The sequence below is a fragment of the Lathyrus oleraceus genome, chromosome 7 (assembly GCF_024323335.1).
Source record: "Lathyrus oleraceus cultivar Zhongwan6 chromosome 7, CAAS_Psat_ZW6_1.0, whole genome shotgun sequence".
Classification (NCBI taxonomy): Eukaryota; Viridiplantae; Streptophyta; class Magnoliopsida; order Fabales; family Fabaceae; genus Lathyrus; species Lathyrus oleraceus.
The window spans coordinates 19,770,580-19,842,668 of record NC_066585.1 but is presented as its reverse complement, the minus strand read 5'-3'; the positions used below and the strand labels follow the sequence as shown (position 1 = coordinate 19,842,668).

The following is a 72,089-nucleotide window of genomic DNA, read 5'->3' as shown; positions in this document are numbered from 1 at the left end:
AACCAAATTAAATCTCGACGACCGATCACATTACGCAGAGTTAGCCGAACGGGTGAATTTTGCCTTGCGTTAACCGGTTAACCAAATGCGTTAACCAGTTAACACTGTTGAAAACTGTTAGAAAATTTTCTTTCTGTCTTGCGTTAACCGGTTAACCAAATGCGTTAACCGGTTAACACTGTTTGAAAAACTTAAAAAGTTGTATTTCGTCTTGCGTTAACCGGTTAACCATATGCGTTAACCGGTTAACACTGTTCGAAAAAGTGTTTAGAAAGCACAACTCTTGTGCAGTCACAACCCCAATCGCATAACTCTCTGACAACACAATCCTTGTGCTGTCACTAACCCTGATGCACCAATTTCAGACCGTCAAACACATCTCAATTGTTGATTCAGTATGATTGATCAACACGTCATTGCTTCACCATACTAATGTCGGATCAAAAAGGCAAATGACCATTGATCGCTCAAAGGAAAACAATCATTGAGTGTTTGAATGAACGAAACGAGAACACTATATCATATATAATGTATTTTGCATCAAGATTACATATATCATATATATAACTTGATCGATCTCAATTTAATCTTTTATTCATACTGTCTTTAATTGTATTAATACAGAAAATAAACAATTATCAGATTCATGGTTTCGTAAGTGGCTCTGATACCACTGAAGGAGAATTGCCATCCAAGGCGCAACGGAATTTAAAATTTCCTCCATTTAGTGATCCTTATGAATGGGCATGATCAGTGATAGAATCGTTACCTCTTGTGGCGATCACAAACGTTGAACGATGACAACGTGTCTACTCACTCCACACGAACGGTTTCCTTCAATCTCAGTGCTAGCTGCTACGAATGAAGGCTTTGAGTGAGAGAGAGAGGGAAATGAAATTCCAATTAGAGTTACAATGCTTCTACCCAAGGGTTCTATTTATAGAACCACTTGTGTGGGCTTCAAGCTAAAAAGCCCATTGAAGTGTATTTTGGCCCATATCTCATAATATGCCAAAATCACTTAAGTATTTGGTACCTTACCATATTTCATATTCCACTTAAGTGCACCGTACCTTACGGTGTTCCTTAGTTACTCTATCTCTCATCAATCCGTCCTTTGTGTGTGACCCTATAGGTTTTCGCAGCGTTGGCAATTATATTAAATCACATATTTAACATAATAAACAGTGAGCGGTATCTAGCAACACATCACTGCTACCCAAGACACGAAAATGTCATGTGATCTGACAAGTCCTTCTGTGATAATAATTATGTGTATAATTACCCCTTTGCCCTTATGTCTATATTGAACACAAGGCATAGACCGTGTCATCCTTGTCCAGTTCAATATTGGGCCCATAGACATTTATCATGTTACGCAGGATGGGCAAATTCCATCTAGGACACTCATGTCCCTCAACATGCTTTGTGGAGTACCCATCAACTGTCTTTATGGTTATCCAGTTACGGACAACGTTGGATCAGCAATAAAGCACTCGACTCTACATCTAGGGTCCACAGTGGTTTCAGGTCGAAGAGTGGTATAGACCATTATCACCATGAGAATAACTTATGACACTTTGCATAACTTTCTATATAGTATTCTCATAGCGGGTCAATCCGGTATAAGTTTTACTCTTAATATTCATACCTATGTTTAAGACTTGATAACTCTTTATCCATGATCCATGAGATGTGATCATCAGTCTACAAACATAATAGTCTTAATGCTTTAATGTTATCCCACTTCATACTAAAGCTCGACTACGGATACTTTAAGAATAGTGTCCTCATGTTTAATATGATCTCATGATTAAGTCATACTTGATACATTAAACGGACTAGCTATTCTAGGGACTTTATTAAACAAACTTAATAAAGAAAAAGCCTTTTTATTATTAATAAATAATTCGATACAAGTACCAAAAGTATTGGCCTCTAGGGCTTACACCAACAAAAGTGACCTTGAATGATCTTACTATAGTGTGCGAATTTCCAGATGTGTTCCTTGATGATATTGCTGATTTACCACTAGAGAGAGGTTGAGTTCGCCATAGATTTAGTACCCTGTACTAGACCTGTGTTGATGGAACCTTATAGGATGTCTCCAGCAGAATTGAGTTAGTTGAAGAGTCAATTGGGAGATCTGCTTGATAAAAAACTTGTCAGACCAAGTGTATCACCTTGAGGAGCTTCAGTGTTATTAGTGAAAAAGAAAGACGATAATATGAGATTGTGTGTTGATTACCGCCAGTTGAATAAGGTCATCATCAAGAATAAGTATCCTCTTCCTAGGATTGACGACATTATGGATTAGTTAGTGGGTTCTTGTGTTTTCAGTAATATTGACTTGAGATCGGGTTATCATCAAATTCGAGTAAAGGATGAAGATATCCTAAAGACTGCCTTCAGGACACGATACAGTCACTATGAGTATTCGGGGTTGTTGTTCGGTGTGTCTAATGCTCCTGGTGTATTTGTGGAGTATATGAATAAGATCTTCCATCCCTATTTGGATCAGTTCATAGTGGTGTTTATTGATGATATTCTAGTGTACTCTAAATCAGATAAAGACCATGTTGAACATCTTCGTACTGTACTACAGGTTTTGAAATAGAATAAGTTATATGCCAAGTTATCCAAATATGAGTTCTGGGGGTGAGAAGTGAGTTTTCTCGGCCATGTTATTTCCATTGGCGGTATAGCGGTGGAACCTTCTAAGGTATATGCAGTGCTACGGTGGGAGGCTCCAAAATTAGTTTACGAGATCAGAAGTTTCTTAGGGTTGGTTGGTTACTATAGAATATTTACTAAAGGTTTTTCTAAGTTAGCTCTACCTTTGACTCAGTTCACTCAAAAGGGTCAAGCATTTCTATGGGATATGTAGTGTGAGGAGAATTTTTAAGAGTTGAAAAGGAAGTTGATGATAACACCATTGTTGATATTATCGTATCCGAAGGAACCTCTTATAGTATATTGTGATGCATCCAAGATGGGATTAGACGTTGTGCTTATGCGGAATAGACAGGTTGTAGCTTAAGCTTTGAGACATATGAAGGTTCATGAGAGGAACTACCCTACTCATGATTTAGAGTTAGAAGCTGTGATATTTATGTTGAAGTTATAGAGACATTATTTGTATGCTTCTAGATTAAAGGTGTTCAGAGATCACAAGAGTTTGAAGTATTTGTTTGATCAGAAGGAGTTGAATATGAGAAGAGAATATGGTTGGAGTTTTTTAAGGACTACGACTTTGGTTTAAACTATCATCCCGATAAAGCCAATGTTGTAGCATATGCTTTAAGTCGGAAGTCCTTTCACATGGTGGCTTTGATGGTTAGAGATTTGGACTTAATTGAACAATTTAGAGATTTGAGTTAGGTTTGTGAGGTGATTGCAGATAGTGTGAACTTAGTCATGTTGAAGCTGACTAGTGGTTTTCTTGATGAGATTTGAGAGAGTCAAAAGTTGGATGTAGCATTGGTGATCGTCTATCATCAATTAATGAAGACAAAGATTTTAGAGTCGATGAGAATGGGATCCTAAAGTTTCAGAATAGAATTTGTGTATCTGGTGTACCGGAAGTTAAGAAGACAATTTTAGAGGAAAGTCACTGAAGCAGTTTGAGTATTCATCTCGGGGATACAAAATGTACCAAGACCTCAAGAAAATGTTTTGGTGGCCAAGAATCAAAAGAGACGTTGCGCAACTTGTTTACTCATGTCTAGCTTGCCAGAAGTCAAAGATTGAGCATCAGAACCCATTTGGACTGATACAGCCATTGGATATTCCTGAATGAAAGCGGGATAATATATCGACGAATTTTATGACTGGGATGTTGAATACTCCCATAGGGTTCGATGCGATTTGGTTGATCATGGATAGACTGACTAAATTTCTACACTTATTTCGATTAAGATCCGTTTTCCATTGCAGAAACTAGCTGAGATTTACATTGTTGTGATTATGAAGCTTAACGGTATTCTATAAAGTATTATGTCAGATAGAGATTTGAGGTTAACATTTAGGTTTTGGGAGAGCTTACAAGAATCTTTGGGTACTAAGATAAAGTTGAGTTTTGCTTATCATCCACAGACCGATGGTCAAACTCAGAGGACTATCCAGTCTTTTGAGGATCTTTTGAGGGCTTGTGTCTTAGAGCAGGGAAGTTCTCAAGGCGTTTTTCTGCCATTGATCGAGTTTACATATAATAATAGTTATCATTCAAGTATTGGAATGGCCGATCGAGCTTTGTATGGGAGGAGGTGTAGGACTCCTCTGTGTTGGTATGAGTCTGGAGAGAGTGTTGTACTCAAACCTGAGATTATGCAATAGACTATAGAGAAAATGAAGATGATCCAAGAGATGATAAAGGCATCTTAGAGTAGGAATAAGATCTATCATGATAAGCGAAGGAAGGCTCTTGAATTTTGAGAGGGATATCATGTGTTTATGAGAGACACACATGTGACTAGTGTTGGGAGGGCTTTGAAGTCTAAGAAGCTTACTCCTTATTTTATTGGTCGATATCATATTTCTTAGAGAATAGGAGTTGTTGTCTACCAGGTGGCCTTGCCACCGTCTCTTTTGAACATGCATGATATTTTCCATGTCTCTCAGCTCTAGAAGTACATTCCCGATCCGTCACATATAATCCAGATGGATGATGTGCAAGTGGGAGAGAATCTAACTATTGAAGCAATTCCCAAAAGGATTAAGGATCGAGAAGTGAACAGGCTCAGCGGGAAGGGGATTGCTTTAGTGAATGTGGTATGGTGAGGACCTTCTAGAGGGAGTCTGGCTTGGGAGCTGGAGAGCCAAATGAAGGAATCATATCAGGATTTGTTTTCGTCGGGTGATTTTCGAGGGCGAAAATACATTTAACTAGGGGAGAGTTGTAACACCTCAACTTTTAAATAGAGTATTTTATTTAATTGTTTATGTGATTTATTCATTATATTTGAATTTTTATGTTTTTAGGAGTGTAGGGGTATTTTGATAATTTACTAATTACAGGGGTTTTAAGATTTAAGAGCAGATAAATAAAATATTACTATTGAGATTATTGCATATAATTAGATATATTTAATTATTTTGTAATAAGTTGAAATAGTAGAAAATATTGAAATCCTGATTAAATAATTATTTAAATTAAATATGTATTTAATTTAAATAAATAAATAGGAGAATTGGACCATTTGTAGGAGTGGAGGAAAGTATGAGGTGAGAGGAGTGAAGTTGGAAATAAGTTAGGAAAAAACTATAATTTTGAGAAATAGTTAAAACCCATATAATTTTTAAAAGTTGGGAGAAGCTAGGTTTTTCATAAAAAAATTCAATGCGTGAAAAAGATGCAAGAAGAGAAAAGGGTATTTTGGGAAGGAGAGATATGTTTGAGAAAGGAATCCAAAGGGTTGCTAGAATCATCATTGTTGCTGGAAATCTAAGGTAAGGGGGAATTATCTGCTTATGTGTGATTTAGGCATGCAGGACAGTGACGGTTCCTTACCCTCCTATCAGCGTCTTGGGGTTTATATGATTGTTCCCTAATTTTTCTCATTTCTTACGATCTGTGTGAATTGACCAAATAATATTTGGACAAAATCTTATTGGTGCGATTGATGGAAATATATTTGTATATGTGGCTCTGAGACCCTAAAACGGGAATTGCGATAAATCTCATACGGTCTCTATAAGTGCTATTTTTGTAGGTTTATAACCTTGATGTTGATGAATATGATATTGTATGAGTTCTTTTATTTTGTCTAGTTGATTGCTTCTATAGAGTTGGGATTTTTCCCCTGGAATTTGAATGACTTTGTTTGGGTCATTTGAATTCCTAAATACGTAAATGTTGAAAACCCTGTTATGTTCCCCTATTTTTTTCGTCCTAAAACGATTAGTTTTCTGATTTTTTTCCCAAATAAGTGAAAAACTTAATTTTAATTGTTTTTATGAAAAATCGGGTTTTTGGCACAAACTAATAAACTAGAAAATCTCTTTATGAAAAATCAAAAAATTTGAAAAAAAAAAAAAAAAATCAGTTCAGGGGGGATCGACCTCAGTGGAGCCGCGTTGGGAGGGGGTGATGGCCGATTTTCACGATAAGAACCACGAAGCGGCAATAGAGGCGGGTGGCCGCTAGCGGACGGGCGACTGGCGGTTGACTGTTTTGGCGGTGATTTTTGGACGTTTGGGCATTTTCTGTAATTTTTTGAGTTCGGAAGTCTTTGACTGATATTCTTTAGCAACTTTTGACCTTAGAGCCTTTTGGCGACCTTGGGGTCAGTTTTTAGTAGTTTGAAAAAAATTGTCTGGCTTCATCCTTAGAAGAGTTATCACATGTGAACTTGTACCCTTAGAGTAATTGGATACTTTAGAGTACTTTTAGGGTGCTCGAGAGTTATTATTGAGAATTATTAATGTTTAAGCATTTTGAGTTCCCTGAAAGATTTTGATGAGTTGAGAGTTTGGGGTAATAACATAACTTTGCCATTTTTGATGAAAAATGATTAAAGTTATTTTTAAAACATATTTTTCTGTATAGTAATCCAAAGGGATTACAATGACGACTTTAATTGGTGATTTTGAGTATAATAATCCAGAGGGATTACAATGATGGCTTGTGCATCCACTTATTTCAGAGTTAGGTGGGATTTTGGTCCAGTGATGGCCTGGTTCAGGGAGGAACTATGACGGTCTCACGTCTAGAGCTGAACATGGTTCAAAGAGGAACTGGAGAGATGGGAAAATCAGTAAAATACATCTGATCCCAGAGACTTCGTATCACATGCATTTTGAGGAGGAGTTGATGGCGTTAACATTTACATTTTCATTGTTATCTATTTGATTGTACCTTTCGGGTGTGAATGATGTATTTTATGAACTCGTTATTACTATACTATTGTTGAACTTCACCGTTAACATTTGTATGATATACTCTCACCCATTTCTTGTTTGTTTTGTTGGTTGTGTGCAATTTGATGTATAAATACTCGGTATGAGTAGTCACTCGTGAGTAGGAGACTTCTTTTGAGCTTTCTCACTTCTTTATTTTGTCGCTTTTAGTTGGTTGTCATCTGCTCTGGTCTGTAACACTAGGAACATACTCGTTATTTATTTTTGGAGTTTTTGTTGAAGTTTCCTTTTCATTATTTGGTGGCTTATTACATTACTGATGTTTATAAGGATTATTTATTTTTCGCTACGAGTTCGAAACTATTTTCATGAAACGAGTGATTGTGTGAAGTAAAATTCTTAATCTTCTACTGTTTACTATATTATATTTGAGAGTCGGGGTTTAGGGTGTTACATAAGGACCCACTAGTTGGGAACCTAAATTACATGTTCGATTATCTATAGGAATGTCTTCTTTCACAAAAAGGTTGTGGTTCCTTGATAGCGGATGTTCAAGACACATGATAGGATATGCTTTGATGTTCTTCAAACTCTTTCACAAAGAAAGCCGCCTCGTCACGTATGGAAACAACACACGAGGTTAAATTCTAGGAGAATGTTTTGTGGGAAGTCCCTCCACAATAATTATTAAAGATGTTTTATTATTTAAAGGGCTTAAACACGATTTACTTAGTGTTAGTCAATTATGTGACAAGGCGTATTCTATTGTTTTTGATACCTAAGTTGCCTAATTGAATGTAAGGCAAGTAAAATTTTAGTTTTTAAGGGTTCTAGGGGTTGATAATATCTATTTGCTTGACTTGGATGATATGTCAATGTATGGTACTAAATGTTTTGTAACTAGGAACGGAAAATATTGGTTATAGCATAAACATTTAGAACATATACATATTGACTTGATGAATAAGATATCTAGTGGTTGGTATACCTAAAATAAAATGGTGTAAATTTACGAAGTAATTTATTCAGGTTAAATTTAGGGAATTTCAAATGACACAAAAAGACTAAAGAATTTGTAATTGCTCAATTATTCTATATAGTGCAAATGTTAAATTTTTTATTATTAAATTTTCAAAATTTGCAAGATGGTCCTCATATTTTGTGAAAAAATTTAATTCACCCCCAAAATTTTCAAAAAATTGCAAATAAGTCCTTAATAATTTTCAACTTTTACAATTGGTCCCATCAAATTTTCAAAAATTGCACATTAGTCCCTATTTTTCATATTTTAAATTTGGCCAAAAAGTTTTAAAAATGAATGGATTTCAATTTTGAGTTCTTTAAAAATTCTCAATTACCTCATCCAAACACACTTTAAGAGTGTCCGAAGTATTTTTAATTTGAAAATTGTCACACTCTATAGTGATCATAGTGGTGAGTTTGTAAACAATCAATTTGAAAACCTTGTCAACAAAAATATAATTACTCATAACTTCTCATGTTCGAGAAATCAACAACAAAATGGTATTGTTGAGCGTAAAAACTGTGTTTTAGAAGAATTGGCTCGGACAGTGATAAGAAAAATGAGTTTTCATAATTAATTTTGGGCAAATGTGATTAATATTTCATGTCATGTCTTAAACATGTTTGTCATTCAACCAATCCTAGAGAAGACACCCTATGAGTTATTCAAAGGCAGGAAACCTAACATTTCCTATTTTCGCATTTTCGGTTGCAAATGCTTTATTTTAATAAATGGAAAAGACAATATTGGTAAAAGTATGATGAAAGAATATTTTTAGGGTGTTGAAACAAGATTTTTTTATGCCCTTAAAAAGGTTTTGATGATAACAAAGTAATTAAAGAACAATAGATTTTGCTAATAAGTGTTTCAAGTGTGCAGGATCATAAGCATAAAATGTATCCTGATTAAAAGCATATATGGAGAAGTAATTTAATGTCTAATCATGATTGATCATAATCTAAACTTATTCATCGCCTCTGAAGGCATTAAACTCTGGTCTCATGACCCAACTTTTAATGACAACTCAGTTTTTGAAGATGTGGAGAGCAGTTAATCCGTACACTGTACCAAAGAAGTATTATCTTATGAAATCCCCATAATTCTAGACAGAGTCAACTAGGGTTTCATCTTGCAAGGCTCGAGGAATAGTGATGTGATATATTCAGTCTGTTCTAGCTTTTGGTAGATACCTAGTACTTCAAAAGGTACTTTGAACCATGTCATTATTTAGTGGACAAAGCTTCAGACAAGATACAAGTCATCAACGTCTCTTTTGACATGCTTCTTAACTATGTTTGTCGTTATGTTTAAATCCTCCAACGATTCTTTATCGACCTCTATAAAAGGAAGCTAAAGATTCAAAGGAAGGTTACAACATCACAACGCATTACAAGATCTTTGGAATAACTCTAAGATGTTATTTCTGTAACTGTTATTGCTTAAGATCATAACATTTCTGATCTTTGATTATCTTAGAAATATTAGAAAGGTCAAAAAAAATTGTGATTGTTGCACAAATGTTATACTTCTGATTGTGTACCAAAGTGTCATAGTTATCTTATATACTAAACTTCTATTTAAAGTAGAGGGAGTCTCTTGCATGCGTGCTTGATCAATGAAGTCTCTTTTTAGGTTGATTGAGGAAGGAAGTCTCTTGTCTAAGGACCTGATCAAGGAAGTATCTTTCTAGGTTGATAGAGCAAGCAAGTCTCTTGTCTGAGGACTTGAGAAGAAGTTTATTTCTTGGTTGATTGAGCATTGAAGTATCTTGCAAGTGTGCTTGAGCAATTTGTAACTTGTTTGGTTATAGTGAAAATGGTGTGTTGAGGAAAGGGGATTGGATTACATTCAATTGAAGAGATGAACCAGGATAATATTTGTGTGTTGCTTGCATTTACTTTTGAACTTTATATTTCCATTTCTATGTTTTGCCATGATATTAGAGTCTAAACATTGTTCAAAATCTGAATTTGCTGGTTCAGAAGTGAAACGTTCTTTAGGTATACAAAATTTAACCCATCCCCTTCTTATGTATTTTTGTCACCTTCAATTGGTATCAGAGTACAATCTATACTAAACACTTAACCGTGGTACAAAAAACACTAAACAAATTCTCTGGTAAAATAGATGGCTTCAAAGGGTCAAGTTCTGGGAGTAAAGATAAGGATGATTGTTACAACTGCAAAAAAAATTGGTCATTTTATTACTGAATGTCTTGATCTTCAAAAAGGTAAAGGAATAAAGGAAAGCTTCCAGAAGAACAACTTCAAAAATAAGTTCAAGAAAATTCTCATGGAAACATGGGAAGAACTTGACAATGAGGGAGAAAATGAAGAAGTGAATCTTGCTTTCATGGATTTAACCTTTTTAGACTCAGAATTTGAAGTTGAATCTTACTTAGAGTCAGAAGACACAAAACCAGTATTCTTTAATCTTTCAAAATATGATTTAAGCACTTTGTGTCATGATCTTATGGAATGATGCCAAGAAAAAAGCCAGATATATAAAAATATTAGAGAAGCAATGTGATTTTTTAAAAGACGAGCTAAATATTTCTAAAGAGAAAGTTGAAAAACTTGAGAAAGAACAATTTGCTTCAATAAAAAGTATGTTTGACCAATCTTTGGATAAAAATGAATTAACTCTTCAGAATTTCATTATATCTGGGTTTGAAAGAACCAAACTTGTTCCCATGATCTATGGAGTGAGTAAGAGAAAAGGAGAATGCATTGGATTTTATCGAAACTATATAATCTAAGGAATGATGTTTTGATAAAACCATTAGACCCTTCTTCTTCAAGCACTGCTCAAATGGGGTTGAATGCTTACTTTATACATGTTGCTGGAAAATGGTACAATTTTGAACCAGACAGGACCTGTGATAAATAACTCATAGGTTGTTTCATCTAAAGTTCCTAGAGGTTCATAAGTCAAGGTGAAGGCTTAATCTATACAAAATGTCAATAGACAAAAAGTATGGAATAAGTCTATACCTTACTATAAGACTAAGGCACAAGGCAAAAAGAAGCCCTACAAAACTAACCTCAAATGACCCATAAGAGTATGGGTACTAAAGAATGAGATTGTTTTTATTGTAGATAAGCTTAAAGGAAAGAAAAAAGCAACAGTTGATCCAGGACATTGTTTGTTTACAACCTTAAACAACAAGAAGGCCTACATCCCAAATCCTAAATTTGTAGGAGGAAGGAGATATGGAGTCTGGAAGAAACCAATAAGTTGGGCTTACTAGTACTGGGAAGATTAAAGTTTTCTACTATGGATTGGAGCATCAGATTCTTGATTATGCCTTTGAAGTTTATCCAGTTGTTTTGAGAAGTCTAAAGAGACTTCTGATGATTTGCAAAATAGAATTGTTGGATCTATATTATTCCTCTTAGACAATCTCTATAGTTGTACTGCAAAGAGAGGTATGTTTGTATTTTTATTAAATAGTTTTCTGATCCTAACATTTGTTAAATGTTTGTTAGAAGATATCCATACTTATGAAAGACGAATTACACCTTACAGTGATAATTCTACTTCAATCAGTTATGCAAAAAACTTACTCTATATAAGAATCTGATAATGTTTAGAAGTTACCTTGATCAGAAAGCTTTGAGTTAGCTTCTGATGTATAAGTAGCGTCTGGAACATCCCAACCTCTAATACTATGAACAAGATTAATTGCCTCTGATATACACAGAAGTGGACATCCTTTGGAATCTTCTTATGACATCTTTCCTCTTAAATGTCATAAATTTGAAATTTCTTCTGACACACGGATTGTACCTATTGAGTAAAAATCCTATTTCTTGGTAGTTTTCATTTACTTATTTGTTGTATGTCTCTTTGTGAGTTTATGTTTTATGCTATTAGAAATTCTATTTTTCACTCAAAACACTTCTTTTATATCAAAATCACACACCTCACTACTTCACTATGTACACTTTTGCTTTCTCTGGTCCTCTTTGAAAAACCCATATTCAAAAAAAAGAAAAATAGAAACCTTAAACCTCCATTCTTCAATGTCATCGTCTTCAAACACTCTAAACGCACACATATCGTCAATTCTAAAAAAAGTATGACTATCAAGCCCAAGACAGTGCATTTGAATCAAGGTCATCTAAAGCTTTTGGTAGAACAAATTATCGACTTTGACTCATTCAATCCAAATGGGTATGTTCTCTAGAGCTTCTTTAGAACTCAAGAATGGTCTATATTCTTTGATATTCTGAACGGACCAACCTATCCTTATCTTGTGAAAGATTTATGGGTTGGGGAAGAAGTCTTTGATGAACTTGCTATATGTGATGAACTTAGACTTCTGATTAAAAAGGGAAGTTCCTTAAAGGGGAAGACAAGAAAAGATGTTGGTATGAAGAAGTTTGAAGAAATTGAAATAAGATCTGTTGTTATGGGTATTGATGTGGTCCTTACTCAGAGAACTATTTCCAAGCTCCTGCGTACTCCAAACTCTGGTTGATTTGTTGTGGACACCAAAGATAACAATCATGAAGCAGATGCTATCAAGTGGTGTTTGTTTTATAATGGTGATATTTTATGTTTTTCTGACTTTGGAAAGGTCAAGAACATGAAGAAAGAATTCAGAGTTCTATTCAAGATTTTAATTGATTGTTTGATCCCCAGAGAAGGAAATACTCATCAGATTTCATGGGATCACAAACACCTCATTTTTTTACTTAAATAATGAAGACAAGATAAATCTTTTATCTTATATTTTCAACCATCTTTGTGAAGCAATTAATGATACAACAAAGCATCGCGAGAGAATGTGCCATATGTTAGATTATTGTTAGAATTGTTCTTTTAAGGTCGTCTAATTTATGCCCTTAAAGTATTTCCTGGAAATGGAGATCTAGAAGAGATTTATAGAAATATCATATTTGCTTCTGTTTTGGCTAACATGAAGCTAAAAACGAAAAGTATGATAGTTTCTTCAAGGATTCCTCTATCTGTTAGATGTACCAATTCTGATTACCTTGAGGACTATCCTGTCATCGCCAACATGGATAATCCTGAAGTAATCAAGAATTTCATCTTACAATCCTTCAAAGAAGGAAAAAGCATTAGACTCGAAGATATTCTATACAAGCTTACTGGTTTTTTAAAATCTTCTAAGAAGAAGAAGCAATAGGCTTCAGTTGTTCTAAAGGATGTTCGGAAATGTTTTAAGAAGAGAGATATTGAGAAGGAGGTTGAAGAAGTTGTTTCTATCACTGAGATAATGCCCTCCAAAACCAGAAGTGGGAAAGTTCCCAAGAAGGCTACTTTTGTTTCTATCATTTCAGAAGCACCTCTAAAGAAGAAGAGATTAAGGAAGTTGACCAATATTGAGGAAGATAAAGATGAAGAAGAAGAATAAAGTGAGTCCTTGGTCAAGAAGAAGAAAGATGCATATGGATCTGCTCAGAATAGTGCAGTTAAGCCTACATCCAAAGTTGCTCAACATTTAGCATTCGTTATCTTAGATTAGTATGAGAAGCATCAAGAAGAATATGTTTCTAAGGATCAAGAAGATATTGTTGGTGTTTTGGATCATGTTAAGGTTCAGGATGTTGAAGTTATTATTGGTTTAAAGGTTGTGGAATCATCTACTGTTTCTTAAGAAGTTGTCCTAGAAACTGCTGCTTTAAATGCTCTGATCTCTGGTGAAACATGTATAAATCTGAATTTAGTCTCTGAGGATGATTTTGATTGCATTGCCCTTAACCACATCTCACCAACCCCCTCACCATTTCCATCACCTAAATACACATCACTACCTATCAATGAACCCAATGATGTTCATAATTAGCTTGTTGAATCCTCACCTTCTAAACTACCATCACCCCTAAACACAATGCTTGACCCCTCCCCCCTTGACGTTTCTAGTGGGAAAGCTCCATCTTCTAGATGTGAGATAGAACATGATGCAATTGGATTTGAAGCTCATCTTAACCTCAAATCCTTTAAATTTTCACCTGACATCAACCCTATCACTTATATTCCTATCCAAGTCTTCTCTCCTTCAACCCAACTCTCTAACCAAAAATGTTCTACTTCTGAAGCAGTACATGTAATCCATGTACAACAAAAAATCACCCTTTCATATAAAACTCAACAACCATACAAACCTTCACCCCTACATCCCCTCTTAGAGAACCTATTCCTATCCAAAATCAACAGTTAGATCAGGTTGTATCTGAACTTCAGATTAGAACTAAACAAGATGTTCAAGATCTATATCTAGTTCAAATTGTTTATGAATCTACTTTTGAGTATGAAGATATTCCCTTTGACCTTCTTCACCCTAAAATCGCCTTACAACTATCTAACCCTGCAAACCATTCATTTGAACCTAGACACTCCAATTCAAACACCTTATCCCTCTCTCAAATTGTCGAAACAAACATGGATGTAATCAAAAACATTCTCTTAGATAAAATGCAGAGTCTGATCGATGAGAGACCTCTTGAATCTGACCTAACAACATATGAAGCTATGTGGGTTCTCTCAAGACATATATTGCATGAGTGATTCAGAATCTGAAGGAAATCACATCAGAGTTTATTGCTTCATCATGTTCAAGGCAAGATCTTTTGTAAGAAAATCTGGCTTTTCTCACTACTGCTCAACAGGCCATGACTGTCTAACAGGTTGAAATGGATAAATGGATGAAGTCTATGGATGTCAGACAAAATATCATGGGTGCATATCTCAGGTCCATTTTGGAAATGTAGAAGAAACCTTAGATTTAGGCTATAGAACCTTTTTCTTCTTATTTTGTCTTATGAACTCAGTTTGGTTATTATATGATATATGCCATTACTTATTCTTTGTCATTCATTGTATTTGTCCTGCGGTTTTATTTTTTGTTTGCTTATGTTTTTACATTAAGCTATATTTATCTGGGAATTGTTATCATTCTTCTGATAAACCTTTGATAATGTCCTTGCCTGGTTATCTTTTGGATGAACAATTTTCCATTGAAATTTTTTGATGATTAAACACATTCAAAGAAGAATCAAATCCTTCAAAGTCAAAATCATTGAAAAAAGGATTAAAAAACAATTCATTCATAAATTGGAAGGATTACAATATTCATGGAGTTACATTAGTTTATCTAAATCAGAACAATGACCCTTTATTGGTGCAGAATCCTCCCAGTCATACACCCACTCCTTACTTCCTTCATCGGAGTCGCAAAATTACATCCTTTTGGGCACTCTTTTCATCTTCTTCTTACGCTTTTTCTTGTTCTTATTTGGCTTCCTCACCCTTAAAGCATCCCTTATGGAAGTTGACCTAGTTGGTTGGGTATCCTCAATAGCTTGTTGTTGGTGTGGGACTGCGACCTCCTCTGAAATGGTGATTGTCTCCTTCCTTAATGGAGATCTCATCTTTACTAAGAGAAAGAAAAAGAGTTGGATGAAAAGATGAGAAGTATGTCTCTGATGGTGTGCTTTTATAGAGAAATTTGCATGTCTTAAACGATGCAACGGAAGATGGAACATTTGATCATTTAATACTTGCAATGATGACTTCAGATGGTTGATATTCTTGAATGACGTGTGACATCTTGATAAAAGCATAAAAATTTCAACCATTTTAGTCGTTTTTATGTATTGGGAAGAGTAAAAGGTGTTCAGACCATGTTTATAAGAATTAACTTTTCCCATATATTTCTTTATCAAATATATTTTTCTCTTCTATCTTAACATGTCTGAACTCATATATTTGTTGATGACAAAAGGGAGAGAAAATCATGGGAGTATTTAAATAAGGTTAAAAGTATTTTTTTAATTCTTTTAATTTATACTAAGCCATGGTTAATTAATTATTTTGATAATGCTTTCATATGAACATTATATTTTATCAATGAGATATTTAATTAACATAGATAAGACTTAGGGGGAGCTTATAAACCTCAACTTAAGAACTATCAGACTAAAGGAGAAGCTTACAAACCTCAACCTAAGGTCTGTGAAACTTAGGGGGAGCTTACAAACCTCAACTTAAGAACATCATACTAAAGGGGGAGCTTACAAACCTCAACCTAAGGTCTGTCAAACTCAGGGGGAGCTTAAAAACCTCAAACCTTGATGTTAGAATATGTTAATTACATTAAAAGATAAAATTAACATAGATAAAAGCTAATGGGAGCTTACAAACCACGTCTTAATGAACTATAAGACTTAGGGGGAGCTTATAAACCTCACCTTAATGGAATGTCTAACTTATGAGGAGCTTACAAATCTCTCACTCTAATGTTAGACTGTGTTAATTAAATCATCAACCATTTTTCTTAAATACGTTTGTTTGTCATCATTCAAAAGGGGAAGATTGTTGAAACAAAATTTGTTTGTGTCCTTAAAAGTTTTTTATAATAACAAAGTATTTAAAGAACAACAGGATTTGCTAATAAGTTGTTCAAGTGTGCAAGATTACAAGCATAGAATCTATCTTGATTGAAAGAATATATGGAGAAGTAATTTAAAGTCTGATTCTGATTTATCAGAATTTGAACTTATTCATCGCCTATGAAGGCATTATACTCGGTACCCATGACCCGGCTTCTGGTGATAGCTAAATTTCTAAAAATATGGAGAGCAGTTGATATGTACATTGTACCAAAGCAGGCTTGTCTTATTAAAGCTCCAGATTTCTGGACAGAGTCAACTAGGGTTTCATTTTTCAAGGCTTATGGAATGGTGATGTGACATCTTCAGTCTGTTCTATATTTTGGTAGATACCTATTACTTTGGAAGGTGCTTTGGACTATGCCATTATTCAGTGGACAAAGCTTCAAACCAGATGCAAGTCTCACACATCTCTTTTAACATACTTCTTCACTAAGTTTGCTTATTATGTTTAAATCCTCCAACGTATCTTTATCAACCTCTATAAAGGGAAGTCTGAGATTCAAAGGAAGGTTACAACATTGTAGCGGTGTATTCGTCACTTTATGATTTATTGATTAAATCAAAAGCAAAGCATACAAAGAATCGAGTCGCCACCGCACTTTTATTTATCCAAAGGGATGGCTAAAAAGCGAACAAAAGCTTAAGAAGTTTTACACGTAGAAAACTAATGAAAAGATCAGAGAATCTGGGTAAGGGGTTAATTACGAAATGGGAAGGTGTTAGGCACCCAAAACGTCCTAGGTACTCCTAGGGAGCCCTTTTCACACTTATTGTATAAAAAGTTTATTTGTTTATGACATATTATGCAAACATGATTGGGAAGATGAGAAAAGAATGTACAATTTATTATTTTTGTGTTTGAACGGATGAACCCGTTGCCTACGTACCTTCCATGAAAGGTAAGGATCAAAACGCCGTAGTTCGGCTAAAAAATTTCCAAAAGGTAGGTGAATTGATTTTAAAACAAGAGCACTAAGGCTTTTCATTATCAACAGGAGAAAACTCAACCAAGACCAACAATCCACCATGCGAGGATAGCTTCAACATACTAGTGAGGGGTTAACCCTATAATAAGTATGGAAGACTCACAATCAACTCACTAAGGATGTGGTGAGATTTATATCAACCACTATGATAATTGAAACCTATGGTTGATGTATGAAGACATATCAACAATGGACAAAGCCACAAAACAATTGAATGGGTGTGATTAACCAATTATGAGTATTTACAAAATATGGTCAAAGTACGATTAGAATTCAATTCAAAGAAGTGTTATGAAATGGAGTTTGAAAAAAGTCAAAGGCTTAAAGCCTAGGTTTCTAATTTGAAAAGAGATGAGAATGTTTGCACAATAGTGTCAAAGTTTTTGAATTAACATGTGAAAAGGGAGTTTTGGAAACACACACACAAATGGAAGGGTGAGGAAGTAAGGCTTCTTAGATGTTCACCTCTTGAAATCATATGGAAGATGATTCAAGTGTGTCCTTTGGAATGAGGCAACAAAACAAGTAAGCAAATGCAAAGAAAGGTGATACCGGATGCCAATCAATGGACTTATACCAATCTCACAAACAAAGGTGGATACCGGATACCAATCAATGGATTTACACCAATCTCCTAAAACAAAACAATGATACCGGATGCCAATCAATGGACTTATACCAGTCTCACAAGGCAAAGGTGGATACCGGATACCAATCAATGGATTTACACCAATCTCCTAAAACAAACAAGGATATCAGATGCCAATAAATGGACTTATTCCAATCTCCTAAAGCAAAACAAAACATGGATGTCAGATGCCAATCTATATGGGCTTACTCTAATCTCCAACAGATGATCATGGGAAAACAAATGCCAACAACATGGACTTACAATTGAATCCTCACATACCACAACAAACAAAAGCACTAAGCAAAGAGGACATAAGTGGCCAATGAAATGGTCTTACACTCAATCCCTTCCAAATCATAGGAACAATGGCCAATGAATGGACTTACAGTTGATTCCTCAATGGACAAACAAAGATGTCACAGAGATATGAAATGATGATCATGCAACAATGAACAATTAATGATGATAAATGCACAAAGCACACAAGCAAGCATGCACAGATGGATCAAGCAATTAATCAAGCAAGTCAGATAGCACACACTATATACAAGCAATTAGGCTCAAGCAAGGGTTAGACTTTAAAGTCAACTGGAATGGGGTAAGTTGTGCTCTTAACCTTAACATTGAGAGTTAAGGTGAAGCAGATGAAAAGGAGATGAGGGGTGTGCCTCATAGCTTCTATCCCTGGCCTGGGAGAGCTTTGAATATTAGAAGGTGTGGGAGTTCAGAAAGTTGGAACTCTCTCCACAAGAGAATGACTCTATAGATCTTGGGTTAAGATCCACAATGCATCAACATGTAATGTGAGCAAAGGGATGACACACTGAATAGTAGGAGATGAACTACACATCTCTTTTATCTACCAATTGCCTCACATGAGGACTTTTCCTGCTTAGGACAAAGATAAACAATCACAAGCATTGCCTCTTAAGGAGGACTTCAGACAGGTGCCTGGCCACATAACAAGCCAGGTCTTCCAGACTACATGAAGAAGAGAGATTATACCTAATTGGTTAAGCAACCAAGCAAAAGCAAGTTCAAAATGAACTTAAGCAACTAATGTACCTGTGGAAACATCAAACAAATCAGTATACTATACAGACAAACAACCAACAGTCAATGCAACAGTCAACCAATATAGGCAAAGGCATAAGCCTCAAGTCAATCTCAATTGAATCAACATCAACCTACAAAACACACATTAGTAATCAAAAGCAAATATCAGATGCTCTCAAGATGAGGCATCATCAATTGTGTAACTTGCATATGCAACCTGAAACAAAGCTTCAAACATGAGAGGCAAACCACTAGGACAAGGCCTAGGGTCAAAGGGGGAGAAATAATTCAAAACAGAATATTAAAATTGACATGAACCAACTTCAATCAAATAATAAACTATTCCAAAAGGTCTCATGTCAATATCAATTACCAAATTCATTTCATAATCAAAACATGTCAAGATAGGCAAGTTGAAACCACATTGAAGCAACAGAATGATCAAGTGCATATTAATTCCATAATGGCTCTATAAATCTCAATAAAATTAATGCCTAAACAGGACACATCAAATGATCAGCACACCAAAAATCATGGCATTTGGACAAGTATAAGCATGGCAATCAAATTCATCAAGTCAAGGTAAGCATAAGCAAGCTCAATGGAGGTACAAATTGATATATCAACTTAAGGCAATCCTAAAACAGAGATGACAAATGATAAATGACTCAAACCAAAGCCACAATAAACTTCAATGTGTCTAGAAAACATGTGCAAAATTTCAAGTTCATATGATAAAGCATAAGCATTTCCCAAATCATGAAAGTTCAACACTATCCAAAAGTTCACAAATGACAAGCCAGAAAGGAAAATCCCACACAAATCAGAAATGGATCCAACAATTCCACAAAAATTCATGATCAATCCTAACATCTAGGAGAAGCAACATGCAAAAAATAAGATTATTTGGCATTTAATTGGCATGGTAAAGAAAATCAACAAGTTGAGCAAGCAATGGTGTGACACACATTGTCACACCTACATTAATCAGATCATATCTCAATAATCAAAAATGCTAAAAATGCAAAGTCAATACCAAAATGACCATCAAGCTGTCTAGTTTAAGCATGTCAATTTTCAGATTCATTGGATCAACCATCATTATTTCACAAAGAAAATGGAAAGCAAGGTGCAAGATAGCATATGCATGAACAATCCCTAGGCAAATTTAAAATCCAACCGAGCACAAATTCTGGAAAAATAACCATAAAATAGTAGACATCATGAGGAACAATGTGCAAAAAATCTCATGTGATTTGGATGAGTATTTATGGAGTTATGAATTTTTTAAACAAAGAGAAAATTAAAAATCACATGAAATACGGCATAGCATGGATGAATGGAGAAATGACATAAAATGCTAAAGGCCTAAATGAAATTATCTTCGGCCAGAATCGAAGGGAGTATTTATTTGAATGGAGGCGCTTAACATGAAACGCTCCGTTTCATTAATCTCATGTGGCAAAGGCAAACGTTCACAGCCAATCAATGTGCCAAGCCAGCTACACGTGGACCAGTGCATGAACCAAAACATGAAAACACATGCAAACTACGCTCAACAAGATCAAACCAATTCTGGAAATGCAAAACCCTAAGTTCTTCATACATTCATCGTGTTCTTCATAGGCCATGAACAAAAGTGCACAGAAATGAATAATAAGCATATCATCGTGTTCCTCTCACATCATACATCACAGATCAAGTATTAATTTAACCTAATTCAGCACATGTTTAAAGAATCGAGCAAGAAAAGTTTCAGGTATCAAACTTATAATCATCATAACTAACTCATTATTGCACGAAATTCAATGATCTAAAGCTCAGCATGATCACCAATGGAAGATCTACAATAAGCATCTATCAATTTCAAGAATCATGATATTCGAAATCTAACCTTGCTGGAGAAGCAGAAGTGGAACCGGTCGATTCAAGTCCTGAAATGCAGAAACAGATGTTCTTCCAAGCTTAGATGAATGAATGGATCAGGAAGAATAGCTCAATTGTGCTTGCTTTGTCCAGAAACTTCAACTGCCATGAAAGGATGCAATGTTCAACAGTCTCGATTCTTGAAGAATTCTTCAGGATCTTGCTTCAATCTACTTCCACAATGCTTATGGATGATGAACAAATCAAGAACAATGCAAAGGATATGAAGAAAATGGAAGAAAAGTTTGAGAGAAATTTGAGAGAAAATTTTCAGATCTGAAATTTGTGAAGTGTGGTTGTGATTTTCTGTTAGGATTATGGTTATATATGATCTGTTAATGAAGCTTGTTAATCATGCTTAAGCTAATGCCAAGAGATTAGTGAAATTGGAATGTTTATGCAAAATGGAAAATACACCTTCACATGTGCATGGCAATGGAACAGTACCCGAGTTTGGCTTGAAATGAGTTCAAAAATCTGTTTGGAGGCAAATGCAATTGGCAAAAGGTGAATGCAATGCATAATTTTCAAATTGGAAATTTCCCTCCAAAATTCAAATGAAATTCAAATGAAAATGCCAATATTTTTGTGATGGAAATGCATGGTATGTGATGCATGTTTTGGATAGTAGAGATCAAGAGAGAAATTTTCCAAAAAGAACCACTTCAATTGGCCTTATGGTTCAAAAGTTATGCAAGCTTGAAGTTCAAATTTGCTTGGCCATGATTGATCCATATCTTGCCAACCATAAATGATAAATTGATGTTCTTGGAATTTTTGGAAAGGGGAAAGAAAGATCTTCAACTTTCATGTTGGACAAAATTTCATTTGAAGCTTTCTTGATGATGTAATCTTGAGGAGAAGACCTTTCCATTTTTGGCAATTTTGAATTACAGGTCACTTACTATTTTTGGAAAGTTTTCATCTGACCTCAAATTCTCCATTGTTGATGTTTGAAATGTCAAATGAGACTTGTATGGACTTGAATGAGGTCTCTCTAACCATCTCCCACCTTCAAATCCATGATTGAGTGCACAGTTGACTTGTGTTGACTTTTCTAGGGTTTCAGTTGACCTGACTATGCTCTGATGAAATCCAAGCCTTTACCACTTGAGATCTTGATTCAAAATGATGTCATGGCTCATATGAACTTTTGTGAATGATCATGGTGCCCAAATTCTCAAGAATGGCCACCATCTATAGCTCAATGACTGCCTTTGACTGTCTTGACCTGTAATGGCTTCCTCTGCAAGTAACAAGGTTAGATGACATATTTTTGTACTTTTAGTTAGTAAATAAATGAAAAGAAATGATATACAAATGCAAAACATGCTTGGTGATCAAGAACCACTCTCAAAAGATGACCCACCCACAGGGAAGCAGGCAAGGTGCACAATGATCCTTGAGGCAATGATATGATATGATGAGGGATCTTAGGGACAAAATTGGGGTCTTACAGATGCCCCTATTTAAGGTCATTCTAGCCGGAGAAGTGAAGTTTAGAAATCTTCATCTCGACGCGGTAGAATGGGCTTAAATAACAGTAATGAGACAAATTTTGGTCCCTAAGAGACCTCATGATGCAGATGTATGCATGCAAAACAAACAAAACTCTGTGGGGAATATGGGTCAACAAAGAAGAAAAGACGATCCATCGGAGTAATACATTCACTAGGAACGGGGACTCTTATTGGGGATAGAAAGAAAAAGAAGGCGTGAGCATGACACGACTCTGAATTAGGGTAAAACTGACACTGCGTGAATAAAACACGACTGGACTAGAGACCTCACTGGGAAATGAAGGACTCAAACTAGGGAATAAGAAGAATTCCAAAGGAAGATACATTCATTGGAAAGACACAAGCTGACTCAAACTATCCACAAGGGATACTTCGGATAAAAATCCGGACTCGGACTAAGGAAAGATTCACAAAGAACCTCCCTGCCGGGGAAAAATTGCATATATTGGGGAAAACGCCAATACAGCAAAAGGGTAAAATCACAACAGGAAACTCCACTGGAGAAGGTCTAACAAAGAGACTCTCACGGGGAAGCAACAAAGGAATGAGGTGTTACCGGTATAAGGGTAACAAACTCAGGAAGAATGAATATCTAAGACCGGTATAAGGGTGAGAGATATCAATCAACCAAACATCTGAGAAAGACCTGAAAAAGGTACAGCAACTCAGGAAAATCTGACTCCAAAGGGGACCAAAGGTCATAATAGGGAGTAGAAAGGAAGGAACACCAGGGATACCAGTTAGGGCATATAATAGGTGACCGACCAAAGCGTGAATTGGTATATATGCCAAAACACTCATCATCCGAAAGGAGGGCTTGAAAAGCAAATCGACTTACAGGACGGACATTCGAATCCACAACGGGAAAACGAATCTTACTCAGCTGGGGACACAAACCCAAAGAGTGCATGAGATATAATATCCATTACCGTCAGAACGTGGATAGAATACTCGCATGAGATATATTATCTATTACCGTCAGAACGTAGATAATATACTCGCATGGAAGGAAACACCAAGGATACCGGGGTATATAATAGGTGACCTACCGAAAACGTGAATTGGTATATATGCCAAGACACTCATCATCCAAAACACAAACTTGTTAAAGGATGGATATTCGATTCTACAAAGAATACGAATCTTACTCCACTGGGGAAAATCAACAAAGGATTCCAACCAAAGAGTGAAAGAGATATATTATTCATTACCATCAGAACGTGAATAATATACTCCGAAGGAAGAGACACCAGGGATACCGGTTAGGGCATATAATAGGTGGTCAACCAAAAGAGAGACAATCGTTACCAACAACAACAGGGTAAACGAAAAATAACTCACAGAGGATAAATTGCAAGCATCCGGCAATTATCCAAGAAACAAAGAATATTTGATTCCATGAAGGAAAAACGAATCTTACTCGACTAGGGAAACACAAAAGGCTTCGACTGAAGAGTGCATGAGATATATTATCCATTACCGTCAGAACGTGGATAACATACTCGCATGGAAGATTATCCACAACCGGTTACTGGGTTAACAAAGGATAAATCAACCGAAAAGAAAGGCATCGGGATACCAAAACTAGGTATATAATGACGACCAATCAAAGGGAGCAACAATCATTACCAAGCAAATGGGTAAATGAAAGAAGACTCGCTGGGGATACATTGATACAAAATCAATGATCCGGGGATGAATTGCATAAACAACAGTTATCCACAAGGAACTTGCTGGCGACTTCAAAGGAGATAACATTGCAAGCATACGGCAATAATCCAGAAGACTGCTGGGGATACAATTGCTAGCAATCGGCAATTATCCACAAGCAAGGGAGGAATATCAACATCGAATATTGAATGAAGATAACCACAAAGAGTAACCATCATCGGTTAAGATGAACAACAGGGTTAACTCTACAAAGGGGAGAAATTAGGGTTTACAACTACCGAATACGGGGTAGAATACCAAAATACTGGCTGGGGATAAAATTGCTAGCAACCGGCAATTATCCACAAAAAGCACAGACTCTGTCGGGAATAAAACCACAACAGCACCAAATCCACCATCAACTAGAACGAACCACAAAGGTTACCTCTGCTAGGGGAAAAGAGATAGGACTTACAACTACCGAATACGGGGTAGTAGCCATCAACTCTGATGAGGATAAAAGAAATTAGGGTTTACATCCACCAAATATCGGGTAGAAAACCACAACTCCGCGTGGGGAATGAAAGAATCACAATTCCGCACGGGAAACAAAATAGGGTTTATAACAAACCACAAACTGCTGAAGAGCAGAAAAACTAGGATTTACAACTACCGAATATTGGGTAGAAAACCACAACTCTTGCTGAAGAATAAAAGGTATATAACCATAAATTCCGCCAAGAAGATGGAACATAGGACTTACAACTACCGGTATGAGGGTAGAGGCCCAAAAAGATTCCGCTGGGGATAAAAGAATTTAATGTCGGCTACTGGGCAATTCATTCATTTATTCCACAGGGAAGCACGAGGAACAACCGACAAATAGCCAATTCGGGATTGATCCGAAAAGACAGACTGAATCAAAACACGTCCTAATGAGGATATAACTCAATAGGAACATCCATCCCAATATATGTGTTGGGAGGAAACGGAAGAAACCGTCATCCACGAGGATATATCTCAGTGGGGAACTGCAGAAGGAAAGACAGACACTTTCTGCTTATGGGGCTGACTCTATATGGAGAGATTTAAACACCCGACATCTGCTTGGGAAGATCTATTGGAGATCTAATATCACCACATCAGGGAACAACAAACAAAAGATATATGGAAAAAAATGCAACATGAATATCTGAATGTTTATGATTATGCATGAATATGCGTGATTTATGTTTGATGAATGCTGACAAAACAGACATTTCTAGCACAAACAGGGCCAGGAATCAAACGTCCGGTACTATACTTCCAGGGAAAAACCAACTGGAAAGCCAATCTGCTGGAGATCCACATGCTGAAAAGCAAAGATCTGCGGGGAGGCAAAAGATCAGAGATATCACAAAATCACAAAATCTCTGAGTGATGGATCAACAATCAACCCATCTGGGGTACAGAAAGTCACAACAGGCAACAACGGCCACAAAGACAAATCTGTTGGGGAGAAGGAGAAGTCATGAAATATCTGCAGGGGATCCTCAGTACCAACTGGGAAGCAAGAGTTCACTGCACAGGCGAGAACTGCTATGAAAGCAACTTCACACAACTCCACTGGGGAACAACCCACAAAGGGAGAACAGGTCATCCACGTAGAATTTATTGCACAAGCAACTCTACCTGGGGAAAACACAAGCAGCCACTCCATCGGGAATACACCCACTGAAGGAAAAACAGATCACACAAGTAGATTCTGCAACAAGCCACTCTACTGAGGACCAAAAGTAATCAGGGAATCAACCCAATCTCGGGATGCTAGACCACCAACCAACCCTACTGGGGAAACAGAGATTTCAACAAGCAGAAACTGCCACAAAAGCAACTCTGTCGAGGATACCAGCTCTGGCGGAGACTCTGAGGGTATTATCACAGATGCAATCCTGATTTTGTTAGGAATACCAACTCTTTTGGGGATTTTGCATAAATACAATCCACCAAACCACCAATCTATTGACGGTTAGGGAATCCACTGAGGGACCCACTGGGGATATGGAGGAGAGCTGGGGAATCAACCACTGAATGCTACACCTTCCAAAAACAAATCCACAACTGCTGAGGAGGAAAATAATCACTTCTCTGCTAAAGGCTAAACGCTCTGATGAGGAGCTAGTAACAAATCTGCAGGCGACTGCGCTGAGGAAAAGTGGTAAGGTACAGGGATATCCATCCACCAATCACCGAATCTTCAAAAAGAAAGCAACCATACTGAGGAGAGAAACAACAACTCCGCTAGCGACTGCACTGGAGAGAGACTACTGCTGGAGAAGAAAACGAAGTCTTCAACAAGCACTCTGCTTAGGGGAACAACCCATAACAACAACTCTGCTTGGGGAACAACCCCAACAACAAAATAGGATAAAGAGGATACAACCATGTCAGGAATATGAACAAATGTCTTACCTGTTGGAAATCATGCCGCCCTTGGGAGAGCACTGAGAAATTCTTAAGTATCCTTTCATCATTGTGAATGTTCACTTTGTTTAAAACAACAATTTGAAAAAATTTATTTGTTTAAAACAATGATATTTTATCAATTAAAACATGCAAAACATTTGTTGAATTGAAACAAATAAGAGTGCAAATAATTGGATAAAAGCTCAAATTGATTTGATGGAATGGTAGCCTGCAAATGGCAAGACTCCATAGATCTGTACAAATTTGAAATCAGTGATATATATTGGAAGAGGGCTACATTGAACATAATGATCCTTTCTCTACCAATTTGAATCTCGATGTATTCGAAGCTTCAGTCGACGACGAATCGAGAATTTCTGATGAACAGACGGCTGCGGAATAGAAAGTCTTGTCAGGATGCAGTTACTTGCCAAATCCCTAATTTTTGCCTAGATTGCCCCAGGGTGAGGTACTCAATCTAGCGGGATGCAAATATACTTTTTTTTTCAAGTCTCTAATTTTTGCCTGGATCACCCTTTCGGGTTCTCCACCGAGACGCTCATTTTTGCCTAAGCCGCCCTTTCGGGTTTTCACCTTAGCGAGCTATTCTGTTTTTCATTTGCATATACTTTTTTTTAGGTAAAGTATTTCTTGACTGCATCTGAATTTACAGGACGAGTGAAATCCTCCCCATCCATTGTTGTAAGCATCAAAGCACCGCCTGAAAAGGCTCTCTTAACAACATATGGACCCTCATAGTTTGGAGTCCACTTGCCCCTGGAATCGGGTGCGAAAGACAAGACTTTCTTGAGCACGAGGTCTCCTTCTCGGAACACACGAGGCTTGACCTTCTTATCGAATGCTTTCTTCATTCTCTGCTGATACAACTGACCATGGCACATGGTAGTCCATCGCTTCTCTTCAATCAAATTCAACTGGTCATAACGACTCTGAATCCATTCAGCATCATTCAACTTGGCTTCCATCAAGACTCTCATTGATGGGATCTCCACCTCTACTGGGAGAACAACCTCCATGCCATAAACAAGAGAGAAAGGGGTTGCCCCTGTTGAAGTGCGGACAGATGTACGATAACCATGCAAAGCAAATGGCAGCATCTCATGCCAATCTTTGTACGTAACTGTCATCTTCTGGATAATCTTCTTAATATTCTTGTTAGCAGCTTCGACAGCCCCATTCATCTTAGGTCTGTAAGGAGAGGAATTATGGTGTGCAATCTTGAACTCAGCGCATCAACTCATCCATCATCTTATTATTCAGATTAGATCCATTATCAGTAATGATCTTATCTGGCACACCATAACGGTAAATCAGCTGGTTCTTGATAAACTTCACAACCACCTGCCTGGTCACATTCGCATACGAAGCGGCTTCAACCCATTTGGTGAAGTAGTCAATTGCTACGAGAATAAACCTGTGTCCATTGGACGCTTTTGGTTCAATCATGCCGATCATGTCAATTCCCCACTTAGAGAAAGGCCATGGTGATGAAATCACATTCAGAAGTGTCGGAGGAATATGAATCTTATCCGCATAAATCTGACACTTGTGGCATTTCTTCACATATTTGCAGCAGTCAGACTCCATTGTCAGTCAATAGTAGCCTGCTCTCAACATCTTTCTAGCCATGGCATGTCCATTGGAATGAGCACCAAATGAACCCTCATGGACCTCAGTCATCAACAGGTTTGCTTCGTGTCTATCCACGCATCTGAGCAAAACCATGTCAAAATTTCTCTTATAAAGCACTTCACCGCTGAGGTAGAAACTGCCTGACAACCTTCTCAAAGTTTTCCTATCTTTCACAGATGCCCCAGGCGGGTAGACCTGGTTCTGGAGGAAATTCTTGATATCAAAATACCAAGGCTTGTCATCATTCACTTCTTCCACTACAAATACGTGAGTTGGTCTATCCAAGCGCATCACGGTAATGTTGGAAACTTCATTCCAATACTTGACCACAATCATGGAAGCAAGCGTAGCAAGAGCATCTGCCATCCGATTATCCTCTCGAGGAATATGATGAAAGTCAACTTCTGTAAAGAATGTTGAAATCCTTCTTGCATAATCTCTATACGGAATGAGACCAGGCTGATTCGTCTCTCACTCACCCTTGATCTGATTGACAACTAGGGCCAAATCACCATACACGTCAAGATGCTTGATTCTCAAATCAATACATTCTTCCAGTCCCATAATACAGGCCTCATACTCAGCCATATTATTCGTGCATTTGAAAGTTAGTCTTGCTGTAAGCGGAATATGAGTGCCATGAGGAGTAATGATTACTGCCCCAATACCATTTCCGTACTGATTTACAGCGCCATCAAACACCATCGTCCATCTGGAACCAGGTTCCGGACCTTCATCAAGTGTAGGCTCATCACAATCTTTCATTTTCAAATACAGAATCTCCTCATCTGGGAAGTCGTACTGAACAGACTGATGATCTTCAATCGGCTGGTGCGCTAAATGGTCAGCCAAGATACTACCTTTGATAGCTTTCTGAGCTCGATACTCGATATCATACTCAGACAACAACATCTGCCAACGGGCAATTCTCCCAGTTAAAGCAGGCTTCTCAAAAATATACTTGATTGGATCCATTCGGGATATCAACCAAGTTGTATGATTTATCATGTACTGGCCCAAACGCTTAGCAGCCCAAGCCAAAGCACAACACGTCTTCTCAAGCATAGAGTACCGAGACTCACAATCAGTAGACTTCTTACTGTGATAGTATATAGCAGATTCTTTCTTCCCTGATTCATCTTGCTGACCGAGTACACAACTCATCGAGTCTTCAAGCACAGTCAAATACATAATCAGAGGTCTTCCTTCCACAGGAGGAGACAAGATCGGAGGTTCGGACAGATACTCTTTGATACTGTCGTAAGCTTTCTGGCAATCCTCGGTCCAATCATGAGACTGATCTTTCCGGAGGAGCTTGAATATCGGCGCACATGTGGCAGTCATGTGGGATATAAATCTGGAAATATAGTTCAAGCGGCCAAGAAAACCTCGGACTTGCTTCTCAGTTTTGGGTGCAGGCATCTCTTGTATTGCTTTGACCTTTGCAGGATCAACCTCAATACCTCTTTCGCTGACAACAAAACCCAACAACTTGCCGGAACGGACTCCAAATGTACATTTGTTCAGATTCAGACGAAGTCTAAACTTCCTCAGACGCTAAAAAAGCTTCAACAAATGCTCAACATGTTCAACTTCCGTTCGGGACTTAGCAATCATATCATCAACATAGACCTCTATCTCCTTGTGCATCATATCATGAAACAAGGTAGTCATAGCTCGTTGATACGTAACTCCGGCGTTCTTCAAACCGAAGGGCATCACTCGATAACAGAATGTTCCCCAAGGTGTGATGAATGTTGTCTTCTCCATATCTTCGGGTGCCATCTTGATTTGATTATAACCGGAAAATCCGTCCATAAAGGAAAAGACTTTGAATTTAGCTGTATTGTCTACCAACATATCAATGTGTGGTAGAGGGAAATCATCTTTTGGACTAGCTTTATTCAAATCTCTGTAATCAACACACATACGGACTTTTCCGTCTTTCTTAGGCACAGGCACAATATTGGCCACCCATTGAGGATATGTAGAAGTCACCAGAAACCCCGCATCAATTTGCTTCTGAACTTCCTCTTTGATCTTCACTGCCATATCTGGATGAGTTCTTCTGAGCTTCTGCTTCACAGGCACGCACTCAGGCTTCAAAGGCAAGAAATGTTGCACAATATCTGTATCTAGACCCGGCATGTCTTCATATGACCAAGCAAAGATATCAGAATATTCTCGTAGCAAACTGATCAACCTCTTCTTGACAGACTCTTCAAGAAGTGCCCCAATCTTCACCATACGAACACAATCTTCAGACCCCAAGTTGACTGTTTCCAGATCTTCGAGATGCGACTGAATGATCTTCTTCTCGTGCTCAAGGAGACGGGTAATCTCATCAGGAATCCCTTCAACATCATCTTCCTCTGCCTCGAATACAGGGAATTCAAAATTGGGAGATGGCGTTGGATCATTATGTTCAATGGGTTTTAGAATCAACCTGCATAATGATTTTGGTTAATAAAAACTTCATAATTTAAACAAGAAAATCATTATGCAGATGAAAAAGTTGCTTTTATTCTTGTTTTTATGGGTTTTTTGTGATCACTGATTTCATGCAAAAGCAAAAAGTGAAAACAGATGGAAAAACAAATGTTTAACAATGCATTAATTGAATGAAAATATCATCGTATAAATGCTGCCAACAATGTCATCACTTCTCCTTTTGGCATGGGAGGAGGGTTTTGAACAAAGTGAACAATTACTCTGATCTATGAACGACTGTAGGAACATCTACAGCGACCCAATTGTGGCAGACACCACCAGGTATGATGAAGTTGCTCAGATCTTCTGCATCCTCTTCTAAGATAGCAGCAGCCTCTTCAGCTCGATCATCATGGATGAAACCCCCACTCTTGAACAAACCTTGCTCGTTGAATGCCCCAGACGAATAGCCAATGTCAGCCCGAGATCTATTGTCTTCAAGCTCAATCATCTTCCCTAAACCGGCGACTGCACCACATTCAATGGCCAGTTTCGCATCACGATAGGAAGCAAATGAAGGAGACTTCTTCTCAATCGGCTCAGCAATAGATAAAGCTTGGAACGGAGTTCCAACTTCATCCTCAGCATCAATATAGGAGAAAGAAGACAGGTGGCTAACCAAGAGAGCCTTTTCTCCCCCTACCACAACCAGTTTCTTGTTCTTAACGAATTTCAGCTTCTGGTGTAGGGTGGATGTCACGGCGCCAGCCTCATGAATCCATGGTCTACCAAGGAGACATCTATATGATGGGTGGATATCCATAACCTGGAAGGTAACTTAGAAATCACTAGGTCCAATCTTGACCGGGAGATCAACTTCCCCAATCACAGTCTTACGCGACCCATCAAAAGCCTTCACAACAACACCACTTTGCCTCATAGGAGGACCCTGATATGACAATCGAGAGAGTGTGGTCTTTGGCAATACATTAAGAGATGATCTAGTGTCCACCAGCACGTTGGACATGGCATCAGTCTTGCAATTCATAGAAATATGTAAAGCCATGTTGTGGTCTCATCCCTCCTCAGGGAGATCAGCGTCACAGAAACTCAAAGTGTTGCAAGCAGTGATGTTTGCAACTATATTGTCAAACTGTTCTATAGTGACATCATGATCAACATATGCCAGATCCAAAACTTTCTGCAGAGCCTCCCTATGGGGTTCTGAATTCAGCAGCAGAGATAATACGGAGATTTTGGATGGCGTTTGTAGAAGCTGGTCTACAACATTGTACTCACTCTTTTTGATGAGCCTCAGCATCTCATCACATTCTTCATTCACAGTGCCACTCGGGCCAACAGAAGAAGTAGGAGTTTTTTGTACAGAGGAGGGTTTGGCAACAGCAAGTGCCGGGTTCTGACCATTCACAGCAGTCCCAACCGGATGCTCAGCAGAATCAGAAACAACATGATGCTTAGGGGGTGCAGAGAACACACGACCGCTACGGGTCAACCCGCTCACATCAGCAATATTGGTAACAGAAGTTGAAGGCAACGACACTTCCTTCCCATCTTCCACAGCAACGGGATTGTACCTGAAAGGGATTGCTCTATCTGAAGAATAAGGCACGGGGCCTGCGGGCTTGATTATTAGAGAAGGAGAGACCTTTGGCTTGCTGCCATCATAACGGATGACAACAGGCTCGGGTAGCTTGAACACAGGAGAAATAACATTTACTTCTGGTTCATCTTCGTCAACATTACGGTTCTGAAGAATCTCTATGGTACCTTCGTCCAATAGCTCTTGAAGCTCTCTTCGCACTTGGCGACAACGCAGACGGTTAACTGAACAGATGCGGCATCTGTCATGGTCATGCTCCATATGGCTGTATTGACACAGCAAACGATGCAACTCGACCAATGACTGTCGAATATGACTCACATATTTGACTTTATATTTCCCAGGGCACCCCTGGACCATGTTCACTGATTTCCCATGCTCGGGCAATGGGTTCTTAGTAACATTGGGGCCTGAGTCCTCGAAGCTCAGAATGTCGCATCTCATAAGGTCTTGAACCTTAGTCTTCAACGGATAGCAGTTCTCTATGTTATGTCCCGGAGCACCGGAATGATAAACACAGTGTTGGTCTGGCTTATACCACCATTGCGGATTCGCAGGCACAGCTGGAGGATCCCTGGGAGTAACCAACTTCCTTTCCAACAAGGAAGGATGCAATTCAGCATATGACATAGGAATGGGATCAAATCTGATCTTCTTCCTATCATAATTTAGATTAGCCTGGTTACTAGTACTGCCACGAGGCTGGTAAGCCTGTTGCTGTGGACGGTGCTGTTGTTGATGCTGATGTTGATTGGGCTGCTGATATTGAGCATTATCTCTGAAAACAGGTGTTATATGAGCCACCTGGTGCTGATTGCTGGTACGACGTACTGGCTTCCTCTGAACAGAGGGTCTTCTCGGTTTAGCATGGGATTGCACAGCATGTGCCTCCCCATCTTTCTTCTTAAACGCCCCATACCGTTTAGAAGAGCTCTCATCTTTCGACAGACGTCCTTCACGGACTCCTTCCTCTAGACGCATCCCCATGTTCACCATCTCGGTGAAATCAGAGGGAGCGCTCGCAACCATCCGCTCATAATAGAATGAGCTAAGAGTCTTCAAAAAGATCTTAGTCATTTCTTTCTCTTCCAGCGGAGGAGTAATCTGAGCAGCCAACTCTCGCCACCTCTGGGCGTATTCTTTAAATGTCTCCTTATCCTTCTGAGACATGGCCCTGAGTTGATCACGGTCAGGCGCCATATCAACATTATATTTGTACTGCTTGACGAAGGCTTCGCCAAGATCATTGAAGGACCGGATGTTTGCACTATCAAGGCTCATATACCAGCGAAGAGCCGCACCGGATAAACTATCTTGAAAATAATGAATCAGAAGCTGATCATTATCTGTTTGCGTAGACATTTTCCTGGCATACATGACCAGGTGAGCGAGAGGGCAGGTGTTCCCCTTATATTTTTCAAAGTCAGGCACTTTGAACTTAATCGGAATTTTAACACCGGGAACAAGGCAGAGTTCAGCAGCAGACTTGCCGAACAGATCTTTCCCTCGGAGGGTCTTCAATTCCTTACGCAGCTCAAGGAATTGATCATTCATTGCATCCATCTTCTCATTAACATTTGGGCCCTCAGACGGCTCAGAATGATAGATGGTGTCGTCTACCCTGGGAATGGTATGCACGACAGGAGGAGCAGCAGCAAGGACCGGGCTAGATGCCGGCATAGAAGCAAAAGTTGGTGCTGGAATATCTGGCATAAAACCCGGAGGCATACCCCACGGAAACCCGGCTGGCATGGCGTGTGGCACAAAGTGAGCACTAGCAGCTCGCACAGTCGGAGCGACGACTTCTGATATAACCGTCCTCTGGGGAGGAGTTGCAGGAGGTGGAGAAGGTTGGTTCTGGGCAGACAGAAACTGCTCCATCAGAGCACTCAGACGAGCGACCTCTTCCTTCAGTTCACGGTTCTCTTGCTCAAGTTGATCCATTACTCTTGCAGAATTGGCTCTTGTATAGTACCGGTGAGTCAGCTTCTCTTCAAAATAAATGAAGAGCACAGAGTTAGGCCACAGACAAGAAGACCAAGAACGAGATCTGCTTATGCAAAAATGATGCATGCGATGTTTGTGCATATGCTTTGTTTTTATTTTCAAGGAACTCTTAGGGCATTTATTTGCAAATTTGAATATTTAAGCATTTAATAGCATATGGAACATATCTCATCAAATATATTTGGAACAAAGAAGTACAACATTTTTTATTATTACAAGGGAAAAGGAAAATATACATCTTATGGATCCCTAGAAGCTCGAGATGCTGGAAGACGAGATGCACACAGCTTCTTGATCTCTCTCTCATAGGCTGCTTCCATATCCGCTTTCTCCTTTGCAAGTCGATCATACTTCCTCTTCCAGAACTTGGAAGACTAAGGAAGCAGAGAAGTCCAAGTATCATTCGGATCATCGATCACCTGATGCTCGAGAAACTCAATCAAAGCATCCTTCTCCTTAAGCTGATGGAGCAACTCCTCTCTTTCACGGATCCAAGCACGTGAAAGGTCTTCTTCTCTCAACTCCTCTACATCTTAGTTAGGGAGGGTTGAAGGCCCAGCCACAACCAACGGTGTAGGTCTCGGATGATCGTACGACATCAGATATTCAGAAGCTCTCTGTCTGACCCAAGAGGTATATGGCTCCAAAGCAATGCAGTTCTTCGGAACCAACTCATTCCTACCCTTCTTCTGAATCTTGCGCCAAGCACGGACAAATCTGGCTTTCAGGTCTTGGGGATCTTTACCCTCCTGAAAGAATACACCTTCTAACAGAATGTTATGAGGTTTATCCTTTAGGGGGAACCCAAGCTGACGACGTGCTAAGATAGGATTGTAGCTGATCCCACCACATGTACCAAGAAGAGGAACATTAGGGAATTCACCACAATAATCAATGATCTGCACAATATCATACACGCGGTCATACCAAGAGATATCATCATTAGTGAGAGACATAAGTCTCTGAGACCACCGTAGACATCCCTTGTTCTCCTTGAAAGCGACCGTCTGCGGTAAGTGAGAAATAAACCACTTATACAGGAGAGGCAAACAGCACACAATAACTCCTCCACCCTTTGCATTCCTCAGATGCAAAGAGAAATAGGCATCACCCAACAGAGTAGGAACGGGATTAAGAACTGAAAAGATCCTAATGGCGTTCACATCCACAAATTTGTCGATGTTGGGGAACAATACCAAACCATAGATGAGCAGCACAAACAAAGCCTCAAAGGCATCTTCACTCATGGCCTTCCCATAAACGGTAGCTTGAGCAATGAGGAAATCGGAAGGAAGACCCTGAATTCTACCTTTGGTAGTCAGATGCACCTCAATAAGGGATTCATCTATGTGCAAGAAGTCTGCAATCTCTCGAGAAGTAGGAATACTCTCCAGGCCACTGAACGACACCTGATCCAGAATCGGGATCCCAATAAGATGAGCATACTCCTCAAGCGTAGGCAACAACTGGAAGTCCGGAAAAGAGAAGCAGTGATACAGAGGATCATAAAACTGAGCCAAAGTACTCATCAAACCCTCATCAACCTGAGTAGTCAGCAGAGGCAGAAGCTTCCCATAACGAGCTTTGAAACCCAAGGGATCTAATACATAAGATGTCAGATTCCTTAACTCTTTCACATCGGGCTGTCTAAAGCTGGACTTCTTTGTATGCCTTTTCGGTCTTTCCATGTCTGAAAATTTTGCAAATAAACCCTTTAAGTTCCTTGAAAATTTTCTCTGATTTTTCTGATGACATGAATACAGATGAATGCATGAATGCATGAATGCAACAATCACACTCAAGGATCAAGCAAGTCACACCAAACAAAGGTCATGGGAAAGCTCATTGTATCCCTAATATCAATCATCCATTTTGGTGGATTATGGTTTTCACCTTATCAACACCCAAGTTCCATTGATATTAACGGTACATGAACCGACTCAATCATCCTTAATATCAACCATCCATTTTGGCGGATTATGGTTTACACCTTATCAACGCCCAAATTCCATTGATATTAAGGATGTCTGAACGACTCAACCACGAATCACGGGTTTGTTGTGAGTCACGAGCATGGAGTCTCGGTTAAGAACCACCCAAAGGGAGTGTACTAGGGTTTAAACCTGCCAGACATGTTCTACCAGAGGTTCCCATAATCATCGTCCCATCTTTCGAATATTATCGGAGGAACAAATACTCGTATTCCAAAAATATTCTCAAGAGAGACTCTTATGAGTGTAGTATCGCGTAACAATCGCATCAGATCTGACATCTGAACGACCTCCGCACTACGTCCTAAAATAGGCCAAGATGGGTTTCGTAAACTAAGGTCCTTGGCTTCTAAGGCACATGATTGAAAGAATAATGCCTAACCACAAATAACTTGTGTGACATTATTAATCCAACATGACCTCCACCAAGTGAATGGGCTCGCAAGTCAACTTGTTAAGGAATACTCCACACAAGTCGACAAGACTACGCCATTCTCCTATCCTAGAGTGCACTCGAGTTCGGGTATAGAACTCATCTCACAGAGATCACCAAAGCAAACAACAATTGTATATCAAGCAATTCAAACATTACAATCAATAGAGTTATCCCAAATTATACAGAAATATGTCGTATAACAAATAAACAAATATCACACAACAAGGGTGAAAAGTAGGCAAAACCACAAAGGAAGGTCTAATGTTTTCCCCAGCAGAGTCACCACTTTTCTGTAGCGGTGTATTCGTCACTTTATGATTTATTGATTAAATCAAAATCAAAGCATACAAAGAATCGAGTCGCCACCGAACTTTTATTTAACCAAAGGAATGGCTAAAAAGCGAACAAAAGCCTAAGAAGTTTTACACGTAGAAAACTAATGAAAAGATCAGAGAATCTGGGTAAGGGGTTAATTACGAAATGGGAAGGTGTTAGGCACCCAAAACGTCCTAGGGAGCCCTTTTCACACTTATTGTATAAAAAGTTTATTTGTTTATGACATATTGTGCAAACATGATTGGGAAGATGAGAAAAGAATGTACAATTTATTATTTTTGTGTTTGAACGGATGAACCCGTTGCCTACGTACCTTCCATGAAAGGTAAGGATCAAAACGCCGTAGTTCGGCTAAAAAATTTCCAAAAGGTAGGTGAATTGATTTTAAAACAAGAGCACTAAGGCTTTTCATTATCAACAGGAGAAAACTCAACCAAGACCAACAATCCACCATGCGAGGATAGCTTCAACATACTAGTGAGGGGTTAACCCTATAATAAGTATGGAAGACTCACAATCAACTCACTAAGGATGTGGTGAGATTTATATCAACCACTATGATAATTGAAACCTATGGCTGATGTATGAAGACATATCAACAATGGACAAAGCCACAAAACAATTGAATGGGTGTGATTAACCAATTATGAGTATTTACAAAATATGGTCAAAGTACGATTAGAATTCAATTCAAAGAAGTGTTATGAAATGGAGTTTGAAAAAAGTCAAAGGCTTAAAGCCTAGGTTTCTAATTTGAAAAGAGATGAGAATGTTTGCACAATAGTGTCAAAGTTTTTGAATTAACATGTGAAAAGGGAGTTTTGGAAACACACACACAAATGGAAGGGTGAGGAAGTAAGGCTTCTTAGATGTTCACCTCTTGAAATCATATGGAAGATGATTCAAGTGTGTCCTTTGGAATGAGGCAACAAAACAAGTAAGCAAATGCAAAGCAAGGTGATATCGGATGCCAATCAATGGACTTATACCAATCTAACAAACAAAGGTGGATACCGGATACCAATCAATGGATTTACACCAATCTCCTAAAACAAAACAATGATACCGGATGCCAATCAATGGACTTATACCAGTCTCACAAGGCAAAGGTGGATACCGGATACCAATCAATGGATTTACACCAATCTCCTAAAACAAACAAGGATATCAGATGCCAATAAATGGACTTATTCCAATCTCCTAAAGCAAAACAAAACATGGATGTCAGATGCCAATCTATATGGGCTTACTCTAATCTCCAACAGATGATCATGGGAAAACAAATGCCAACAACATGGACTTACAATTGAATCCTCACATACCACAACAAACAAAAGCACTAAGCAAAGAGGACATAAGTGGCCAATGAAATGGTCTTACACTCAATCCCTTCCAAATCATAGGAACAATGGCCAATGAATGGACTTACAGTTGATTCCTCAATGGACAAACAAAGATGTCACAGGGATATGAAATGATGATCATGCAACAATGAACAATTAATGATGATAAATGCACAAAGCACACAAGCAAGCATGCACAGATGGATCAAGCAATCAATCAAGCAAGTCAGATAGCACACACTATATACAAGCAATTAGGCTCAAGCAAGGGTTAGACATTAAAGTCAACTGGAATGGGGTAAGTTGTGCTCTTAACCGTAACATTGAGAGTTAAGGTGAAGCATATGAAAAGGAGATGAGGGGTGTGCCTCATAGCTTCTATCCCTGGCCTGGGAGAGCTTTGAATATTAGAAGGTGTGGGAGTTCAGAAAGTTGGAACTCTCTCCGCAAGAGAATGACTCTATAGATCTTAGGTTAAGATCCACAATGCATCAACATGTAATGTGAGCAAAGGGATGACACACTGAATAGTAGGAGATGGACTACACATCTCTTTTATCTACCAATTGCCTCACATGAGGACTTTTCCTGCTTAGGACAAAGATAAACAATCACAAGCATTGCCTCTTAAGGAGGACTTCAGACAGGTGCCTGGCCACATAACAAGCCAGGTCTTCCAGACTACATGAAGAAGAGAGATTATACCTAATTGGTTAAGCAACCAAGCAAAAGCAAGTTCAAAATGAACTTAAGCAACTAATGTACCTGTGGAAACATCAAACAAATCAGTATACTATACAGACAAACAACCAACAGTCAATGCAACAGTCAACCAATATAGGCAAAGGCATAAGCCTCAAGTCAATCTCAATTGAATCAACATCAACCTACAAAACACACATTAGTAATCAAAAGCAAATATCAGATGCTCTCAAGATGAGGCATCATCAATTGTGTAACTTGCATATGCAACCTGAAACAAAGCTTCAAACATGAGAGGCAAACCACTAGGACAAGGCCTAGGGTCAAAGGGGGAGAAATAATTCAAAACAGATAATTAAAATTGACATGAACCAACTTCAATCAAATAAGAAACTATTCCAAAAGGTCTCATGTCAATATCAATTACCAAATTCATTTCATAATCAAAACATGTCAAGATAGGCAAGTTGAAACCACATTGAAGCAACAGAATGATCAAGTGCATATTAATTCCATAATGGCTCTATAAATCTCAAGAAAAATCATGGCTAAAAAGGACACATCAAATGATCAGCACACCAAAAATCATGGCATTTGGACAAGTATAACCATGGAAATCAAATTCATCAAGTCAAGGTAAGCATAAACAAGCTCAATGGAGGTACAAATTGATACATCAACTTAAGGCAATCCTAAAACAGAGATGACAAATGATAAATGACTCAAACCAAATCCACAATAAACTTCAATGTGTCTAGAAAACATGTGCAAAATTTCAAGTTCATATGATAAAGCATAAGCATTTCCCAAATCATGAAAGTTCAACACTATCCAAAAGTTCACAAATGACAAGCCACAAAGGAAAATCCCACACAAATCAGAAATGGATCCAACAATTCCATAAAACTTCATGATCAATCCTAACATCCAGAAGAAGCAACATGCAAGAAATCAGATCATTTGGCATTTAATTGGCATGGTAAAGAAAATCAACAAGTTGAGCAAGCAATGGTGTGACACACATTGTCACACCTACATTAATCAGATCATATCTCAATAATCAAAAATGCTAAAAATGCAAAATCAATACCAAAATGACTAGCAAGGTGTCTAGTTTAAGCATGTCAATTTTCAGATTCATTGGATCAACCATCATTATTTCACAAAGAAAATGGCAAGCAAGGTGCAAGTTAGCATATGCATGAACAATCCCTAGGCAAATTTAAAATCCAACCGAGCACAAATTCTGGAAAAATAACCATAAAATAGTAGACATCATGAGGAACAATGTGCAAAAGATCTCATGTGATTTGGATGAGTATTTATGGAGTTATGAAATTTTTAAATGAAGAGAAAATTAAAAATCACATGAAATAAGGCATAGCATGGATGAATGGAGAAATGACATAAAATGCTAAAGGCCTAAATGAAATTGTCTTCGGCCAGAATCGAAGGGAGTATTTATTTGAATGGAGGCGCTTAACATGAAACGCGTCGTTTCATTAATCTCATGTGGCAAAGGCAAACGTTCACAGCCAATCAATGTGCCAAGCCAGCTACACGTGGACCAGTGCATGAACCAAAACATGAAAACACGTGCAAACTACGCTCAACAAGATCAAACCAATTCTGGAAATGCAAAACCCTATGTTCTTCATACATTCATCGTGTTCTTCATAGGCCATGAACAAAAGTGAACAGAAATGAATAATAAGCATATCATCGTGTTCCTCTCACATCATACATCACAAATCAAGTATTAATTTAACCTAATTCAGCACATGTTTAAAGAATCGAGCAAGAAAAGTTTCAGGTATCAAACTTATAATCATCATAACTAACTCATTATTGCACGAAATTCAAAGATCTAAAGCTCAGCATGATCACCAATGGAAGATCTACAATAAGCATCTATCAATTTCAAGAATCATGATATTCGAAATCTAACCTTGCTGGAGAAGCAGAAGTGGAACCGGTCGATTCAAGTCCTGAAATGCAGAAACAGATGTTCTTCCAAGTTTAGATGAATGAATGGATCAGGAAGAATAGCTCCATTGTGCTTGCTTTGTCCAGAAACTTCAACTGCCATGAAAGGATGCAATGTTCAACAGTCTCGATTCTTGAAGAATTCTTCAGGATCTTGCTTCAATCTACTTTCACAATGCTTATGGATGATGAACAAATCAAGAACAATGCAAAGGATATGAAGAAAATGGAAGAAAAGTTTGAGAGAAATTTGAGAGAAAATTTTCAGATCTGAAATTTGTGAAGTGTGGTTGTGATTTTCTGTTAGGATTATGGTTATATATGATCTGTTAATGAAGCTTGTTAATCATGCTTAAGCTAATGCCAAGAGATTAGTGAAATTGGAATGTTTATGCAAAATGGCAAATACACCCTCACATGTGCATGGCAATGGAACAGTACCCGAGTTTGGCTTGAAATGAGTTCAAAAATCTGTTTGGAGGCAAATGCAATTGGCAAAAGGTGAATGCAATGCATAATTTTCAAATTGGAAATTTCCCTCCAAAATTCAAATGAAATTCAAATGAAAATGCCAATACTTTTGTGATGGAAATTCATGGTATGTGATGCATGTTTTGGATAGTAGAGATCAAGAGAGAAATGTTCCAAAAAGAACCACTTCAATTGGCCTTATGGTTCAAAAGTTATGCAAGCTTGAAGTTCAAATTTGCTTGGCCATGATTGATCCATATCTTGCCAACCATAAATGATAAATTGATGTTCTTGGACTTTTTGGAAAGGGGAAAGAAAGATCTTCAACTTTCATGTTGGACAAAATTTCATTTGAATCTTTCTTGATGATGTAATCTTGAGGAGAAGACCTTTCCATTTTTGGCAATTTTGAATTACAGGTCACTTACTATTTTTGGAAAGTTTTCATCTGACCTCAAATTCTCCATTGTTGATGTTTGAAATGTCAAATGAGACTTGTATGGACATGAATGAAGTCTCTCTAACCATCTCCCACCTTCAAATCCATGATTGAGTGCACAATTGACTTGTGTTGACTTTTCTAGGGTTTCAGTTGACCTGGCTATGCTCTGATGAAATCCAAGCCTTTACCACTTGAGATCTTGATTCAAAATGATGTCATGGCTCATATGAACTTTTGCGAATGATCATGGTGCCCAAATTCTCAAGAATGGCCACCATCTATAGCTCAATGACTGCCTTTGACTGTCTTGACCTGTAATGGCTTCCTCTGCAAGTAACAAGGTTAGATGACATATTTTTGTACTTTTGGATAGTAAACAAATGAAAAGCAATGATATACAAATGCAAAACATGCTTGGTGATCAAGAACCACTCTCAAAAGATGACCCACCCACAGGGAAGCAGGCAAGGTGCACAATGATCCTTGAGGCAATGATATGATATGATATAATATGATGAGGGATCTTAGGGACAAAATTGGGGTCTTACAAACATCACAATGCATTACAAGATCTTTGGGATAACTTTGAGTTATTATTTCTATAATTGTTATTGCTTAAGATCACAAGTTTACTTATCTTTTAATATATTATAAATCTTAGAAAGTTTTAAAACCTTTGTGATTGTTGCACAACTGTTATACTTATGATTGTGTATAAAAGTATATTGGTTATCTTATTTACTAAACTTCTATTTAAAGTAGAGGAAAGTATCTTGCTTGTGTGCTTGAGCAAGGAAGATTTTTTCTAGGTTGATTAAGAAAGGAAGTCTCTTGTCTGAGGACTTAAGAAAGAAAGTCTCTTTGTAGGTTGATTGAGTAAGGAAGTCTCTTGTCAGAGTGAGCAGAAGTCTCTTTCTAGGTTGATTGAGCATTGAAGTCTCTTGCAAGTGTGCTTGAGCAATTTGTAACTTGTTTGGTTATAGTGAAAAGCTATTATTGAGGCAAGGGGACTAGACTACTCTCAGTTGAGTAAAGGAACCATGATAATATTTGTGTGTTGCTTGAATTTACTTTTGAACTTTATATTTCCACTACTGTGTTTTGTTCTGATATCAGAGTCAGAACATTATTCAAAATCTGAACTTGTTGGTTCAGAAGTGAAACGTTTTTAAGTATATACAATTCAACACCTTTCTTCTTGTATATTTTTTCACCTTCATAGGGTACTCATATTCTTGTAAAGCATATAGAGTTTACAATCATAGAACATATTTTACTGAAGAATTTGTTCATGTTGTTTTTGATGAATCATCCACCCAAAAGACGTAGAAATGTATTTGTTCTGATGTTTCAAGTGTGAAATAGAAAACTTTGTCGATGACAATGATCTAAAAGAGGATCCTTCTCCAAGAACTATCAGGGAGGACATTAGTAACGACAAAGAGGAAAGCAAACAGGAGGAAGATAAACAATATACTGAATTTGCATGTCTCGAATACATTCATAAGGAAACCTCCATGTGGTTTTGTTGCTTGTCCCTTAAGCAATGCTTTGTGTCTAATATTTTATTCAAGTCTCCTTGTCAATTGTACATCTTTAAGTATCAAGTTTGAATATGTATTTTAACATGCTTAATTCAAACTATTTGTAATTAAGTAAGAACGTTATTCTTCAACTCAATTAGATGATTTTGTGGAACAAGAACCATACCTGAGATTAATTTAAGTAATGTCAAAAGTAAAAGCTCAAGACGTTCTTGAAAACTTGAATTTTTGAGATTTTGGATGTGTGATTCGAATCACACAATCCCTTGAGTCGAATCAAACATGGCAGAGAAGAATCAGGATTTTGTGTGAGCTTATGGGTTGAATCATGACTTGCACTTGATTCAAGCATGCACACTATGATTTGAATCAAAGGTTGTACATGAGTCAAATCATAGATCTTTCTTCAACCTATGTGAAGTTTGAGTCAAATCATGACTAAAACATGACTTGAATCATAGGCCTTGTGAGCCAAATCATGCCTTACTCTTGATTCAAACCATGCAAAAAGGTGTATGTATTTAAAGTATATATAATTGTTCTTCACTACTTGGCCACTTGACTAAAATCACAAAATACTCTTGACTCGAATCAAACATGATTTTTTCACTAATTTTTGTGCTTCATCTCCCGCACCTATAAATCATTTTTGTCTTTCACAAACCTCACAATATTAGAAAACACATTCTTCCATTGATGATTTGAAGACACACAAACCACTTGTTCTTTCTTTTGTTAAAAGAGTTTGAATATTTACTAAACACTTACAAATAATTTCTTTTATCTTCTATCTCATTATTTTCATTGTTATATGTATTCTAAACTTATCTTGGAATATTCGTGATTGGTTGAGGAGATTCATTATGAATTTAAATTTTCTTTAAATATTTTTTTAAGATTTCATAGGCTTGCAAGATTATGTGGTGTTGTGTCTGGTTGTGAAAATTCAAGTGAAAAAGAAATACGTTCTTCTCTCCAGGTTGACCTTGGTAGTACTGTGTGGAAGTCAACATACAGGGTGTGAGTTCTTTTCAATCTTCGAACAATCTAACATTGAAGATATCAATGAAATTGTATGGAAATTGTCGCAGATGGAGACATGGAAGCATGTTGTTGGAGATGGAAGGTTCAAGAAGTGAGTTCGAGTAAAGATTTCGTATAGAGTTCAATCTATGAAATTGTGTACAAGTCAAGATCCTGAACAAAGAATTTTATATTTTTAGCATTTATTTTTGGACTTGTGATTGTACATACTCTTGTAATAGTGGATTAAGCACAAAGCGATGACGAATGTGCCAAACCACTATGAATCTCTATGTACAATATTCTCTTTCTCTCTCTCTCCCTCTCTCTCTATCTCTCTCTCTCTCTCACACATCTGATTTCATAGTTGATAACATGATTAGGTTGTTTATATTGCTTTCTATAATCGCTAGTAGTAGGTTTTGTTAGAATCAGTTGTTCAATTTTGTCTCAGTGTGAATTAAGTCTGAAAACTTTGATAGTATAATCTTAATTGTATTGAAATTTATTAAATAACACTTCCCATAAAATTGAACAATTAGGAAATCCTATTGGTTTCTATATTTTGGTGAAATTCAAAAGTTCATCATGGTTGTATTGTAAATTGTTTGAGTAAACTAGCATAGCTTCCAATCAATAAGCATAATCTCTTTTATGCAAACCTTTCTTCCACCATGCAAAACATTTTTTTTTGAAACTCTGATAAAAACATTTTTTCAAACAAAACTTTTATTTTGGGAGGTCTATTCACCCCCTTCCCCTCTAGACCGTCATTAGTCCATATTCTCACGCAATAGAGACCTCACCTCAGATGCCTTTAGATTAGATTGTTGTAAAAGATCATCTGTTGGATCAAGTGCTAGGCGACATTAGGAAAGTTTTAAGTATGAGATCAAAGTTAACAATTCCTATAAGTATTACGCTTTGATATCTCATACTGAACCTGAGACGATATTTGATGCCTTAGTTGATGAAGGATGGTTATTTGTTATGCGGTTCCTATTATTTTTATGATCTTAAAATGGGTATACCTAGAACAAACCTAGAATCTAGGACACATGCACAAACTTTATGGATAAAGCAACAATTATTGGATTATAATTTAAAACTCAGTTGCGTTCCAATCAAATGCGATAACACTAGCGCAATAAGCCTCACTAAGAATCTTGTAATTCATTCATGTACTAAACATATAGAGATCAAACACCATTTCCTTAAGGATCATGTTGAAAAGAGAGATGTTATTTTTTAATATGTGGATACAAAAAATTAGCTTGTTGATATCTTTCTAAAACTATTATCCTCTTAACCTTTCCACAAGATATATAGTGAATTGGGAATCCAAGATTCGTCGAGCTTTAAATAGATTTGGTTTCCTATTTAATTTACTTTGCTATATGTTTATGTTTTACAACTAACATTTTATTTTAGCTAATTTAATTAAACCAACATTATTTTTATGTTTCTTTAACTCACGTATTATTTTATATCATTGTTTGTATTTTGTTTTCATATGATCATTTGTTTAATTCTTAAATTCATGATTTCATACATTCATTCATAAGTTGTTATATGATTATTTATCTATTGCATTTAATATATTTTTAATTTTTTATTATTAATTATGGTATTTTGATCGAACTCTAGCCTTGACAAGGTTAGTTTCATGGTTTGGTAAGTAGTTGAAGATGTGTGTGACGTAGTCAAAGTCCATTCTTGCATGCAGAAAATATTTTAGCTTCTTCTTTAATTTAGAATATTGAATTGTGTCAGTCTGTTGGGTAAATTGTTTAATATGTTAGTTGAAAGCTAGGGTTTAGTTATCTTATAAATAACATACTAGTCATCACTTCTCCTTCAATCCCTGATAATCCTGTTCAGGTGGATAAAGTGATATGGTTGAGATTCAATTGTAAATATTGTACCCTAATGTGTAATTGAATCAAGAATCCAATTTTTAACCACTTTGATTGTTCTTTCTCTTCTCTTCTCTCCTTTCTTTCTCTTTGTGGTTTTCTTGTTGAACAAGAAACTGATCATGCTCTATTTTCTTGGGCATCATTTCACAACATTAATTATGTGCATTTGAGCATTATTGTGTTTGTTCACGCATTATTTAATCTTCCATTCATAGAAATTTTGATCATGTAATTGTGTTTTGCGGTGTAATTGCATGTATAATTACATATTTATTGTATTTAGCATGTCTATATTCATATTATGTATTCAAACTCTGATTTGTATATTGTTCTTAGCTATGTTTAGCTCATTTGTCTCTATGGAATATCGTTTATGTTACTGGTTCTATTTGTGTTTAGCCTCATTAGCATCTATCTATTTTCGATCATGTTAAAAGGGAATAAGTTATGATGTGAGTCTAGATTTTTTTAATGTTTTTTATGTTGTTGTGTATTAAATAGTGTTTCATGGGGAGCACAAGTAATTTTAGAAAAGCATTGATCACGTTTCTCCTTTGCTTGAAGTCGACTCAATTTAAGGAGAAAGATTTTTTAGCATCAAATGGGAAGACTAAAGTTACATGTCTATGATAAATTTAAAGGGGAGACCTATACGTGGTTTTGTTGCTTGTCTCTTAAGCTTTACTTTCATTTTAGTATTATATTTGAGTCTCCTCTTCAATTGTTCATTTTTAAGGATCGATTTTTGGATCAGTATTTTAGCATGCATAATTTAAATTGTTTGTGTTTGAGTATGAATAGTATGTTTTAAGTCAATTAGTCGAGTTTTTATAAGAGCCACATTTGACAATTGGTTCAAGTCATGTCACAAGTAGAATCTCAAAATACCATTAAGAACTTCAAATTTGAGATTTTAGATGTGTGATTCGAGTCACACATAGTCAAATTAAATCAAACAGATGGAAAACGGGAGATTTTGTAGGTCTCTGAGTTGAATCACAGATTGAACATGATTCAAATCATGCAGTCCTGTGAGTCGAATCACAACTTCTACATGAGTCGAAAATAGACTTTATGTCGATTACTATGTCATTTGAGTTGAATCATAGCTGCTTCATGACTCGAATCATATTTTTCCTGACTGGAATCATGCTATGTGTTTGACTTGAATCAAATATTATTTTTTCACTAATTTTTGTGTTTCATCTCCAGCATCTAAGATCATTTTTCTCTCTCAAAATCATTCACAATATTAGAAAACATACACTTTCATTGATAATTTTAAAACTCATAAACCACTTGTTCTATCATTTTCAAAAGAGTTTTAAATCTTTCTTGAACACTTGCAAACAATTTCTTTCTTCTTCTATCTCATTCTTTTTCCATTGTTGCATGAATCTGAATTCTATCTTTGAAGATTCGTGATAGATTGAGGAGATTCGTTTTAGATTTTAATGTTTCTTTGAAAATTTGTTAAAGATTTCAGAGACTTGCAAGAGTGTGTGGTGTTGTAACTAGTTCTAACAATTCTAGTGAAAAAGAAGGAAGTTCTTCTATCCCGGTTGACCTTCGTAGTGTTGTGTGGAATCCTACAGACAGAGTATGAGTCCTTCTCAATCTTCGGAAAAACCAATGCTCAAGACCGAACAAAATTTTAATCACAAAATTTTACTTATGAATATGTTGTTTAAATACAAGAGCGTTAACGATAAGAAGTTGATTTATGTAGGATCGGTCTATCTTTCACTATGTTAAATTTACATCAACTTTATTTTTAATATTTTTCGCATGCTCTAAATAAAAATACTTCTTTGTAATTGCTTTTCTGTTTTGCAAATTGTAATTGCTGAAATTTTGATAAACATATCAACACTGGCCAATAAAGGCAGGTTTGCATACTTTTTGAAGAACATGAACAAGAGCCATATTCCACACAACCTTAAAATGGGCCTAGAAAATCACTAAACTAACTACAAAGAGATATCAAAGTAAGCCCAACTTTAGACAAAATTGTCTTGGCTACATCCTTTTTTCTGGGCCAACACTTGACACTAATATTTCTCAAATGACTACATTTTCTAATGCCACCTTGAGGAAGAGGCTCCACCAATGACTGGTCCTGAACTTGAAGGTGTTATATCACCACCATCTGATTGGGACTCTGAAAAACTATAATGCATTCCATTCATGAATGGTGACGTGGCAAATGGTGACCATTCTATACACCCTATTTCTGCATTATTATTATTATTATTATTATTATCATTATTGTTTGCTACATAGTTTCCACCTTCTATACATTTACCTCCAAAATACTCATTCTCACCATATCCTATAACCGATGCTCCATGATTATTATTACAGTTTTGAATTTGACTTGCTTCCACATTCTCATTCAAACCCTCATCAATTTCCTCCAACTCATTCCATCTAGCATATGCTTCTCTCACATAGTTTTGTATGAAACTCTGTTAATGAAACAAACTATAGGTTAAAAATCATATCTTATAGTAAAATTAAAATGATGGAACAAACAAGGACATTTTTAGTATAATTTAATGTACCTTGTTGATGTTATTAATGTCTCTGTTGGGAATGGTATGACCATTGATGGTATAAGCTCTAACCATTTGACATATGGCATTCAGATGAATGGTGAATTGAGGACCACGGTACACATATAGTTTGTTTCCCATTACACAAGTCTTTGCATGTTTCATTGTTACATCCCACATTTTCTCTGACATTCCAACACCTAGTATCTGAATGCAAAATCATATAAACATTATTTAACACTAATGATATTTTATTGAGTTTAGAGAGAGTGTGTTGTATTAGTATATGTATGTACCTTTCGGAGTCTATGAGTATCAACTACAGATAGTTTGAGAAATTCTTGAACTGTTGTGATCTTTGCTGCAGTCAATTTTTTGTGAAAAGCTCCATCTTTTCCGATCTTCTCTAAACGCCATACTTCGTCATTTAGGTTTGGTGGATGGTGTTTCTTGTACACTTCATTTGTATAAAAAAAGTTTAATTAGTTTTATATTTCAACAACAAATGAAGACATGTTACCAACTAACTATTATTTAAAGGAAAGAAAGAAAACTCACATTCGCCACGATGATCCTTAACAACAAAAGGCTCGGTCATGCCTTCACGAATTTGAACATTTTGATTATTCCCGATAGCAACTCTAACACCGAGTCTAAACTTTCTGCTACGAATCCAGCTTGAATTATCGGTGAACTCAATATCCCCGATTGGTGCAATTCCATCTCTCATAGTAAGATTCAATTCACCGGTTAGCAATGGCCTCTTCCCGGTTCTTTCTTTCACAATATTACTATTGAATTCTTCACTAGTCCATGATGATTCCTTTTCACTAGATGGAAAATCTCCATCAAGAACTACAATTTCTATCTTGATTGGGTGAGGCAGACTTGTAGGGACAATTTGGTCATTGCTTTTGTCGACAAGAATCACATTGATCGAGTATCCATCCATGTCTAATAATCTACTACTTGTGAAAATTGAAAGTGAAAGCTTCTTTTTGAAAATGAATTGAAAGCTTGATGGATGTTCCATTGCTTGAAGTCTCAATGAAGGTGACTTTGTTATCGATCGCGATGGATAACATTGTCTCATTGCCCGTTCTACTTCTTCGTTCACCTGATCGTATTAAGGGCACGTTTGTTACGGATAAGTTTAATTAAAAAATAGTTGATAGTAATTTCATTTGTAAATAATGGTAAAAAATGAATTGTTACTTACCACTCTTCTAAGTAATGGCTCCAAGCCAGAGAAAAGGTTTTGCATGTTTTTCACCATAACAACTTCTCCTATTACCCTATCACATGAAAATTGAAAGTAATTAATATTAATATGCAACATTTAATAAATATATAAATATAGTTGGATCATGAAAAATAATTAAGAATATTAAGCAAAGAGAATGAAAGAATGAATATTTTGATTAGTTTAAGGAATAAAAAACATACGAAGCAAAAGAAGGTGTTGTTGTAGTTCTGATACGTTTGTGTTTGTCTTGATCAGAATCCTCCAAAAGACGTTTGGCAGCCATTTTGATGAAGAATTTAGGAGCTGTTTGGATAGGTTATGTTGGTGTATAAGAAAATGATGAAGTGAAGAAGGTATAGTTTAGATGAATGAAAAGTAGAATGAGAGGATTTGAGAATTTATATGGGAAAAGAAGAAGGTTCTTGGAATGTTGGTGGAAATAGCCAAGCAAATATCAATTATTAGAAATTAGATTGCTTTCAATTTGATATATGTGACATGTAAAGACTTTGGACATAACAACCATCGTAAGTCAACTTGAATATTTATCATTTTCCCAATTGGAAAAAATTATATGCTTACAAGGTTAAAGACGTGTGGGACCCAGAAATTATTTTGAAATGCCTTTTTGTTATAGTTGAATCAAAGCCGCAAAATTAAAAATCACAAATTATTTATCAAATAACCACTAGATCAAATAAGGCATAATCAATTACTTAACTAAGATTGAAACATCTTACCATTTTCTCTTAATTATTTTTTTACACAATTCTAATTTACACTACACGATGTTTCACGATTTTGAAAATTAGCCACAAAAGAAATTACTGGATTGAGTTGCGGACTAGGTCACTCTCTTTAAGACGTTTCACGGCACTGTCCAAAATTACGAAAAGTAGTCGAACTGGACCTCCAGGATAAAACAGTTCAGTTCTATACTTTACGATTACTACTTGCATGGTAGATAATCGATCTAGAAATACACTCTCTTATGGTACAAAGACCATTCGAATATGATATAAATATCACTCGTAGTATATGGTATAACGATCAGTCGTAATAATTTCTCAAACTAAGAGAAGTTCAAATAATTCTCCAAAGAGAATTCAAAAATTAATACTTGTAATTTCTCAACTCAAACGAGGAGAAATTAACATAATTCTCTAAAGAGAATTCAAGAAAATACTCAAAAAATTCAACGAGTAGAGAGATGGGGGGAGAAGTTGGCGTTTCGACAATTTGAAAGACGCGGAGTTATGAGAGTGAGAAAGAAAAAACTCAAAATAAGTTTTTGGTGTAATTTAGAATGAAACAAGGATTTTCCTTATATAATGAAGTGAGGAAAGAAATATATTTCACCTAAGCAATGTGGGACTAAGGGATTTTTTCAACTAACACAATTTGGGACTTAACTTAAGGATCTTTTTCAAATTCATCTTCCTATATTTAAATACTGACATGATATTCCAACAATCCCCCACTTGGATTTTAAAAAAAGTGTTTCATAAGTATCGTTAAACGTTTCTAAGATTGTGAATAAACAAAGGTGTCTACGACTTGAACATTTGCGTAGCAAGTAGGATTTTGATTCAATAAGAGTGACACAATTGTCTTGAACTCTATCTCAGACATCAAACCCGCACACAACCTTTTCTTAAGGTGTATTCTAATAGCTCACGCTTCGATGGTCCTGCACGTGTATCCCGATTTAGTGAAGGCTCTAGGAATTTTGCCTCGTAACTCCATAGGAACCGACCTAAGTTCCACAGTCACATAGGTGAGTCTATCAAGACTATTCTTGTTCCTGTAGCATAGGTACTCCCTCATACAAAGTATAGATCTCTTAAGAGTTTATATTATCTCATTCTTTTATCGCTTCAGGATTCATGCATCTCTTATTTACTCTAGCATGATCACCTCATATTACTCAGAACTTGTTATTACCCATTGAACCTATTTCTTGGGATCTTTAGTCATTTAGGTCAGGTTACCATCATTAGCAACTCATTTCTCTATAGGCATTAGTCCCATCTTCTTTGATGTATTATGTACTTTCTCTCTAGCTAATCCTTTCATCAAAGGATCTGCTAAATTTACATTAGTGCGTATATGATCCACTCTTACAGCTCTTTTAGAGATACAATATCTGACATTGTTGTGATTCTTTCTTATTTGACATCTTTTACCATTATAATAACGGTTCTCAATTTTTTTCAATAGTCGCAGTACTATCGTAGTGGATCAACACAACTGACATAGGTTTTTCCAACAAAGGGATCTCATCTAGCAAGCATCTTAACCAACTTGCTTCTTCATTAGCAATTGCTAATGTTGTCATCTCAAACTCCATCATGGACTGAGCCAAGATAGTCTGTTTCTTTGATTTTCAAAATACAACTCCTCCAACTATATTGAATATATAGTCACTAGTTACTTTAGAAACATCTGATAAGATATTCCAATCTGCATCATTGTATCCTTCAAGTACAACGGGAAATTTATGATAATGCAAACCAAGATTCACGGTCTTTTAAGATATCATGTTTAAGATATCGCGTGACTATCTAAATAGCTTGTAAATGTTCATTACTCAGCCTACTAGTAAACCTGCACAATAATCCTACGACATATGCAATGTCGGGTCTAGTACAATCAGAGGTATATCTAAGACTGTCAATTATGCTCGCATATTTTGTTTGTCTGACACTTTCACTAGTCCTCTTAAATAGTTCCACACTTGGATTTTATGGCGTGCACACATATTTATAGTCAAAGTAATTCTATTTCTTTAAGATCTTCTCCAGATAGTGTGATTGATCCAAAGAGATTCTTTGTTCGAATCTCGTGATCTTGATACCAAGAATCACGTTCGCTTCTCTGAAGTCTTTCATATCAAATTTGTTGCACAACAATGATTTCACATCATTAACAAACTGAATGTTTGATCCAAATATGAGTAGATCGTCTACATAGAGACATATGCTAGTGCAAATATGATTCTCAAATTTGTAATAAACATATTTGTCACTTTCATTCACTTTGTACCCATTCGATATCATTAAGTTATAAAACTTATCATGTCATTAGGTTGGACCTTGTTTTAGACCATACAAAGGCTTATCTAACTTACAAACCTTGTTTTCTTGCCCATGAATTACAAACCTTTCTAGTTGGTCCATATAGATTTCTTCTTCTAAGTCATCATTTAAAAAAAGTTGTTTTAACCTCCATTTGGTATATTGTTAAGTTATAAATAGCATCCATTGAATTAAGTATCCTAATGGGTGTAATTCAAGTTCCTGGAGAAAAAGTATTGAAGAAATCTTTATTTTCTTTTTGCCTAAAACCTTTGGCTACAAGGCAAGCCTTGTACTTATCAATTGTTCCATCAGGTTTTAGTTTCTTTTTCAAAGCACGTTTACAAACTATTGATTTACAACCATGAGGCAAGTCTACTAACTGCAAGGTCATGTTAGATTCCAGAGAATCTATCTTATCATAAATAACTTCTTGCCACAAATCTGCATCTAGAGATGACAAGGCTTCTTAAATATTTATTGGATATTCTTCTGCATTATAAGTCGCATACTCGGGATCATAGTCGTTAGAAACTCTTACTATTTTACTTCGTCGAAGTTCTATTTCTACTTTGTTATTGCTTTCAATGCCTCTTATCACAGGAATATGATTCAATTCAGTGCCCCCACTATTTCTAAATTTGAAAGAAAATTTGTCTTCATAGAATTCAACATCTTTCGATTCTATGATAATTTTAGCATTTAGGTCATAAGACATGTATGTTTTACTGTTTGTTGCATACCCACTGAATAAACATGCATAGGCTATATTAACGAGTTTGACTCGCTTTGAATCCAGAATTCTAACATAAGCCAGACAGTACCAAGTTCGTAAATAAGACAAGGTTGGTTGTCTTTCCTTTAATATCTCATAAGGAGAGATCTTACTTTTTGACTTGAGAACTCTATTCAGGACATAGCAAACAGTAAACAAAATTTCCCCCCACCAATGAGATGCAACACCAAAATTCGACGTAATAATAATAACTAGTTCAGTAACAGTTCTATTCTTCCTATCTTCTTTATCATTCATTTCAGGAGAATATGGTGCAGTCGTTTCATGTAAAATTCAATGTTGTTTATAAAATTCATTAAATAAACTGAAATAATATTCAGTTCCCTTATCACTACGAATTATCTTAATCTTGTTACTAAATTGAATTTCAATTTCATTCACAAAAGTCTTAAACATAGCAGTTTCCCAAAAATATCATTTTTAGTGATTGTGTACAAATCTACCCCAATAAACTGACTAAATCATGCCTTATTCAGAAGAAAACCAAAAACAAGATTCTTTATAATCTCTAAAGCATACATGACATCCTTCAAGATTACAGTTTTTTCAGAGGTGGACTATATTCCACTTCTCCAATACCGATAACATTAGTGGTGCGGGTAACTCCCAACAACGCTTTCTTATTTGTGTATGTTTTAAACATTGCACAATCATAACAGGCATGATGAGAGGAGCCAATTTCTAACCACCAAACATAAGAATCACCAATCACGTTGACTTCAGTGATCAAAGCAATAAATTGCTCATCAGTCAAGTTAACATGTGCATTAGGGACATCACGAGGTTCAACCCTGATCTTACATTCTTTAATCATATGACCTAGTTTTCCATAATTGAATGAAGAGAAAACATCAGTGCCATTTTGTTATGGTTGTGATTGTTCCCTATCGATTGGAGTAATTTGGACCCTTGAAGGGTTCTCATTCTTAATTCGGTTCACAATATTGCAGTTATGATTGTTTAATTATTTGTCAAATGGCTTCAGAGCTACACCAAATTTATTTTTCTTGTTTGAAACAAACAAGACTTTTTCTCTTTGATCAGGAAAATAATCAGACTCTCAATTAAAAATTCTTTTATTTTGCAGCAAAGCATAATTTTAAAAACTTTCAAACTATGGGGCAGTTTGTCAATAATAAGGGAAATTTAAAATGGTTCATCTAAACACATACCTTTTGTGATGATCTCATAAGCAATCTTTTGAAGTTCGTGACATTGAGTCTCCACAGATCTTTCACCTATACCATATGATACTTGAAATAGTGACTATCTGCATACTCCTTTGCTCCAACTTCTTCGCACCACACTTGTTTTTCAGAGCATACCAAACCTATTTTACAGTATTGCAACTACTGTAATAATCATAAATCATCCCCGAGTCGATTTAGAATATGATTTTATAATCATTCTCTTTTCATAAGGTGATTTCTTTTCTGAGCTGTAAATATTCGCTTTAAATCCACTTTTTTCCCGTTAATTTCTTCTTTAGTCATGGCAGTTCGAAACGTTAAAATTATTGTTTCACGATTTTGAAAATTAGCCACAGAAGAAATTATTTGGTCGAGTCACGGACTAGGTCGCTCTTTTTAAGACGTTTCGCGACACTGCCCTAAGTTATGTAACGCAGTCGAACTACCGTGCCGCCTCTAGGATAAAACAACTCAACTCTATACTGTACGATTACTACTTGCATGGTAGATAATTGATCTAGAAATACCCCTCTGATGGTACAAAATGTAAGACCTCAATTTTCACCCTAAGATCCCTCATGCAATCTCATCATATGCATTAGCATTAGGATCATAGCTTGGCATCCTCCTTACCCCTTTTCATTGGGTTTGTTTTGGGAGAGATCACCAAGCACCACGTGATTGTATCATACTTGTATGTTTATAATTTTACTAACCAAAATACCAAAAATATGTCTTTGTATTTGCCTAACTCTTTTGTAGGTAAGGCATGGTCCCCATTGGTCTATCAAGTTCACATCTAGGGTTTAAGACCCCTATTGCTAAGAGCACAACCAAGGAATGATCCATATTGTCTTTAAGCATCATATATGAGTCCCCATGATCTCTACATGTTATTTTGACCAAGTTTTCTTCAAGAGTTTGGAGTTGATTTGCCTTGGAAACCCTAGTTTGTCTAGGTATCCCGAGTAACTTCTTCAACAAGCTTCCTCATCAATTGATCGAATTTCTCAAGGGACACTCCAAAATTCATCATCTTATGCATATGTGATCTACCATGAGCCTAAAAAGTCAAGAGAATTGCAAGTTAGCAAGTTGGTTGATGGTGGTTGGCTAGATGAATTCATCTAATCAAAACTGGGTCTCCCTAGACCCTATCTCCTACAATTTTCACCATATGAATATTATTCCAAGAGCAAAGTTACTCTAAATGACATTCCAAACAACTTTTATGTTTAGGTCTAGAGCTAATTTTGCTTGGAAAGTCATTTTCTATGTTGAAACATTATAGGTCATTTTGTCTAAACCCTAATTTGAAAGTCAACTTCTCAAGGCCATAACTTGCTCAATTTTTATGAGATGAAAGATTTCCAAGTTGCACAATCAAATTCAAGATGTCTAATTCAACTTTTATGTTTTGAGTGAAAGCTAAATCAACTTTATGAGCATGTGATATGAGGATACAATATAGGTCATTTTGGACCAATACCATTGAACAAGTGATTTTCCTCAACTTCAAAAATGCATAACTCTCTCATTATAAATCCAAATGATGTCAAATTGGTGACCATTTTAAATTTCTTTTAAAGAGATACAACTTTGATGAAGACACTTTTCTCATTTGGAGCTCACATAAAAAGTTTAGTAGGGTGGAACGTTGAGGTATATGGCTTGACACTTAGAAAAAATTTCAACATGTTGAAATTTCCAAACTTCCACCTCAAATTTCACCTTGATCCAAGTTCCAAATGGAAACGTGTTCAACATAAGAGTTTTTCCTATTGATCTAATCTTTCCAAAAAGTCCCAATTCATTCATTTTGGACAATGTATGATAGGGTTGCGTATGGTTTTAACAGGTCTGCATCATTGGTGGAAATCAAAGTTCAAATGATCACATAACATTGCCTTGCCATTCAAGCTTCATTCCAACCTCATTTCAGATGCATTTGAACCTAATTGGATTGCTTCATAAGCCTGTACACGCCCATGCAAGCTTGCATCATGCAATTGCCAAAATTGGAAACATTTTCAAGTGTGCAAATAACACTTCCAAATGCTATAAATATGGAACCTCTGAGCTTATTTGAGAGGATCCTTACGCGTCAGCTTTGCCCCCTCTATTCAAACCCTCATAATTCAAAGGAAAACTTGATAATTTTCACTTGAAAATTGAGTTTGAATCTCACTGTTTGGAGATTCAAAAACTCCAGGATCCAAAGCTTCTTTCCATTCCTAATCCACTTCTGCAAGTCATTTGACCAAGATCAAACAAGAATTGAAGCAAGGAAGAGAAAGTTCTATACAACATTGAAGATATTTTCCAAAACTTTTCTTCTTTTCGATTCTCACTCAATTCTCATCAATTCTCTTAGATCTTTGGTTGTCTGAATTCCTACCAATGCAAGCAAGAAGATTGAGTTGCTTTAAGGCCAAATCGAAGCAACACAGTTGACACACCTCAAAATTCAACTCGTCATATCTTTCTATATATGTGGAGTTAGTTAAAATTGAGGTCAGATTCGTGCTCTACGCCATTTTTTCTTTCAGATCATGTCCTCCCTTTTCATTTATGTGATGGTAATGACTGAACCAGTCCGGCGAGGTTCGCCTGAGAAGGTGACCGGAGGTTTGGCGCCGATGATGTGTTGGACAGGTTCTGAGCCACATGATCAATTCAAAATGTTTTAATCCCGCGCGTTGCTTGTAAATACCACTTGTGTTACGCGTTGACTAGTGACTATGGTAGAAAGCGCGCTTGTGACCACTTGATTTTCCACCTCAATTAATGAGGGAGATCAAGTGGTCCACGTTTTTTTTTGTATTTTCTGATTTTCATTTTATTCCTTTGATTTTCATTAATTCATATTAATTTTAATATTGATCCAAAAAATATGAGAGTTTCACCAAAAAAATTTAAATAAAGTCCTCTTTCATATTTTGAATTAAAATTATTTTTTGGATCATCATTAATATTTTTCATGATTTAATTGATTTTGTGATTATTTTTAATTGTTTAAAAATGGTTTTAAGTCTCTAGAAATTCTGAAATTTTTTCTCCAAGGTCCTTTGTCCTTGTTTGACCTATGATAAATCTCATGGCCATTTCTTTGGTGTTTTGATGAGGTTTTAGGAATTGGACAAACCATATTTAATTAAATGCATTATTTTTAATATTTTTAAATTGAATAAATGCCAAATAATTGTGTTGAGCCATTTTGATTGTTTGTATAAGTTTGACTTGTGTTGTTGGGCCTTGGTCAAGGTTGATTTGACTTTATTAAGTTAAGATCATTGGATTTAGGGGATTGATGGAATGTACATTCCATCTTCCAAAATGAATGAATGATCTTAATTTGGTAAAAGTCCTCTTTTGTCCAATTTGAGTTTGATCCATTTCCCCTCCCTCTTATCTCATTCCCCTTCTTTATGCATTCATATCATGGACCTATGATATCTCTACATCCTAAGGCTAGTTGATTGCAAAATCAACATAAGTATGGATGAGATTAGGCCACCATTTTTGCATACTCTTTTTGTGTGTGGTGTGTTTCATGAGCATAGTCAATTATATTATGTCTCTAACATGCATTAACACCAAGACTCTATTGCCCGGCCTCAAATAGTTGTGACTTCTACATAAGTCCAATTACGATTCTAATTATTTATGTTAATGTCATTTTCACTTTGTCCATTTAGACCATATTTTGTGATATATTTTGCTTGTATATATTGTGTTTGTTTGTGTGGTCTTTGACCATTAATGTACATAATAAAAACCAAAACCATAAAAAACATCTTGTGTGGACTTTTGGTTTGAGATGAGACAATTAGACTTAGAATTTAGGCAACACTCCCTATGCAAAGGACTTGGCCAATGCCAAATTTTATGTAACCAAGTGATTGTAATCTGAAACTTCATCTGATACATCATTGAAGATCCATTTAAGTTGATCTGCAACATCATCATTATGAAGCTGTTACTTTGAACCTGTGACTTATGGCATTGTGGAATTCATCTGCTACATGGGCAAATTTAAAGAAGATCATGGAGTTGCTAAGCTTGGATGTGGCTATCTTTATTTGATGCCTTGCTTTTCAAGTTAATATTGTAGGAATTGTTTGTTGCTTGATTCTAATGTCCAAGGGAAATTTGGGTTTCTATATGACATTCTTATCTATTGGATTGCAACCCATTAGTCAGATCTTTTCAATTCTTAACTTTTAAATTTATGCTTAGGATTAGTCTCTCCATCCCCTCCCCATTTCTTTAATTTCAAAATCTCTCCCTCATTTTAAAAACTTATTTGTTTGTAATTGTTTTTTTCTAAACTTAGACCATTTTGCAAATTAGAAACTTTGGCCTTATGCCATTGCACTTTCAAACTCATTTTCTTAATCAAACTTGTAAATAAGCTTAACCATACTTGACTTAAAGTTTCAAAAGCCAAAAGAGCTAACCCATTCAAACCATTTTAGGCCTTTGTGACTTTCAAACTTAAATTTTTGTTAAAAGCAAAGCATCCACTTTGAAATTTGTATCACGAACTACGAGGTTTTGATCCCTCATTTTTATGTTGGTATGTAGGCACAAGTCCGAAGGTCTTGTCAAACACAAAAATATAATTAATGAATTCTTTTCTCATCCCCCCATTCTATTTTCTTGTAACATCATTTGTACAAAATACATATGCACATAAGAAAGGGCTCTTTAGGAGTACCTAGGACACTTTGGGTGCTAACACCTTCCCTCTATGTAACCAACCCCCTTACCTGTAATCTCTGACATTTTATTAGTTTTGATTTGAAAACTTCTTATTTTTGGGTTATGTTCATACTTTTCCCTTTTCCCTTGGAAACAATAAAAGCAGGGTGGCGACTCTTGTTATTTGATGTCTTGCTTATCCATAGCTTGATGATCATGAATTTACCGCTACAGAAATTAAGTGGCGACTTTGCTGGGGAGTAGTCTCCAGTGGGTTTAGCCTACTTTTTTGTGTGTATATAATTGTATGTTTCATGTATGTTTATTTGTTTGTGTGATATAATGTGCTTGTTGTCCTTGGTGATCTCTGAGTGGTGAGATAAGTTCTAACCCGAACTTGAGTGCAATTAAGATAGGAGGATGGTATAGTCATGTTCAACTTGTGTGGAGTAGTCCTTAACAAGTTGGCTTGAGATCCATCTGCTCAGTGGAGACCTTTTGGAGTTGGGAATGTCACATAAGTCATTTGTGGTTAGGCATTACTATCTCTGATTTGGGGTCCGAGAAGCTGAGGACCGTAGAACATTTAACCCCTTTTGGCCTATTTAGGACGTAGTGCGGAGACTATTCAAGTGTAGACTTGATAACAGTTGTTACGCGATACTACACTAAGACGAGTTTCTTTTGAGAATATTATGAGTCGATGAGTCAGTCATCTTAACATGTAATATCCGATAGATGGAATTAAGACTCTAGGAAGTATTTAGAACATGATCTACAGGTTTTATCCTTAGTTCACTCCTTTGGGATGGTTCTTACCCAGACTCCATGCTCGTGACTTACAATAAACCCTTGATTCTTGGTTGATCCAATCAAGTCTTGTCAATATAAATGGAACTTGGGTGTTGATAAGGTGAAAACCATAATCCACCAAAATGGATGATTGATCTTGACAATGACTTGATTCATCCCTTGACCATTGCTTATTTGCCTTGTGTGTGATCCTTTATTTGTGATTGTTGCATTCATGCATTCATGCGCATCATAACATTCATCACACAAAAATTTCAAGAAACTGAGGTGTTATTTGCAAATGTTTTCAGACCATAGATTGTGGACGAAGGAACACTAAGAAGTACGGTTTCAGATGTCCCAACTTGAAAGAGTTAAGGAAGCTAGTATCTTTTATATTAGATCCCTTGGACTTCAAGCAACGTCATGGGAACCTTCTATCTATCTTATCTGCTGATGTGGTTGAAGGACTTTTGAGTGTATTGGTGCAGTTCTATGATCCTCTCTATCGTTGCTTCACTTTCCCCGATTATCAGCTTGTGCCTACGTTGGAGGAGTATGCCCATCTCTTGGGAATACCTATTTCTAACAAAGTGCCATTTAGTGGATTGGAAGAGATTCCCAAATCTTATCTTATTGCTGAAGCTCTTCACTTGAAGAGGTCTGAGATAGAGGCTCATTGCGTGAAGAAAGGAGGATTGTTTGGGTTGCCATCTGATTTCCTCATTAAGGAAGATACTGCCTTTGCTCAAGCCGGTAGTGTGGACGCTTTTGAAGCTATCTATGTGTTGCTCATCTATGGATTATCTTTGTTCCCTAACATTGATGGTTTTGTTGATATTAACGCCATTAGAATTTTCTTGATTGGGAATCTTGTGCCTACTTTGTTGGGTGACATGTACTTCTCTTTGCATCTAATGAATTCTAAGGGTGGTGGAATGATTGTCTGTTGCATTCCTCTTCAGTACAAGTGGTTTATTTCGCACTTGCCTCAGACGCCTGCTTTTGTGGAGAACAAACAATGTCTACTGTGGTCTCAGAGACTTATGTCTCTCACTAATGATGATATAGTTTGGTATGATCCTTCTTTGAGAAGTTTGGAGATTACTGATAGTTGTGGTGAATTCTCTAATGTGCCTCTCATTGGTTCACAAGGAGGAATTAACTACAACCTTGCTTTGGCTCGTCGTCAACTTGGGTTCCCCTTGACAAACCTAATAACATGTTGTTAGAAGGTCTTTTCTATCAAGAGGGTAAAGATCCCCAACATTTGAAGCAGAAGATTGTGCATGCTTGGCATAATGTGCATAGGAAAGGAAGATCTGAGCTTGGTCCGTGCAATTGTGTAGCTTTGGAAGCCTACACTACTTGGGTGAAGAAGAGAGCTTTGGAGTTGAAGATGCCTTATCCTTGTGAGAGACCTGTGTCTATGGTCGTGGTTGAGCCATTAAATCTCCCTAACCAAGATATAGAGGAGTTGGAAGACGTGCTCGCCAAGATGAAGCAAGAGAAGGATATGTGGGAAGAGTGTTTCCATGCTTTTAGCAGAAAGCATGAGGAGTTGCAACTTGAATCCAAGGACAAAGATGCACTCATTGAGCTACTTAAAGACCGAGTAACAAAGAGACAGAGAGAACCAGAGGTTTCATCTTCCTCTAGTATGCCTCAACCTTCCGTTGCTTTGAAGAAGATTATTTACCAGCTTGTCCTCGAGAAGACTCAGATGAAGGCTTCTTTTGAGACAGAGATCTGACGCATTCGAAGGAAGTACGCACCTGCCGCCAGATCTTCTAGTGTTGTTATTAGGGATCCTTAGGATGACTAGTCTCCTTTTCTCTTGTATTTTTCATTTGGTTTCTGAAATTATACTCAGTGTAATCCTTCCAATTATATAAATAAAAGAGAATTTTCGGTCATATCAAATTGTTGCAATTATATATATTTACAAATAATATAGTAAGTTCCTTGAAAATAAAAAGAATCAAGCATTGCATTTCATGCATCATTTGCATAAACAGGTTTCTCTTTCGCCAGATGTCTCATTGGTGTTTCTTTTATGCTTCAGCCAAGCTGACTCATCAGTATAATACTCGCGCCAATCACTCCAGAATCATGGAACATCTTAAGAAAGAGAATAGAGACCTGAAAGAGGAGATCGCCCGCCTGACTGCCATGATGGAGTCAGTTCTAGCCGCACAGAGCCAGTCTTCTCCAACACCTGCAAATCCTCCTCCTCAGAGGACTGTCATTTCAGAGGTGGCTACCTCTACCGTTCCCGTAACTACCGTTCATTTCACGCCTGCTATTCCTATCAGATTCCCGTGGGGAATGCCGCCAAACTTCATGCCTGAAGGTTTTGCACCTACATTTGCTTATGTGCCGGCATCTAGCCCGGTCATGTCTGTGCCACCGCCTGTAGTGCATACCTTGCCTCGTGTGGAAGAAACAATTTATCATTCCGAGCCATCTGAGGGCCCAGACATTTATGAGAAAATGGATGAAATGAAGGATCAATTTCTTGAGCTGCGCAAGAAGTTGAAAGCATTGAGAGGTAAGGATCTTTTTAGGAAGAGTGCCACTGAATTATGTCTAGTGCCGAATGTGAAGATTCCAGTGAAGTTCAAAGTGTTTGACTTTGAAAAATACAAAGGGAACACATGTCCGCTCAGTCATTTGGTGATGTATGCCAACAAGATGTCTACCCAAACAGACAATGATCAGTTGTTAATCCACTACTTTCAAGACAGTCTGATCGGCGATGCGTTAAGATGGTATATGGGGTTGGATAGTGTGAGCATCCGCACTTTCAACGACTTGGGAGAAGCATTTGTCAAGCAGTACAAGTACAATGTTGATATGGAATTCGACCGAGATCAGTTGAGATCACTATCTCAGAAGGACAAGGAAACGTTTAAAGAGTATGCTCAGAGATGGAGGGAACTCGCTGCTCAAATCAACCCTCTTTTAGAAGAAAAGGAGATAACCAAGATTTTTCTGAAGAACCTTAGCTTATTTTACTATGAGAAGATGATCGCCAGTTCCCCCAGTGACTTAACCAAAATGGTAAACATGGGGATGAGGCTAGAAGAAGGTGTCCGAGAAGGACGATTGTCAAAGGAGGAGGTATCATCCAGCAAAAGATATGGCAGCAGTTTTGGTAAGAAGAAGGACAATGAAGCCAACGCAATAACTAGTGGGAGGCAGAGAAGGCCTCAGAGCAGAAGAAGTCAACCACCCCATCAACATCATCATCAAGTATCTTCAGTAATTCCCATTTTTTCAGCTAGTCAATCAGTACCAGTTCAACAACAACGTCAACAACAACAACAACCACATCAACGAACAAACACCTACAACAATAATAATACCAACAATCATCAACAACAAACTTTCGAGAGGAAGAAGGTCTCTTTCGATCCGATTCCTATGACATATGCAGAACTCTATCCATCATTGGTTCTCAAGAACCTGTTACAACTGAGAAATCTGCCGCAAATACCTGAACCACTTCCCTGGTGGTACAAGCCTGACCTCCGTTGTGCTTTTCATCAAGGAGCACCCGGACATGACATTGAGAACTTCTACCCCCTCAAATATGAAGTCCAAAAGCTAGTAAAAAATGGAATGGTGTCTTTTGAGGACCGCGCACCCAACGTGAAAACTAACCCACTGCCCGCTCATGGAAATTCATCTATTAACATGGTAGATGGCTGCCTTGGGGAGTTCAAAGTGTTTGATGTTCGTTTCATTCGAAGGTCCTTGGCGACGATGCACAAGGATATTTGTTTGGTGAGCGATTGTGAGCATGACCATGATGGTTGTGCTATCTACAGTGTTAACCCAAGAGGTTGTGAGTTGTGAAAAGGGACATCCAGCGGTTGATGGATGAGGGTATGATCCAGATTGTACAATCCGCCACGTATATAACGATGTGAATGTGATTGTTCCCGTGTTTAAGAACCCCGAGAGAGTGGTGATTCAATATGATAGCAGCAACAGTAACAACATCAGCCAAAGATCGGTATCGTCATTGGTCATACGGTTGGCGGGCCCAGTCCCGTACGCATCCGATAGGGTTGTTCCTTATCAGTATAATGCAACTATGGTGAAGGATGGTCAAGAGGTTCCATTACCTACAACCAATTATGTCGTGAGCATTGCTGATGTTACTAAGGTGACCCGCATTGGTCGAGTGTTTGGGTCGGTGTTCCCAAAAGATGTGGAAGATTCAACAGTCAGTAAGAAAGTGGAAGTGCATGCAGCAGATCCAGTTAGTGCTTCAAAGCGTCAGTCTGGTGAATCCAGCAATTTGAAGACTAATGATGATGATGAGGTACTTCGGTTAATAAAGAAAAATGAGTTTAATATGGTGGAGCAGCTGCTCCAAACCCCCTCAAAATTTCCAGTACTATCTCTGCTTATGAATTCAGAAGCGCACAGAGAAGCACTGCAAAGAGTTCTTGAGAAAGCGTTTGTGGAACATGATGTTACGGTGGATCAGTTTGATCATATTATGGCTAACATCACTTCTTGCAACAATCTCAGTTTCTGTGATGAAGAAATCCCTAAGTAGGGTAGGAATCATAACTTGGCTTTGCATATCTCCATGAATTGCAAAGATGACGCTTTGTCCAATGTGCTTTTTGACACCGGATCTTCATTGAATGTGCTGCCGAAGTCAACATTATCAAAGTTGTCATATCAAGGAGCGCCCATGAGGTATAGTGGCGTAATCGTCAAAGCTTTTGATGGTTCATGCAAAACAGTGATAGGTGAAGTGGACCTTCCAGTGAAGATAGGTCTGAGTGATTTCCAAATTACTTTCCAAGTAATGGATATCCACCCGGCCTACAGTTGTTTGTTGGGAAGGCCATGGATCCACGAGGCGGGAGCTGTTACCTCCATGTTGCATCAGAAACTCAAATTTGTCAAGAACGGGAAATTAGTCATTGTTGGCGGGGAAAAGGCATTGTTGGTTAGCCACCTATCATCTTTCTCTTATGTTGAAGATGAGGATGAGGTTGGAACTCCATTCCAAGCTTTGTCTATTGCTGTTGAAAAGAGAGTTAGGGCACCTATGTCTTCATTGAAAGATGCAAGGAAGATTGTTGAAGAAGGAATTGTTGATCAGTGGGGGCGAGTGGTAGAGGTCGCCGATAATAAAAACAGAATCGATCTGGGTTTTCAGCAAGGATCGTCAGTTGCTAGATCATAGGATGTGCAACTCAGATTCCGTAGCGGAGGGTTCATTCATGGCAATGAACAACACTTAGCTGTTGTGCTAGAGGATGACGAAGAGGAAGACTGCACCAATTTTGTGACGCATGGAAAGGCTTGCGACAATTGGACTGTTGTTGATATTCTTGTTATTATGCATCGATCTAAGTAATTGCTTTTATTTGTTTTAAAAATCCTTCTCCTATGCCTAAAGGAGAAGTAAATATTGTTGGGCATTTTCAAATTTGATCATCAATAAAATTCAATTCTACTCATCCACATCTATGATGTTTTGTTTTTACTTTTTGCTTTATTCTGAAAATGGTAATCACAAAAAACATAAATAAATAAATAAATTTGTCCATCTGCATAATATTTGGTCATAAAATCACTTCTCTAAAATCAAAATATCAAATCATTACGCAGGTTGGTTCCTAACCCCATTGAATACAATGATCCTTCTCCTTCTCCGAATTTTGAATTCCCCGTGTTTGAGGCTGAGGAGGAAAGTGATGAAGAAGTGAGTGATGAATTTTCTCGTCTTCTTGAGCATGAAGGAAAAGCCATTCAGCCATTCAAAGAGCATATTGAGTTAGTCAACTTGGGTTCCGAAGATGATGTGAAGGAAGTCAAGACTGGGTCGCGACTGTGTCCAGATGTTAAGAAGGGGTTGATTGATCTTCTCCGAGAATATTCATATGTGTTTGCTTGGTCCTATCAAGACATGCCTGGTTTGGATTCTGAGATTATGGAGTATAGATTATCGTTGAAGCCAGAGTGCCCGCCAATCAAGCAGAAGTTGAGAAGAACGCATCCTGATATGGCAGTAAAGATTAAAGAAGAAGTGCAGAAGCAGATTGATGTTGGTTTCCTTGTGACCGCTGAGTATTCGCAATGGGTGGCCAATACTGTGCATGTTCTGAAGAAAGATGGAGAAGTCCACATGTGCATTGATTATAGAGATTTGAATAAAGTCAGTCCGAAAGATGATTTCCCTCTGCCACACATTGATATGTTGGTAGACAATACTGCTAAATTCAAATTCTTTTCGTTTATGGACGAATTTTTCGGATATAATCAGATCAAGATGGCACCCGAAGATATAGAGAATATCACATTCATTACACCTTGGGGAACATTTTGTTATAGAGTGATGCCTTTCGGTTTAAAGAATGCTGGTGCAACTTACCAAAGAGCAATGACTACTCTTTTTCACGATATGATGCATAAAGAGATTGAAGTTTATGTTAATGACATGATTGCTAAATCAATTGATGACGAGGAACATGTTGAGCATTTGTTGAAGCTTTTCCAGCGTTTAAGAAAGTATAAACTCCGCTTGAATCCCAATAAATGTACTTTAGGTGTTCGTTCTGGCAAGTTGTTGGGCTTTATCGTCAGCGAAAAGGGTATTGAAGTTGATCCTGCCAAGGTCAAAGCAATACAAGAGATGCTTGCGCCCAAAACGGAGAAGCAAGTCAGAGGTTTTCTCGGCCGTTTGAATTATATCTCAAGATTCATTTCACACATGACTGCCACATGTGCGCATATATTCAAGCTTCTTCGGAAAGATCAGTCTTGTGATTGGACCAAAGACTGCCAGAAAGCTTTTGACAGTATCAAAGAATATCTGCTTGAACCCTCGATTTTGTCTCCACCTGTTGAAGGAAGACCGTTGATCATGTATTTGACTGTGCTCGAAGATAGTATGGGTTGTGTTCTTGGTCAGCAAGATGAGACTGGAAAGAAAGAATTTTCAATTTACTACCTCAGTAAGAAGTTCACCGACTGTGAGACTCGGTATTCTATGCTTGAGAAAACTTGTTACGCATTGGCTTGGGCTGCTAAGCGTCTGCGTCAGTATATGTTGAATCATACCACTTGGTTGATATCTAAAATGGATCCAATCAAGTATATATTTGAGAAGCATGCTTTAACTAGGAGGATTTCCCGTTGGCAGATGTTGTTGTCAGAGTATGATATTGAATACCAATCTCAGAAAGCGACCGAAGGTAGTGTCTTGGCTGACCATTTAGCTCACCAACCGATTGAAGATTACTAGTCAGTACAATATGACTTTCCTGATGAAGAGATCTTATACTTGAAAATGAAAGATTGTGATGAACCATTGCTTGAAGAAGGGCCAGAACCTGGTTCCCGTTGGGGCATGGTATTTGATGAAGCTGTTAATCAGTATGGTAATGGCATTGGGGAAGTGATTATTACTCCTCAAGGCACGCATTTTCCCTTTACAGCTAGATTGACTTTCAAGTGTACAAACAATATGGCAGAGTATGAAGCTTGCATTATGGGGCTTAAAGAGGCCATTGATCTCAGAATTAAGCATTTAGATGTCTTTGGAGATTCAGCTTTGGTTATGAATCAGATCAAAGGTGAATGGGAGACGAATCAACCCGGTTTGATACCATATAGAGACTATGCAAGGAGGATTTCAACTTTCTTTACAAAGCTTGAGTTTCATCATATCCCTCGAGATGAAAATCGGATGGCAGATTCTCTTGTAACATTGGCGTCAATGATTGTAGTAAAGTATTGGAAGGAGGTTCCCAATTTGACTATGATGCGTCTTGATAGGCCAGCTCATGTGTTTGCTGTTGAAGAGATCAAAGACGAGAAGCCGTGGTATTATGACATCAAATGTATCCTCCAAAGTCAGATTTACCCGTATGAAGCATCTTTGAAAGATAAGAAGACTTTGAGGAGATTAGCTGGCAATTTCTACCTAAATGGTGATGTGCTTTACAAGAGAAACTTCGATATGGTTCTGCTCAGATGCGTGGATAGACACGAAGCAGACTTGTTGATGACTGAAGTCCATAAGGGTTCCTTTGGTACTCATTCCAATGGACATGCAATGGCAAAGAAGATGTTGCGAGTAGGTTACTATTGGCTGACAATGGAATCTGACTGTTGCAAGTTTGTGAAGAAATGCCACAAGTGACAAATATATGCAGATAAGATTCATGTTCCTCCGACACTGTTGAACGTCATTTCCTCCCCATGACCCTTCTCCATGTGGGGAATTGATATGATTGGAATGATTGAGCCCAAAGCTTCGAGTGGACATTGTTTCATTTTGGTGGCAATTGACTACTTCACAAAATGGGTTGAAGCGGCATCGTACGCGAACGTAACTAAGCAAGTTATTGTGCGGTTTATCAAGAATCAGATTACATGTTGTTATGGTGTGCCAAGCAAGATCATTACTGATAATGGATCGAACTTGAATAATAATATGGTGGGAGCTCTTTGTAAAGACTTCAAGATTGCACATCATAATTCTTCTCCCTACAGACCCAAGATGAATGGGGTTGTTGAAGCTGCGAATAAGAACATTAAGAAGATTATCCATAAGATGGTTGTGACATATAAGGATTGGCATGAGATGCTTCCATTTGCTTTGCATAGGTATCGAACATCCATCCGCACTTCAACAGGGACAACCTCTTTCTCTCTTGTATATGGTATGGAAGCAGTGCTCCCCGTAAAGGTTGAGATTCCTTCATTGCGTGTGCTCATGTAAGCCAAGTTAACTGAGGCTGAATGGTGCCAGACCAGGTTTGACAAGCTGAATTTGATCGAAGAGAAGAGGTTAACTGCCATGTGTCATGGTCAGTTGTATCAACAGAGAATGAAGAAAGCTTTTGATAAGAAGGTCAGACCTCGTGTGTTCAGAGAAGGTGACCTTGTGCTCAAGAATATTTTATCGTTCAAACCGGACTCTAGGGGAAAATGGACTCACAATTATGAAGACCCATATGTTGTTAAGAGAGCCTTTTTAGGCGGTGCTTTAATTCTTACAATTGTGGATGGTGAAGAGTTCACTCGTCCTGTGAACGCAGATGCAGTCAAGAAATACTTCGCCTAAAAAGAAAAGAACAGCTCGCTAAGCTGAAAACCCGGAAGGGCGGCTTAGGCAAAAATGAGCGTCTCGGTGGATTGAAAACCCGAAAGGGCGATCCAGGCAAAAGTTAGAGACATAAAACAGAAAAATTATCCCGATAAATTGAACACCCCACCTTGGGGCAATTTATGCAAAAATTACGGATTATGGCAAGTAACTACATCCTGCTGATCTTCAGATTTTAAAGACTTTGTTGAGCACAACGGTCGATGGTGATTCATCATCCCTAGTGGCAGCCAAAAGCACAGTGGACGTCAAGAGTTGGTGGAAGGATTAGTGATCATTGTATTCAATGTAACCCTTTTCCATGAAAATTACCATTTTCAACTTTGTAAAAATCTATGGAGTCTTGTCATTTGCGGACTACCATTCCATTAAATAAAGTTGAACTTTTATCCAATTGTTTCTACTCTTGTTTATTTCATCAAATAGTTTTAAATTTTATTATGATCATTTTTGAAATTAAAATTTTTAATCAAATTTTTTTTTAAACATATAAAAGCATGAATTTTAAGCAATCGATTTCATTTAAAAGGAATATCATCAATGGTTCGAAAGCAGTAAGCCCTAAGTGTGGAGCATTATTGATCTCCCTAAGCAGTAGGCGCAATTTCTCTTTCATCCTCAACGGTATTTTTAGCTTTCAGCAATCGTTGTCCGTTATTCCCCAGTAGGGTAGCCAACAGAGTTGGTTGATTCAGTCCCCTGTGGAATGTTTATTCCTCAGCAGAATTTGTGTTTATTCCCCAGCTAAAAACGGTTTTCCTCAGCAGATCTCTTCTTTCCCCGGCTAGGTTTGAGCCTTTGGGATGATGATCTCTCTTTTCTCCAGCAAGTTGTCTCCCTCTTTTGTGGATTGACCGAGAACTGTATCGATGATTCAAATTTGCGACACCTTTGTATCCTTTGTGATTATTTTGTCAGCATGATCATCACATATACATATACACATATACATATACATGTACATATATACTCATATATTTCATCATCATTTTTTTTATTCACTAACAAGATTCTTATTATCCGTTATGGCGGTACTTTATCCTTATACAAGTTTGATGTCTGTCCTCCCTCCATTGTAGAGTGTCAGCCCCTTAAGCAGAAAGACTTTAACCTTTCTCCTCTCCCCACTGAGTTATTTCCTCATGGATAATTATTATTTCAGTTTCCTCTCTATCGCAACCTAAATGCGAAAAAAAACAACCGGCGAAGGAAAAAGAAACAGAAGAGTCGCCACCGTTCGTTATTTATCCCAAAGGAGGGAAAGGAAACGATCGAAGAAAACTTGAAGAGAAAGGAAAATACAAGGTCTCGCAACCAAATCTTGGGTTCGGGAGTCGATTATGCGAAGGGAAGGTATTAGCACCCCTACGCATCCGTAGTACTCTACGGGATCCACTCTTGTTGTTCTCGTCTAAAGGGTGTGTGTATATCTAAAGTACTATCTTCTAAAAGAAGGTTAGAAGAAAATGACTCGCAAGGATGTCACATCCACTGCATACGTATCTCATCTGAACATGAGAATCAGAGTCTTTGTAGCTCGGCTACCTATGGGTGAAAGGAAGTGTGCTCGGTAAGACATCGCGTCTTATGCCTACGTATCTCATCTGGAATGAGAATCAGAGCAAAACGTAGTTCAGCTAACTATGGGAACAAAAGGTCTCGATTGCAACTAGGGCAAGAGAAAGGGAAGGTCTCGATCGCAACGAGGGCGAGAGAAAGGAATCGCAACAAGGGTGAAAACAAGCAAGGATTAGTTGTTAGTTGTCAGTCAAACTCAGCAAGACATCACGTCTCGTGCCTACGTATCTCATCTGAACATGAGAATCAGAGTTGTCGTAGTTCGACTAACTAGGGGTTAAGGATTGCCATCTGAACATGGACTTACAAAGGAGGACACCAATTGTGTCAAAGGAAAGTGGGCAATGTGTTCAACGTCCTAGCAGTAGGTGTCGCAGCTCGCTGAATCGATTACTCGACGTTGGATCGAGCATTTGATCTTGTTTTGAAATGGTTATCGGATGTTCGTTTTTAATTCTTGTATTAACAAATGAATAAAGAATGAAAGAATAAACATTATACATTTCATGGGAGAGGGATACATTTTTTATGAATGGGGATTGTTCATGGCAACCAAACAATAAGAATATATGCCTCATAC

The 72,089-nt window shown here is 37.2% G+C and overlaps 1 protein-coding gene across 1 annotated transcript; it reads right to left on the bottom strand.

Moving 5' to 3' along the window:
- Positions 1-48,244: 48,244 nt before the first annotated feature.
- Positions 48,245-50,605, bottom strand: LOC127106260 (protein SAR DEFICIENT 1). Its single transcript, XM_051043562.1, has 6 exons — positions 50,425-50,605; positions 50,198-50,273; positions 49,537-50,095; positions 49,275-49,435; positions 48,988-49,185; positions 48,245-48,891 (listed from the first exon to the last, which is right to left on the bottom strand). Exons 1-6 carry the CDS (start codon positions 50,505-50,507, stop codon positions 48,502-48,504), a joined length of 1,467 nt encoding a protein of 488 aa, XP_050899519.1. The 5' UTR covers positions 50,508-50,605; the 3' UTR covers positions 48,245-48,501.
- Between the last annotated feature and the right edge of the window lie 21,484 nt (positions 50,606-72,089).

Bases quoted from the DNA above. Each gene is read 5' to 3' on its own strand.
- LOC127106260 (XM_051043562.1), bottom strand. From the start codon at position 50,507: ATGGCTGCCAAACGTCTTTTGGAGGATTCTGATCAAGACAAACACAAA. The intron at 49,436-49,536 runs GTGAGTTTTCTT...ATACAAATGAAG, and splicing joins TAAGGATCATCGTGGCGAAT to TGTACAAGAAACACCATCCA. The intron at 49,186-49,274 runs GTACATACATAT...TTTTGCATTCAG, and splicing joins ATACTCATAGACTCCGAAAG to ATACTAGGTGTTGGAATGTC.